Raw genomic sequence first — 72,089 nt, forward strand, 5'->3', positions numbered from 1 at the left:
GAGAGAGGTGGCTGCAAAAGAGCACGAAGCCACTCACTGGGGTACAGAAAGTCTGATTAAACATTTAAGGAAAACCTTACTTAGTAGATATATGGGAGAGACTGTAAAATCAGTAGTTGAAAAATGTGAGATCTGTAAAGCAAATAATCCTAACACAGGAAAGAGAGCAATTTTAGGGATAATAAAACCAGGAATAACCCCAGGGGAATATTGGCAAAGAGACTTCACTGAATTACCAAGGACGGGAGGTTATAAGTATCTCCTAGTCTTGGTGGACACATTTAGTGGATGGCTAGAGGCCTACCCCTGTCGCACCAATATGGCACGTGAGGTAGTGCTCTACAGAGAGACTTGGATAGATTGGATCGATGGGCCAATGTTAACGGGATGAGCTTCAACAAGGCCAAGTGCCAGGTCCTGCACTTGGGCCACAACAACCCCATGCATGGCTACAGGCTTGGGGAGGTGTGGCTGGAGAGCTGTGTGGAAGAGAAGGATCTGGGGGTTCTAATTGACAAGCAGCTGAACATGAGCCAGCAGTGTGCCCAGGTGGCCAAGAAAGCCAACGGCATCCTGGCTTGTATTAGAAATAGTGTGACCAGCAGAAGTAGGGAGGTGATAGTCCCCCTGTACTCTGCACTGGTGAGGCCACACCTGGAGTATTGTGTCCAGTTTTGGGCACCTCAATACGAGAGAGATATCGAGGTGCTGGAGTGAGTGCAGAGGAGGGCAACGAGGCTGGGGAAGGGCCTGGAGAATAAATCCTGTGAGGAGCGATTGAAGGAGCTGGGACTGTTTATTTTGAGGAAGAGAAGGCTGAGGGGAGACCTCATCACTCTCTACAACTACCTGAAAGGACATTGTAGAGAGGTTGGTGCTGGTCTCTTCTCACAGGTAATTAGCAATAGAACAAGAGGGAATGGCTTTAAACTCCAACAGGGGAGGTTTAGACTGGACATTAGGAAAAAATTTTTCAGAGAAAGAGTGGTCAGACAGTGGAATAGGCTGCCCAGGGAGGTGGTGGAGTCACCATCCCTGGATGTGTTTAAGGATCATTTAGATGAGATGTTGGGGGATATGGTGTAGGGGAGAACTTTGTAGAGTAGGGCTGATGGTTGGACGCAATGATCCCAAGGGTCTTTTCCAACCTGAATGATTCTGTAGTAAAACAAATGCTAAATCAAATATTACCCCGGTTTGGTGTACCAGCAGGTATGTCTTCAGATAGCGGTCCCCATTTTGTTGCAGAAATGGTTAAAAAGATGGGAGAATATCTGGGAGTTAAGTGGTATTTGCATACCCCTTACGGACCTCAAGCTAGTGGAAAGGTAGAACGCACGAATCAGATCCTCAAATTGCAATTGAGGAAGATATGTCAAGAAAATTCTTTAACATGGTTACAAGCTTTACCAATAACTTCGTTAAGAATACGAATACAACCAGGAAGAAACTGTGTGAGTCCTTAGGAATTAATATATGGGTGACCTTACCAATTGCCTTTTGTTCCTGGAGATTTATTTTTACAGGGAAGGCAGGATCTCAGACAACACCTGCTGGCTTTGGGCAAGACTCTCCAGAAACTCCATAACCAAGTGGTCCTACACCAACCAAGTGGACTAGACATTCCAGCGCATCCATTTCAGCCAGGAGTCTGGGTTTGTGTCAAGACATGGAAGGGCGAACCACTAAGAGCTAAGTGGCAAGGACCCTTCCAGGTCTTGTTGACTACCTACACTGCCCTGAAGGTGACTGAAAAAGGACCTTGGGTACACTATTCTAGAGTTAAGAGAGCTACAGCCCCATGGACAGTAGAACAGAAGTCACCCTTTACTTTAAAATTTACTAAACATTCCTGAGTGGGCAATCATGATTAAGTTTCATGTTTTGACATGACAATTATGGTAGCCATGAGTCAACTTGGACAGATCAGTTGGGACCAAAACTTAAATGAAAACTTGATTCTGACTTTGGTACAAGGGTTTAGTAGAATGCATAATTGTACCAGTGTTACAGCATGTATCCCAATTCCTCATTCAGCTAGTCAGCCTATCCCGTGGGGTATTATACCAATGAATTCATCCTTATTGGAGGAATATGAAAACATCACAAAAGCCTTTAAACAGGCTAACATCTCTTATTATTTAGACAAAGGAAACAACTGTAGACAAAGAGGCAGTGATGTCTTACAAGATGCTACTCCCTGGAGATCAGGAGATAATAGGACAGTCTTCGGAAGGGGTTCAGCAGAACAATGTCCCAGAGGATCACAACCCTTAAATGCCCAGTTTTTGCAAATATCATCAGCAGCTTCCGGTGGACAGGCTGAAGGATTATTGAAACTCCGCGTTACTACTAATGAAGTGTCTGATGTGACCACTGCTCCGGAATGCATGGTCCTTAAGAAAAAATTCAGAACCTGGACCAGACCTTGGGAAGGGTATTGGAAATATATAGGAAATGTAGAGTAGTGCTTTAATTGGGGCACAAAGCCTACTTATAACGTTAATAGAGCCAATTGGAGGTGCCCCAATGTCATAAATCATAGTAAAATGTCGATCCTAAATTCTACCCTGATGATGATGGAAAACTGTAAGAAACAAAATGAAGATTGCGAACAAGAAATTCCATCTCCAGGTTACACGACATGGGTCACATCGGATGGACATTGGGCTACCCAGCTACAGCTTAGTATGGCTGTAACTAGACAAGTAACTTTAGGATTACTGACTCTGTGTCCTACATGGAAAAGGAGTCCAATTAAAGCCCAATATTGGGGATGTATTGAAAGGGATACTGAAACAGAAAAAGACCTTGATACTTGGACAGGGCCTTCCACAGCTGTACAACCTTAATGGGGATTCCAAAGTTTCCTGTTACCAGGACTAATGGCTTTAGAAAATCGAGTACTGATAGAAAATTTGACTTGGCAAGTGGAAACTCTGTCAAGAGCCACTCAAAAGGGATTCCAAATTATTAATAAACAGGTCCAAACTAATACTAAAATGACTTCACAAAATAGATTAGCCTTAGACTTGCTATTAGTTAAAGAGCAAGGAGTGTGTGGATATCTTAAGTTAGACAAAGAACACTGCTGTATCCACATCCCAAACATCACCGATGACCTGCAAGAACAAATAGTTAAGATGAAAAAGTAGCAGAAGATAGCAGGGCGATCAGGGATGCAGCAGAAAATAGTTGGCTCAACAAAATCCTCCAGGAATTAGGTGGATGATCTCTAAAAGGATGGCTAGCCACATTGTTGGAAGGGATGATTTGTGTAGTTATAATTATAGCTATTATAGGAATCTGTATAGGTTGTACTAAAAGAATCATTGAGAAAAATATTTGGAAGTAGTAAGAAAATCTAACTCTTGGCTACCAAATGGACATGGTTGAAAAACCTGTTTATAATGATCACAGTGATAATCTGTTTCTGTGTTTTAGTGCATATCATGATTTAATGTTGTAACACTTGTTAGGATCAAACATGGAGATTGATATCGAATGAGACTTACAAGTTATTACATTATCCTATAAGTCTCAAAGGGGGGGAAATGTAAGCCAAAACGTCTTGCTAACATTTTTTTTTCTTCTCCATCTTGCTTTTCATCTTGATAAATATTTTTTACTGAGAATGAAGTAGGTCAGTGTCAATGTAGCTTCTGGTATGTGCAGACACAGCTGAAGGTTGGTGCTTTCGTGAAGAAGAAAGGGGTTTGAAGATAAGACAGTAATAAATAAGACAGTCAGGGCCTATTCTTGAAGATAACAGGAACAAGGATGGGACAAATTAAAACAAACCATCTCAAGACACAACACAGCTACACAACAACTCCTAAACAGACCTTTGTGAGCATGTGTGAGCACTGAGGTCAACCAGCAGACACGGTGAGGAAGACTGCCAATGACCACCAGGGACCCCTCGAGACCACCACCCAGCAAGAAAGCACATGCGTAATTAGGATGCAGATATTGGAATTAGTTCCAGGAAATCTAATGCATATGTAACTCATTTCTCGGAAAAGTTATGAATATGCATAATCTCACTGTATATTAGCTGCCACTTATAGATCTGGGGTGCGCTCACCTTTGTGAAGCTATTCGTGTGTGCGCCCAGTGCTGCAATAAAGAATGCCTGCTTTCTAAATTCCAAAACGAGTCTTAGAGAGTTCCTCTGCCAGCTTTTACGGTAACAATTTAGTCAACAACTTAAATATATTGGGTCAAAGGAGTGGGAAAAGGGTGGTGTCCTTTAACCTAATTTGAATCTTCTGTTGTCATGCTTGTTGCAACAAATATTGCCAGTCTCCCTTGCTCCAGGCATCCTTTCTGTTCTGTATCTAATCGTTAGCCTTCTATAATCCTACCTAATGTAATGCAGCTTGAGCTACTGCGTATGAATCTGTATATATGCTCTATGCACCTGCTTTTACTGCTATCACAGTGCAGAGTTCCCCCACCTGAGCATTCCTTTCTCCTTCTACTTCCCAGACATTCATGCTTACTTCTAAGGCTGTGACTTTATACTGCCATTTGCCTTCCTCAAATTTTGCAGAGGCATCAGTAAACCACACCCCATCTGTATTTGCAAGGGAAAGTTCTGGGGCTTTGGAAAAAGGGGAAGGATATGTGGGATCCTCTATATTTGGTATCTTTACTTCTAGTTGATTTCTTATAATTTGCTTGGGACCTTCCATGACTTTTGAGTCTTCACAAAACCATGTTACAAATGTCTGCCATTTTAAGTGTGTCATAGACCATGCTGTTTCTTCTAGGGGAGGTGCATGCAAAATGTAATTCAGTACCATAAATGGTCCACTTAAAGTCGTGTGTTTTCCTCGCAATAGCTAGTCCTGCTCTTTGAGTACAGAATACAACACGCCTTTTTCCAGTGGGGTATATCTTTGTTCTCCCCCCTTATACTCTTGCAAGCCGAACCCCACCTTCCTCTTTCCACCTTCATTCTGCTGATAGATTTCCCAACTTAGAGCAGAGTGACTGAACTCCCAGAGTATTTCAAATGGGGAATTAGGGTCAATAGTCCCCAAAGACTGATAGAGTGACAGCTCAGAGATGAGTTTGCACAGTGCAGCTTCATGACGGGGGTCCGTTCCCATGACACCCCTTTTCTCAACAGGTTATACAGGGGTTTGGCTAAATTGTTAAATCCAGGTACGTGTTTACACCAGTAACATAGCAAGCCCATAATTTTTCAAAGCCTTATCTTTAGGTGAGGGTAGTGTAAGTAACAATTTTAAACCATCCTCAGGTATACCTTGTTGCTCCCCTTCCCATTGCATTCCTAAAAAGGTAACAGTATGAGAGGGACCCTGTTGTTTGCTATCGGGGACCTCTAAACCAAGTTTCCTCAGCGCTTGTAGAACTGAATCCATAGCAGTGTGGACTTCTGCGTGAATGATGATGATTGATACATTACTCCAGAGGGAAGTTCAGTGGCAAGGGTAGCATGAGTAATCATGGGGCTATGCTTAAATCCTTGAGGCAAATGGGTAAAAGTATACTTCATGCCCTGCCAAGTAAAGGCAAGCTGCTGTTTGTCCTCTGGGTGGAGTGGTACCATAAAAAACATGTCTTCAACATCTAGGGCAGCCAGCCAAGTATGGTTTTGTTGCAAGATATGTCCCATGGCAAGGCAGCATGGCTGTGCAGAGACCTGCCTAAACGCTTGTTTAACATTAAAGAAACAACCTTCCTTCTTAGTAATACAGCTGAGAGAGAATGGGTTTCTCTGCCTTCTCCCTAAACCTGGTCTCATCTTACACTGTAATAAAAAGCTGTGTGATAGGGTATTGTAATTTTGATGCAGTACAGTCTGTCACATAAATGTAAGTGGGGCAGGAAGAACCCACAAGACATGATATGATTCAGAACCAAACCTTTGGAGACATTCAAGGAGCAGGTCAGTGGTGATCAGGTGATCAAGGTTGCCCTCCATCATTTTCTCTTAGCCTTGGACTTCAACCTTCCATCTCTCAGATATCAGTTTGACTTGCCTTATGTACTTCACAACAGAGATCAAGTTGCATATTCCATGACCCAAGCCATGAGTCTAAGTATATTAAACCCATTACCCTTAATTAGTTAATTAATTACCTCACCCATCAGAAGAGGAAAGAGATGCAGAGTGGAATGAAGTTAACTGGTGCTGATTTGGCAATAGTTATAATTTTGCATCTCTAAAACATTTAGCTAACATGATGATGAAGTGTTTTATGAATATTCCATATTTTACAGCTTCAAAAAATACATATAGTGTGTGGTGGTGCAATTCCATCCCCCCCCTCCCCCTCCCCCCCCCCCCCCCGGGGCCACATACCAACCTGGGGAGGTAAGGACTGCTAATGGCAGTAAACAAGAGTGTAAGGTGCCCCTTTGACGAGCCTGGCTCCTGCTCTCCCTATCGCTTGGGAACGGTTATAACAGCCCGTCACCTCCTGACAGCCTGGTACACCTGTACCTGGGATGTGGTCAAGGGAGAACAATAAGAGAACTGCATGTCCATCAACTTCTTGCACAACTGGCGGAAGACACCAGAATACTTCATTGTTTGAGCTGGGCCAGCGTGAAAAGTACCTGACTAAAGTCAATTATCTTGGACCCTGTAAACAGCGACCCCAAGTGAGACCCTTTGAGCTCTCCTGGACCGCAGCAGGCCTGTGACCAACATCTCCCCTGGGTTGGGACACCTCTCAGGTATCAACTCCTTGAGGTACCATCCACTGATAGAGCCAACAGGAGGCCAGGGTGAAGTCGAACCGCTCAAGTCTTAGTTATCGCCCATTGAGGAACGCTGATGAACTGTGAGTATTTACTCTGAACTCAGGAGGAGGGAAATTTTAACTTTGAGCTAGCTTCTGTTTCACCCGCTCTCTCTCTGCTTACTGATGTGTTTGGGTATACACAGTTATTTTCACAAGTGTGGGGACTGTGGTGGTTTGACCTTGGCTAAATGCCAGGTACCCACCAAGTCGCTCTATCACTTTCCCCCCCTTCCTTTTTTTTTCTCAACAGGGCAAAGATGGGAAAGAAAATAAGATAGGAAAACAAAACAACCCTTGTGGGTAAAACAAAAGCAGTTTTAATATAAGCAAAGCGAAGCAAAGGTCCGCGCACGGAAGCAAAAAAAGAAAACAGATTTATTCTCTACTTCCCATTAACAGACAACGTCGGGCCTTCTCAGGAAGCAGGGCTCCCATACGCGGAGGGGTTGCCTCGGAGGACCAAGGGTGACCCCACCCCCTTCCTCCTTTTTCCCAGCTTTATACTGAGCAGACGTCATATGGTATGGAATATCCCTTTGGTCAGTTCGGGTCAGCTGTCCTGGCTGTGTCCCCTCCCAAGATCTTGCCCACCCCGTCCCACTGTGGGGGGGAAAATGTCGGAAAGAGCCTTGGTGCTGTGTAAGCACTACTCAGGAGTAGCCACAACACCAGTGTGCTATCAACACCCTGCCAGCTCCCAACATCAAACACAGCACCATGAAGGCTGCTACAGGAGAAAACCAATTCTGGCTCAGCCAGACCCAGTACAGGGGACATACTTATTCCACTGGATCCAAATACTTTTGTCTGTCTGTGTGTTTGTACGTCTTGTGTTTGTGAATGTGCATGTATATATGTATTGATTTAAGGCACCATATAGTAAGTTAGTGTGAATCTTGTCATCTTTGAATCTGTAGTTAAGTCACTATTTTAATTATAACATATTTTACTGAATTATTTTGTAAATATTTAAATTGGATAATGATTAAGTGCTGCTAGCCATTAATAAATGTTGATTTGCTGCTAAATCATTACCGTGTTAATACTTTCATCCCCAACATAGTGTAATACTGCTTCTAGTATAGAAACAGCCATTACCAAAATGTATGAAAAATTCCCAAGTGTTGTGGTTTGAACTCAGCCGGTAGCAAAACGCCACGTGGCCAGTTGTTTATTCCCAACCCCCCCAGTGAAATAGGAGAGGGACAAAAAAGAAGAAATTTGTAGGTTAAATAAAAAAAAAATAATAGCAAAACCAACAGTAATGAAAGTAGTCCAAAACAGGTAAAATGCAGTAGTGGCTCACCGAGTGGTGACTGGTACAGAGCCCGTCCCCAGCAGCAATCTCAACTGCAGCAGAGAAACTCCACCCAGCCGATCCGGAAACAGAAAACAAAACACACAATGCCTGTGAGAGAGCACGCGCCCAACTATATGCTGAGCTTTGATGTCACATGACATAGAATGCTCCAAGGATCGATCAGGACCCAGCCCTTCAGCTGTGCTCCCTCTCAGCCCATGGAAAGATAACTCTATCCTGGCCAAAACCAGGACACCAAGCCTACAGAGTCAACACGCCATAGGAAAGCAAAGCTGAGAGTAAATACAAGTAAAGTTTGTATCAGGGAAGTTTCAGTCTCATTTTATTTGATTTACTAGAATTAATAGAAAATCTAATCAAACAGACTTTAAGAATGAAAAAGATCACAAATACGCAGAGTTTCTGTTCCTTGTTAATCTGAATATGTTTTCATACTTACATTCATATGACAAGTAGCTTTGATTTTCCCCTGATAAGCAAATGGCCATGACTGGAGTACGCCAACTGATGGCTACAAGCTCTTTAGGAGGGACAGGCAAGGAAGGAGAGGTGGTGGGGTGGAGCTGTATGTTAGGGACTGTTATGATTGCTTCGAGTACAAGCGCAGTGAAGACAGGGTAGAGTGTCTTTGCGTTAGAATCAGGGGGAAGGCCAACAGGGCAGATGTTGTAGTAGGAGTCTACTATAGGCCACCCACCCAGGACAGAGAGGTGGATGAAATATTCTATAGGCATTTAGGAGAAATCTCACCATCACTTGCCCTTGTTCTTGTGGGAGACTTTAACTTCCCAGACATCTGCTGGAAATACAACACAGCAGAGCAGGACCAGTCCCAGAGATGCCTGGAATGTGTGGGAGACAACTTCCTGACACAGCTGGTGAGTGAACCGACCAGAGAAGGTGCCCTGCTGGATCTCCTCTTTGTGAACAAAGAAGGACTGGTGGATGATGTGGCGGTCGGAGGCCGACTAGGGCACAGCAATCATGAAATAATAGAGTTCTCTATTCTTAGAGAGGCCAGGAGAGGGCTAAGCAGAACTGACATCCTGGACTTCCAAAGGGCTGACTTTGTCTTGTTTAGGCACCTGCTTGAAAGGATCCCTTGGGAGACAATCCTGAAGGGTATAGGGGTCCAGGAAGGCTGGGCGCTCTTTAAGAAGGAAGTGTTAATGGCTCAGGAGCAGGCAGTCCCCAGGTGCTGTAAGAGAAGCCGGTGACAGAGAAGACCACCCTGGCTGAACAGGGAACTTTTGCTGCAACTCGGGGAGAAAAGGAGAGTTTATGGCCTTTGAAAGAAGGGGCTAGTCACTCACAGTGATTACAAAGATCCTGTGAGGCTATGCAGGGCGGAAATCAGGAGGTCTAAAGCCCAGCTGGAAATTAATCTGGCTTCAGCAATCAAGGATAACAAGAAATGTTTCTATAAGTATGTCAGTAGCAAAAGAAAGACCAGGGAGAGTCTCCATCCCCTGCTAGACGCAGGAGGAAACATGGTAACAAGTGATGAGGAGAAGTCTGAGGTGCTTAATGCCTTCTTTGCCTCAGTCTTTAATAACAAGACTACTTGTATTGAGGGAATCCAGCCTCCTCAGCCAGAGGACAGAGACTGGGAGAACGACCCCCCCGCAATCCAGGAGGAGACAGTCAGTGACCTACTGCATCACATAGACACACACAAGTCTATGGGACCGGACGGGATACACCCGAGGGTGCTGAAGGAGCTGGCTGGGGTGCTCGCCAAGCCACTTTCCATCATTTACCAGCAGTCCTGGATGAGTGGGGATGTCCCACAGATTGGAAACTGGCCAATGTGACGCCCATCTATAAGAAGGGTCGGAAGGATGATCCAGGAAATTACAGGCCTGGCAGCTTGATGTTGGTGCCCAGGAAGCTGATGAAGCAGCTCATCCAGTGTACCATCACACAACACATGCGGGACAACCAGGGGATCAGGCCCAGTCAGCATGGGTTTATGAAAGGCAGGTCCTGCTTGACAAACCTGATCTCCTTCTACGACAGAGTGACCTGCTTATTGGATGAGGGAAAGGCTGTGGATGTAGTTTACCTTGACTTTAGCAAGGCCTTTGACACCGTTTCCCACAGCATTCTCCTGGCGAAACTGGCTGCTCAAGGCTTGGATGATCGCACGCTTTGCTGGGTAAATAACTGGCTGGATGGCCGGGCCCAAAGAGTGGTGGTGAACGGAGTTAAATCCAGTTGGTGGCTGGTCACGAGTGGTGTCCCCCAGGGCTCGGTTATGGGGCCACTTCTCTTTAACATCTTTATTGATGACCTAGACAAGGGGATCGAGTGCACCCTCAGTAAGTTTGCAGATGACACCAAGTTGGGTGGGAGTGTTGATCTGCTCGAGGGTAGGGAGGCTCTGCAGAGAGACCTGGACAGGCTGGAGCGATGGGCTGAGGCCAACTGGAGGAGTTTCAATAAGGCCAAATGCCGGGTGCTGCACTTGGGCCACAACAACCCCCAGCAGCATTACAGGCTTGGGGAGGAGTGGCTGGAGAGCTGCCAGTCAGAGAGGGACCTGGGGGTGTTGATTGACAGCCGGCTGAACATGAGCCAGCAGTGTGCCCAGGTGGCCAAGAAGGCCAATGGCATCCTGGCTTGTATCACAAATAGCATGGCCAGCAGGGACAGGGAAGGGATCTTGCCCCTGTACTCGGCACTGGTGAGGCCGTACCTTGATTACTGTGTTCAGTTTTGGGCCCCTCACTACAAAAAGGACATTGAATGACTCGAGCATGTCCAAAGAAGGGCAACGAATCTGGTGAAGGCTCTGGAGCACGTGTCGTACGAGGAGCGGCTGAGGGAACTGGGGGGGTTCAGTCTGGAGAAGAGGAGGCTGAGGGGAGACCTCATCGCCCTCTACAACTGCCTGAAAGGAGGGTGCAGAGAGCTAGGGGTGAGTCTCTTTAACCAAGTAACAAGTGATAGGACAAGAGGGAATGGCCTCAAGTTGCGCCAGGGAAGGTTTAGACTAGATATTAGGAAGTATTTCTTTACAGAACGGGTTGTTAGGTGTTGGAATGGACTTCCCAGGGAGATGGTGCAGTCCCCATCCCTGGAGGTGTTCAAGAGGCAGGTTGACATGGCGCTTGGGGATATGGTGTAGTTGGGATCTGTCAGTGCTCGGTAAACGGTTGGACTGGATGATCTTCAAGGTCCTTTCCAACCTAGATGATTCTGTGATTCTGTGATCTCTTGGAGAGAACACATTTTGTGAGATGAATAGCTCATGTGCATATCTTATCTACTTTGAATTGATTCAGTATGGTTTCTCCAAAGCAGATTTAAAGCTGAGATAATGTTAAGCTGACTAAGTGGTTCTTGACTAAGTGGTCCGTCTAGAGTGTTTAACACAGAATAGGATGCCCCAGTATCAACTAAAAATTCCACCTCCTTTTTCCTCAGCTGGGCTGTAACCAGAGGCTCTGCTGGGGTAGAGGTCTCCAGTCCCCTTCATGCTGTTTCTATATTCATTAGAGGAGTTTGAGAAGAGTCGCATCGCCTCCTTTAATCTTTCAACAAAACTAGATAGTGACTCATTAACATCTTTAATTTCATAAAGCTTAGACCAATTCACTGCTTTAGGAACCGCATGTTTAATGCCAAACAAAATCCACTTTTGGTATTGTCTTAAAGCCTGTTGATCCTCCTCTTTGTTAGGATCCCAGCTAGAATCAGCCACAGGCACATGTAAGTTTACGTTCCCTTGTAGGCTTCCTGCTGTTATATGTTGTTCCACTGCACTCCTAGCAGTGCAAATAATCATATTCCTGTCAACACTTTCAAAGATGTGGTGCATCATGGCTTGTATATCTTGCCAGTCACGATCCTGAGTGCAAATCATAGTTTTGAATGCACTCACAACCTGATCAGATTTTCCCTGTAATTTCCTGCAGTATGCTTCCAAATATTCAAATCACTGATAGTAAAAGGGACTTTTACTGTTACCGGACCAGCATTTCCCACAGCCTGTCTGAGGGACGCAATTATCGTTTTTTTCCAGCCTCCCCCTTGTTCATCTGACCACTGGGCTAGACCTGTCTGCTTCCCTGGACTCAGCTTCTTTTTTCATTATTTGCTCCAAATTTTGATTCTCAACACCACCCACGGCTCCTGCCTCACCATCCACAACTCCATTCACAACTCCCCGCCTTCTGAGGGCTGTCATTAAATCCAAGTCCTCCTCTGGACTTTCCAAATGCTTAGCACATAGTTGTCCTATACTACACAGAGAACAACAGCACTTGAGTGGCTTTTTAAGATCTTTCTCTAAAGATAACATGAGCGGATCCTGCAGCGCGATGTTAAACCCACAATCTTTTTGCCACTCTGGATGTTTCCTTAAAGTGAAGAACATATCCGCATAAGCTACTTCATCCCATTTGCCTCTCATCTTAAAAATAACTTTAGCTGTAGCAAGGTGTTATAATTCAATGTTCCATTCAGCGGCCACTTCTCCACAGATTCCAGCTTATACAAAGGCCACCATTGACTACAATATTTTATCAAAGTCTCCCGAGTAACCGAGCCACCCAGGGGTCCACCAATTTGTTTCCAATGTCGCAAAATGCAACCCAATGGGGACTTTTTCAAGATCCCCCTTTGGAGGCAGTGGTACCCATGATCCTGACCTCCATTCAAATACAATGTCTGGACAACTAAACAAACATCTATCCACTGCACAGGATGTCTCCTGTGACTAATGTGGGTAGGCAAACAAGTTTAAAGAATGCCTTTCAAAAGAGACAAAAAAAAATCAGGGGTCTTACCAGTGTCCCGAGTCAGCCCAGGGATCTGTGGTTCCTTCTCAGGAAAAGTTCCCAATGCCGACATGAAGGTCCCAAAGACTCCCCGGATCCACGGGAAACAGGGTAGATGGTCCCTGTTCGGGCGCCAAAATGTTACCGTAAAAGCCGACAGAGGAACTCTCTAAGACTCATTTTGGAGTTTAGAAAGCAGGCATTCTTTATTGCAGCACTGGGCGCACACACGAATAGCTTCACAAAGGTGAGCGCACCCCAGATCTATAAGTGGCAGCTAATATACAGTGAGATTATGCATATTCATAACTTTTCCGAGAAATGAGTTACATATGCATTAGATTTCCTGGAACTAATTCCAATATCTGCATCCTAATTACGCATGTGCTTTCTTGCTGGGTGGTGGTCTCGAGGGGTCCCTGGTGGTCATTGGCAGTCTTCCTCACCGTGTCTGCTGGTTGACCTCAGTGCTCACGCATGCTCACAAAGGTCTGTTTAGGAGGTCTTGTGCAGCTGTGTTGTGTCTTGAGCTGGCTTGTTTTAATTTGTCCCATCCTTGTTCCTGTTATCTTCAAGAATAGGCCCTGACTGTCTTATTTATTATTGTCTTATCTTCAGACTCCTTTCTTCTTCACAAAAGCACCAACCTTCAGCTGTGTCTGCACATACCAGAAGCTACATTGACACTGACCTAATTTATTCTCAGTAAAAAAATGTTTAGGAAGACAAAAAAAAAAATGTTAGCAAGATGTTTTGGCTTACATTTCATAGACTAAGGGAATGATATCTGTGTATTATATCAAAGGATGGGAAACAGGGTGGTGGTTAATGAGGATGTATTGGATAGCGTGGGACCTGAGCATGACATAAATGGTATAGAATAAGGGGTGGAGAATGTGCTGGCTTTGACTAGGATAGAGTTAATTTTCTTCACAGTAGCTGGTATGGGGCTATGTTTTGGATTTGTGCTGGAAACAGTATTGATAACACAGGGATGTTTTAGTTATTGCTGAGCAGTGCTTATACACAGTCAAGGTCTTTTCTGGTTCTCTCACCACCCCACTAGCGAGCAGGCTGGGGGTGCTCAAGGAGCTGGGAGGGGACACAGCTGGGACAACTGACCCCAACTGACCAAAGGGTTATTCCAGTCTATATGGCATCATGCTCAGCAATAAAACTAGGGGGGAGGTTTGTGGAGAGGTATTTTGCCAGTTGATGGGGTCGACAGAAAGGACAGAGACACCAAGTTAAAAAGATAAGCTTATTTTACTTTAGTTTAAAGCAGCAGAAAGAATAAGCAAGGTAATGCACCTGATCATTACTACATAAAGTTAGCTATAGTGATTAAGAAAGATACATCACCAATTGCCCTAATACTTTACGAACATCCAGATCCGTGCTTCAGCTGGGGAGCCCTGTCACAGCAAAGGATTGGAGAACTGCTCCCGATAATTAGGAAGTCCTATGCAGTGCATCCACTCGTAGGTGAGGTCTCCATCTTCGCTGTGACAGGGTCCTGCTTTTATACAGTTTAACTAACAGTCATATAAAAAAAAAGGGGCACGAAAACATCTGGTAGATTGTCTTCACTTCACTTGAGCGCATCCCGGATCTGGCCAGGATCCCGGGCGCATCCGAGGAGTTCCTGTCTTCTAGGAAACAGCTGGTTTAGGGTCCAAAAATATATATTCTTTATCTACAGTTTTCAGAGGATATTACCATGGTCATATTTCATGCTGATATGATGCTGGTCAGGAAATTCACTCAGAAGTCAACTCCAAGGTTCACTCAGAAGTCAACTCTGCTTCGAGGCCTATGGTTCAGTCTTTGGTTCGAGGCCTATGGTTCAGGCCTTTTTATGTCAAGGGGTCGCTGCTCGGGGACTGACTGGGCATCGGTCAGTTGGTGGTGAGCAATTATTTTCATTTGAATCACTTGTCTTGGGTTTTATTTATCTCTTTTTTATTTTCTTTTTCCTTACAAATTATTATTACTATAATAATATCTTATTTCAATTATTAAACTCTCTTTATCTCAACCCATGAGTTTTCTCACTTTTACCCTTCTGATTCTCTTCCCCCATCCCACCAAGGGGGAGTGAGCGAGCAGCTGTGTGGTGCTAGTTGACGGTTGGGGCTAAACCACGACAGTTGGTGATCCATCACAATGCCCCACCAGAATCTTGTCCAGCTCTTCTGCAGATGAGAAGGCTCCAGCACACAGGCTGTGGCCAGGTGAGTTGGACAGAACAGACTGCAAGCACAGTCCTTTATACTTTCTGCTCATACTACAGTATAAACAAAGGCTACTGAGAAGCCATGAATGTTGAATTAACAAAGATGTAGACCCACCACACCAGGCCTATGTTCCATGGGCACATATAGGAAGAAAGAAGTTTTATACTTATTCTGCTGCTATGGACCAGGTGCAGGATAAAGTGAGTATGCAAAGTTTGAGCTCGCTTGACACAGACCAGGCTATGCAGACTCCTAGGAGGTTCCTCAGCTTTGCACTTCTCTCCTCCAGTGGATCTGTGTGTTGCTGGATGCATTATGGAACAGAAGTTGCTGTCACTAGCTAGAGTCTAACTGCAGGGAAAGCACTGAGACTTAGGCTGTTTGTTCTGGAAGTCCTCAGCTTGGTCCTAAACCTGTCTGTCCACTCCTAGCAACAACCCTGAGGGCTGCCACGCTTCCCTGCTCTACCAAACTGCACCACTGAATCAAGGTCACATTCGCAAGTCAACCCCAACAGTGCTTACCAGGGAGAACAAAGCCTCCAACAGGAATAGGACTACAATAGTTTCCAGGATTGGGCATGGGCATGGGCAGTTTCTGTATTGGGCACAGAGGGAGGAACTGGTTGACCTTTACCTACTTCTCATCACAGAGCTCTCCAGCGTTTTTGCAATACCTGCTCCAAAGATAAGAACAGTTGGGGCTTGGATCCCACTGATGCATCTATTCACAGGGCATAAGCCAACAAAAAATGAGAGCTGTGGATCACATCCATTGCTGTGAAGACATCCCTGCAGCAAAACTACTGAAGGGATCTGTCTTTTTACTTAGAAAGGGTAACAGAAGAGTTTTCTCCTTTTTCTATAATCGCACTGGCCTCATCACCCACCATAAACTATCTCAAGGAGGTCTTTGACTGAGACAGCCAGGGAAACAAACTGAACATCCTGCTGTCTTCATGGAGGGAGGGAGTACTCTTCAAGAAATACTGAGGCTTCAGAATGAATATTGGCGTGGGAAGTGAAATCTATTTCAGAGTACCTCAAAAAATTATCTCACTTCAGCTTTTTCTTGCCAAGGCTCATTAAGGTGCCATGCAGTGCTGTTATTATATGAAATATAGCACTACGCAGGAAACAAACTCACCAGGCTTACTGGAATTATTTAATTCCATTTTTAGCTGTTACATTACTATATGGGGTCCAGATACATAGACCACGCATCAATCCAGCCTGTTCCTGTTGCCACTACAAGTGGTGGAAGAAAATCAAGTTTGTATTATGACCACAGTCCTTACAGAGAAGTGTGATGCTTTATTAAAAATCCAGAATATATTATACTCTCCAACTTGAAATAAAATAGGACTCCCAGCTCACAGTAGGCTCCTTGACTTTTCTTTTGAATAAGTTTTTTTTCCAGTTCACTACTCCATAGCACAAGAACTGAAATGCTATTTTAAGCATTCTCTGTATTAGTTTGTAGACCATTAGCAAGCACACACACAAAAAAAAAAAAAAAAAAAAGGCAAAGGGGAAACTTTCAGTGACTCAAAAATGAGATACTGGGTTGTGAATTCAAAAGGCTCTGTCTTCCCCCAGCTTGGCTGAGAGCAGCACCATGGGACAGCATGTGCATGTCACGGATGGAAGTACTGACACGGTAATATTTAGTAAGAAATCTAGGTTTATTAATAACTAACAGCAATTTATTATTATAAAATAATTCAGACATACTGAAAGAAAGAAAAGCGACTTATTCAGGTTCTAAAATGACAAGATTCACACTAACTTACTTAACGGTACCTTTATATATACATGCATGCACATAACAAAATGGACAAACATACAGAAACAAAGGTGTTTGGATTCAGTGGAATGAACACAGAACGGACATACACACACAGAAACAAGGGTACGTACCCACACACACACACACACACACAGAGTAAAGAGAAGCTAGCTCAAAGAAAATTTCCCTCTCGAGTTTAGAGCAAATACTCACAATGCCTTGGCATTCCTCAACGGGCGATAATTGAGACTCGAGCAGGGGACTTCGCCCTGGCCTTCCGTCTGGAGCAGACGACACCTTAAGGGTTTGGTACCTGAGAGGCGTCCCAGCTCAGGGGAGGTGCTGGTCACAGGCCCGCTGCGATCCAGGAGAGCTCAAAGGGTCTCCCTGGTGGTCGCCATTTATAGGGTCCAAGACAATTGACTTTTGTCAAATACCTTCTGGTGCCTTCCAGCAGTTACAAAAGAATTTGATGAATGTGCGACTCTGTTATTGTTCCCATTTGACCACATCCCAGGCACAGGTGTGCCAGGCCCTTAGGAGTTGATGGGCCGTTATAGCTGTTTCCGAGCAATCGGGAGGGGCAGGAGCCAGGCTCGTTAACATTATCGGTCCTTATCTCCACAGATTGGTGTATAGCTTGGGGGATGTGGGTGGAATCGCACCTAGCACCAAGCAGCTCAACAAAGGGGGGGGGGGGGGGCGGGGGTAAGAATTGCACCACCACAATCCACCCCGTGACTAAAGTCAATTTATCTTGTCCATAGAGTGGCAGTGTGGTTGCCTCTTGCCTCTATGCCTATAAACAGAGGATGCCATAATCCAATTACAGTTGAAGGAAATTTTGTGTTTGATTAGCTTCAAAAAAAAAAAATTATTTTGGGTTGGTGTACACACGGGGACACTTCTGTAACTGAGTAATCTGTTTAACCATCCTCCAAACCTTAATATACAATACAATTATGAGCAGTAAACATATTAAAATTAGAATTAAGAAAATCATGACCGGGTGGAACATGGAATTAAACAGTCCTGGAACTAAACAGTCCTGTTGCGGTTGGTGACCATCCAGATAAGCTTTCCCACCACTGATGTTCTCCATCCCTTTTGACTCTTGTTAACACTTGATGTATTTCTTCTATATCATGTTGGACCAAGATAAGAGTCTTTTGTCCAATTTTCTGTGCTTGTTGCAGGAAGTCGATTAAGTCAGGATGTTGGAGGAGTCGTATGGACAGTACCATCTATTAATAAGGAATCCCATCGTGTTCACATGCAAACACATCCTTTTCCAACATATATGACTACGGTTTCAGGGGTTTCGTTTGGATGGATCTCAAAGTGACAAATGTTTTGTTCAGTATCAAGACAAATGTCTTGAGCTTCAAGAGTATTTCCTTCACAAATGAAGCCTCGTTGTTCTCGCACAGTACATGCATTTACATCAATTGTTTGCCATTTCCCCTCTTTCTGGTGGGCCCATACTTTATGTTCTGAGGGACAGAGTATGTTTCCATTGTGATTTAGTCCTAATGGCAAGGATTGGGTATATGTTGTACACTGAAGCATTGCGTATAGTGAGGACAAATGCAATAATCCTATCACCTTCTGTGTAGTGAGGAAAGTTGACCAATTAGACCTGCCTTTTCTTGTAGTGTTTTGATGCTTCCAGTGTATCTCAGTAATGCAAGATCCCAAGGATTTGATGTGTGAGCCATTGTAAGTGTATTTACTCTCATGAGCAGAAAAAGGAAGAGAAAAGAAGAGGCGTATACACACCGTTGTTGTAGCAATCGATGTATGATGGTGAGGGAGAGAAAGGGTAGGCACAATGCTGTGAAGAGTCTCATATTGAAGATGAGGGTTGTTCCCACAGTGCTACTGGTGGACTTGCTGGGTATGGTGTCTGCTTCCACGGTGTCGTTGGTGGAGTCGGTTATTTCTGAAAAGGAAAGAAAAGAGAACGGTCTCGGGGGGGGGGGGGGGGGGGGGGGGAGGCTGAACAGGTTACCCCTTAGGATGCTGGATAAATCCATCTAGTACTGATTTTATGTTTTATTCCATTATTATCAATAGCATCCCATGCTAAAAATCCTCGTGGCTTGACCAGGGTTACTGGTATTGTTCCTACAGATGGTATTTTTGCCATCACAGGCTGTCCTGCTTTCATTGAGGACCGGGTGTGCTCAATGTTTAGGGTTTTTTCTGAAGAAGGTGTTAAGAAGGCTCAAGTAATTGGACTTCCATAGGGACCATACCGATTATTTAACTGCTGTAAAATTTCAGAAAGACGTCTGTCCCATTGTCCTTCATGTGGTTTAAGATATTTTTTCAGCAGTCCATTGGCCCGTTCAACTATACCATTAGATTGTGGGTAATAAGGTGTGTGAAATACCCACTTTATTTCCTTTTGCTTTGCCCATTCTTGTACTTCTTTACTAGTAAAGTGTGAGCCATTGTCACTCTGGATGGAATCAGGGACAGGTAAAATTGAGAACCATGAGGAGAGGCCTCGGATGGTATTCTGTCCATTAGCCTTCTGGCACTTGGTAGCTGTAAGGAGTCCAGGTATTATTTCTACACCTGTTAAAATATATTTGTACCCAGCAGAGGATTTTAAAGGACCAATGTAATCAATTTGCCAAGTAGACCACAAAGTTTTCCCCTCTTTAATGTGTAAAGGTGGTGCTTTGGCAGTGTGATAGATTGGGTGGGTTTGTTCACTAAAATGTCAGCAGGATAAGGTGCTTGTTTGCTTGGCAGGATATGCTGGGGGCCTCTTGGTGGGTGAGACCCAGATGTCGTTTGGCCTGCTTAATCAGCCCCCACAGGTCTGGTCTCCACCCAGATGTCGTTTGGCCTGCTTAATCAGCCCCCACAGGTCTGGTCTCCACCCAGATGCCGTTAGGCTTGCTTAATCAGACCCCACAGGTCAAGTCTCCACCCAGATATTGAGAGGATCGAATAAGGAAGATTGAGAACCTCCATCCCTGCGACCCCCTAGTAGCAAAACGAACATGCGCAGAGTATACCGAAAGAAACTACGTCAACCGGGAAGAAGACTGTATATAAAAAGGGACTGTAAAAAGGGAAGAGGGCCGCCGTTGATGGAGCGGAGACTCCCCGGCTGCCCAGCGCTGATTTTTGCTCGCTAACTTTGCTTGCTGAAATTATAATAAATTCTGATTGGGTTGGAAACTTTTGGTCTCGTTTTCTCAACATATAACAATTTGGTGCCGTGACTCGGATGGAAATATAGTGGCTGGACTTGGGCAGCAGGGAAGGCGCCCCACCATCCTTTGGTGGTCCTAGCTGTTCCCAAAGTCTCCACACTTTCCACTGACGAACCCAAAATCTAAAGTAGTGAGCAAAAGGAACCGGTCGACCCTGTAATCTTTGTGCACAAAAAGTCCGGACGAAGACACAGGACGTGTAAGTATATTTGGAAATCCGTTCGGTTGGGGTTGGTGATCCTGAAGCGTTGCATGTGAGTGGTTCCAGTGGAACCAAGCGAGTGCGGACCCTCAGTAGTGCGGTTCCCATAGCCCGCGAGGGCGTGGGCCACGAACCAGGGGAACGTGTGTGAGTGAGAAAGAGTGCGCTTCGGAAGATGGGACAGGGGAAAAGCAAGCCCCCTGGTCCCATGGGTGGAGGGCCCCCTGTGCGGTTGCCCCCTATCCCGCCTGATAGTCCCTTAGGATTAATGTTGACAAATTGGAGGGATTTTTCAAAAAGCAAAGGAAAGAATAAAGCAAAAATGATCCATTTTTGTATGGAAATTTGGGGAGGTCAGAATATTAAGGAAGAACATGTCTTCTGGCCAATCTTTGGGTCTTTTGAAAATTGGGTATGTGAGGCCCTAAACACATATGTCAATTCTAAGGAACCGGTTAATCCGGAGGAGAGTGATTATGCTAACATGTGGATGGGATCAGGAGCCAAAAGCTATCTGTTTGCCCTAAAAGAAAAGGGGGGTGGGAAAAACGATAAGAAAAAACGAGACAAAGAAGAGGTTCCCTTATTACCCCCACCTTATATACCACCCCCACCACCTATTGCCAATCCACCACCCTCAGCCCCTGAGGAAACTGAGAGCGACTCTGGAACTTCCTCAGACACCCCCAGAAGTTCCAGAAGGGCAACTAGAAGTCAGGCAAAACAACAAAAATTATATCCACTCCGGGAGACACCAATGGGGGGACCACAACCAGGGATAGGATTTGTATCTATACCCCTTAACTCAGGGGATGTTAGGGAATTCAAAAAAGAAATGGGAAACTTGATAGAAGATCCTTTGGGGGTTGCTGAAAGGATTGATCAATTCCTAGGTCCTAACACCTATACCTGGGATGAAATGCAGTCTATTTTGAGTATACTATTTACTGCAGAAGAAAGAAATATGATCAGAAGGGCCGGAATGAGAATATGGGATGCCCAGCATGTACAAGGTCCTTTTGCAGATGAAAAATGGCCCATACAGCGACCAAATTGGGACCACCAAAACCCAAACCACAGAACTCATATGCAGGACCTAAGGACTATTATTATTCAAGGCATCCAAGAATCTGTGCCCAGGGGGCAAAATATAAACAAAGCCTTTAATGAGAGGCAGAAAAAAGAGGAAAGCCCCACCGATTGGTTAGAGAGGCTGAGAAAAAGCCTCCAGATGTATTCAGGATTGGATCCGGACACCCAAGTGGGACAGGCATTGCTGAAAACTCAATTTGTAGCCAAATCTTGGGATGACATAAGAAAAAAATTAGAAAAGATGGACAACTGGCAGGACCGGGGGTTAGATGAGTTATTGCGAGAGGCTCAGAAAGTGTACGTCCGGAGGGATGATGAAAATCATAAGAAGCAAGTCAGGATGATGGTGGCAGCTGTCCGGGAGGGACAAAAAGGCCCAAGGAATCAGACACCTCCTCGTACACTAGGAAAATATGGGGATTTCCTAAAAGAAAACCCCAGATTCAGGACAGAAAAAACTGAAGGAATGATAAGACGAAGAGAACAGGGCACCTGTTTCTATTGTTGTGCCCGAGGACACATAAAAAGGGAATGCAGGAAGCGGCTGCGGGACGAAAGAATGTTCAAGGAAGATTAGGGGTGTCAGGGGCTCTATTTGCTGGGGACCCAAAAACATAAGGAGCCCTTGATAAAAGTTAAGGTAGGTCCCCAGCAACAGGAATTCGAGTTCCTGGTAGATTCAGGGGCTGAAAGATCCACTATCCAGATAATGCCCCAGGGCTGTAAAGTATCATCTGAAACGGCCCAAGTTATAGGAGCCAAGGGAGAACCCTTTGAAGTACCCATTATCAAAAATATAGTATTTGAAACACATTCCAAATTTGGGATGGGATCATTATTATTAGTCCCTGAGGCTGATTACAATTTATTGGGTAGAGATCTAATAATAGAATTAGGAATTAATTTGGAAGTAAAAAATAAAGAACTAAAGATTAGATTATGCCCCCTTCGAGTGGAAGATGAAAAGGAAGTTAACCCAGAGGTATGGTATACCCCAGAAACGATTGGTAAGCTACAGATACCTCCATTTTCAGTAACCATTATTAATCCGGAGGTACCTATACGAATCAAACAATATCCAATTCCACCAGAAGGAAAGTGGGGGCTAAAGCCTGAGATTGAAAGGTTACTTGAAAAAGGCCTTTTAGAACCATGTATATCCCCCTTTAACACTCCCATCCTACCCGTAAAGAAATCAGATGGGTCTTATAGATTAGTGCATGATTTAAGGGAAATTAACAAAAGAACCGTAACTCGATTCCCCATAGTGGCTAATCCTTATACCTTGCTTAGTAGGATAGGGCCAGAAAATCACTGGTATAGTGTAACTGATTTAAAAGATGCCTTCTGGGCTTGCCCCCTGAGTGAGGAAAGCCGAAATTATTTTGCCTTTGAATGGGAAGATCCTGAAACCCACCGTCGACAGCAATTAAGGTGGACGGTCTTACCTCAAGGATTTACCGAGTCACCGAATTTATTCGGGCAAGCATTGGAGAAAATTCTCCAAGAATATGTGGTAAATGAAAATACCATCTTGATCCAGTATGTGGATGATCTTTTAATTGCAGGAAAGGAGGAAGCAATAGTAAGGCAAGAAAGCATTAAATTATTAAACTTCCTGGCTCTAAAGGGACTGAAGGTATCACGATCCAAGCTACAATTTGTGGAAGAAGAAGTTAAATATCTGGGGCATTATTTATCAAAAGGAGAAAAGAGAATAGATCCCGAACGAATAAAAGGGATATTGTCAATACCCCCTCCTACAAATAAAAAGCAGATAAGACAATTATTGGGTCTGGTCGGGTATTGCAGACAATGGATTGAAAATTATAGCAGCAAAGTAAAATTTTTGTATAATAAATTGAGCCAGGATAACCTGCTAAAATGGACCATGGAAGATGAACAACATTTGGAACAACTGCGAAAAGATCTTATAACTGCCCCAGTACTAAGCTTACCTGACCTAAAAAGACCCTTTTCCCTCTTTGTTAATACTGATGAGGGAACTGCCTATGGAGTCCTTACCCAGGACTGGGCAGGGAAAAAGAAACCAGTAGGATATCTGTCTAAGTTACTAGACCCGGTTAGCAAGGGTTGGCCCACCTGCCTACAAGCAGTAGTAGCAGCTGCACTCCTGGTAGAAGAAGCAAATAAAATAACTTTTAATGGAGAATTAAGGGTTTTATCGCCTCATAACATTCAGGGCATCTTGCAACAAAAGGCAGAAAAATGGGTCACAGATTCCAGGCTTTTAAAATATGAAGGAATATTGATTGATTCCCCAAAACTATCCCTGGAAGTCACAACCCTCCAGAATCCAGCCCAGTTCCTGTACGGAGAACCCTGGGACTCACAGTTGATACATGATTGTTTCATAACCATAGAAAGTCAAACTAAAATTAGACCAGATTTGGAAGAGGAAGAACTAGGAGAAGGAGAAAAATTATTTGTGGATGGCTCGTCACGAGTAGTGAATGGGAAAAGAAAATCAGGATATGCAATTATTAAAGGACCAAATCTCAAAGTATTGGAATCAGGACCATTAAATCATTCCTGGTCAGCCCAGGCGTGTGAATTATATGCAGTGCTAAGAGCTTTGGAATATCTAAGAAATAAAGTAGGAACTATATTTACCGACTCTAAGTATGCATATGGAGTAGTGCATACCTTTGGGAAAATATGGGAAGAAAGAGGATTAATAAATTCACAGGGAAAGGACATAATCCATCAGGAATTAATAGTGCAGATATTAAAAGCTCTACGGGGTCCAAAAGGAATTGCAGCGGTACATCTAAAGGGACATCAAAAAGGAGTGGATATCCGAAATAGGGGAAACAATGTAGCTGACCAAGAAGCAAAAAGAGCGGCCCTAAAAGACTGGACCCCAGTTGATACTCTTAGCCACGATACCTCAGAGGTAAAGAAATACAGATTGTATAGCTTCACCCTACAGGAGAAAGCTAAATTAAAGGAGATGAACGTAAAAGAAAACCAGGAGGGACATTGGAATCTCCCCGATGGGAGAACTATTCTACCAAAAACACTTGCACTAGAAACTTTGCAAAGGTTTCACGATCAGACTCATTGGGGAGTACAAGCATTAGTAGACCAATTTGCTACTAAATATATGAGCATTGGAATATATAATTTGGCAAAACGAGTAGTAGAAGACTGCCTAATTTGCAAAAGGGTCAATAAAACCCAAGTTAGAGAAAGACCACTGGGTGGCAGACAGCTTGCCCACAGACCATTTGCTAACATTCAGATAGATTTTACTGAGCTACCAAAAGTGGGAAGATATAAATATTTGCTAGTGATAGTAGACCACCTAACTCATTTTGTAGAGGCTTTCCCCACTGTTAGAGCAACTGCTCACACAGTAGTAAAAATACTGTTGGAAAACATAATACCAAGATATGGAATGAGTGAAGTTATTGACTCAGATCGAGGTCCCCACTTTGTGTCTAAAATAATACAGGAGGTTTTGGTGGCAATGGGAACAAAATGGGAACATCATACACCATGGCATCCCCAAAGTTCGGGGAAAGTAGAGAGGATGAATGCAGAAATTAAGAAACAGCTCACCAAACTAATGATGGAAACCCGGTTATCCTGGGTGAAGTGTTTACCACTCGCACTACTTAATTTGAGAACTAGACCTAGGGCTGATCTTGGGATTTCACCTTTTGAGATGCTATACGGAATGCCTTATGATTTAGAGGAACCCCAAGACCATCCTAGAGTGAGAGACCAGAAATTAAACTCCTATATTATAAACTTAATGAAATATCGAAATGAATTATGGAAAAAGGGAATGGTGGTGCAAAGACCTCCTCTGGACTTGGCTATTCATAAAATCCAGCCAGGAGACTGGGTATTAATTAAATCATGGAAGGAATCATCATTAACCCCTCAATGGGACGGACCTTACCTTGTATTGCTTACCACAGAGACTGCTGTCCGAACTGCTGAATGAGGTTGGACCCATGCCCGCTTAATAAAAGGACCTATCACTAACTCTTCGTGGAAAATCACCAGCCCGGTTGGAGACTTGAAATTAAAATTCCAGAGGACTTAATGGACTTGGACCCTTACAGGATTGAGTATTTACCTAACCCTTATTACTTAGATGATGGACTTATAAGTAATGATGATGTTAGAATAAGGTGTGGAAATAAGTACTGTAATTGTCATCCCTTTGTATGTTATACCTGTAAGGTATGCAAGGAAAGGTGGTGGACTCATTGTGTTAAAGGATACCCTCCCCGAGGGGTTTGCATTTCCTGTTATAAATTGCAAAGGGAAATCACTAATTGGACATTAACCTGCAAAATATTTAAAGGAGAATTAACCTCGGGATCAAAAGAATGGTGGGATATATTTACAAAAGGAATTGAACCAAATTTTTATTGTTATCACCCGAATGAACCAAAGCCTTTTGTAGCGGAAATCACTGAGAGCCTCTGTCGTAAGCTCATCAGTAAAGTCCGCTGTGACGTTCCTGAAATTAAACATACAAATTGGAGATCCTATTTTACAAGACAGGATCTTAGACGGCGAGCGTTTCCTCCTGAAGAGCATCCTTGCTGCCGAGAAGATGGTACACCTCGTGGCTCGAAGCACCCGAGTCGACGAACGAGGCAGAGGGAAAGACGACTGTGGAGGAAGGAGCCGTCCAACTGGAGCGTTGCTGAGATGCTGGCAGAATTACCACGGGATTGGTAAAGAAAAATGGGTGAATAACATACTTTTAACCCTGTCTGCATTTCACAGGAATCAACGCAGAGGGAATCTGGTATACAGGGGAACATCATCTCAAACCTTGCATATCATAATTGTAATATTGTTATGGCTAAAATTAAGTTATTGTACTGCAGAACTGGAAACACACCAACCTTTTAAATGGTCCCTAACCAGATTAGATGGTAAAATCTTACGTACATCAACTGTACCAGGGGCTCCAAGCTTCATTGTGGGATTGTGTGATCTAACGGGAATAGACCACTGTGGTAAAATTTTGAATTTAACAGGATTTTACATGTGTCCTAGTTCCAACCGAGGGAAACCATATTGTAATTACCCTGGCCATTATTTTTGTGCCTATTGGGGCTGTGAAACTATCGCTTCTGATTGGGCTCCAGGAGGGGGACCAGATCAGTATCTTAAAGTAGGATTTGGTCCAGCTGGGTGTACACCACCTTGGAAAGGTCCCTCAGGAGAGATGCTCTCTAAAGGAACATGTTCATATATATATATTAATATAAAAAAAACAGAAGACCCAGGGTGGATCCTGGGAAGAACCTGGGGAATTAGACATTGGGAACCTGGAGCAGATCGGGGAAATCTTATAACAATTAAGAAAGAAATTGCACCTAATGAAACCCCAGAACCCATTGGACCAAATCTGGCAATTTCTACTATTAATGTTAAAAACAATACCACTAATTACCAGGGAAAGTATACCCAACCCACTAATTTGACCTCTGAAATCAATATATATGGATATAGTACTCTATGGAAAATTATGCAAGCTAGTTATGGGATACTAAACAAAACCAAACCTGAGTTAACGAAAGACTGTTGGTTATGTTATAATATTAGGCCACCTTTTTATGAGGCTGTAGGAATGACTGCTAAAGCTAAAAGAGTAAATGGAACTAACCCTGCACGGTGCATATGGAAAAAAGGAAAGGACCAGACACAGGGACTCACTTTGTCCCAAGTAACAGGTAAAGGGAGATGCATTGGAAAGGTCCCCACCCATAAAATGCATCTCTGTGGAGCAAAAATATCAAAAAACGAGAGACCTGCACAGTGGCTGATTCCCGCCGCTAACACGAAATGGATATGTTCAAACATTGGGATCACCCCGTGTATATCTCTTGTTGCATTTAACGAAAGCAGTGAATACTGCATTCAGGTATCAATAATACCACGTATTACTTACCATCCTAGCGAATATATTTATGATCAGCATATAACCCCTGAACATCATTTAGTAAAACGAGAACCAATCACTGTCCTTACCATTGCTACTCTTCTCACCATCAGTGGCATAGGCGCAGGAACAGGAATCGCCTCCTTAGTAAACAATCAAAAAGAAATGAAGGCACTCCGAGTAACAGTAGACGAAGATCTCGGTAAAATTGAGCTAGCGATTGATGGATTGGTAAAGTCATTAAGATCCTTATCTGAGGTAGTAATGCAAAATAGAAGGGGATTAGATCTCTTGTTACTACAAGGAGGATTATGTGTAGCACTCAAGGAAGAATGTTGTACTTATGCAGACCATACAGGGGTAACAATTGATACAATGACTGAGTTACGAAAGAGGTTAGAACAACGGAAACGGGAAAGAGAGGCTCAACAGAGCTGGTATGAATCCTGGTTCAATTATTCCCCTTGGCTAACAACTTTGCTTTCGACTATAGCTGGCCCTCTGCTGTTGCTTATTTTGGGATTAACTTTTGGACCATGCATTTTTAACAAACTAATTACAATTGTAAAAAGTCGCTTGGAAGCTGCACACTTAATGCTTGTTAGAGCTAAATACGAACCACTCCGAGGAGATATGGAAATGGAAGAAAGCTTGAATTTGAGTCAACAAGAATTAGAAAGGTTTAGTGAACAAAATTAAGAAATAGAAAAGGGGGGATTGTGATAGATTGGGTGGGTTTGTTCACTAAAATGTCAGCAGGATAAGGTGCTTGTTTGCTTGGCAGGATATGCTGGGGGCCTCTTGGTGGGTGAGACCCAGATGTCGTTTGGCCTGCTTAATCAGCCCCCACAGGTCTGGTCTCCACCCAGATGCCGTTAGGCTTGCTTAATCAGACCCCACAGGTCAAGTCTCCACCCAGATATTGAGAGGATCGAATAAGGAAGATTGAGAACCTCCATCCCTGCGACCCCCTAGTAGCAAAACGAACATGCGCAGAGTATACCGAAAGAAACTACGTCAACCGGGAAGAAGACTGTATATAAAAAGGGACTGTAAAAAGGGAAGAGGGCCGCCGTTGATGGAGCGGAGACTCCCCGGCTGCCCAGCGCTGATTTTTGCTCGCTAACTTTGCTTGCTGAAATTATAATAAATTCTGATTGGGTTGGAAACTTTTGGTCTCGTTTTCTCAACATATAACAGCAGGATGGTCCATCTGCAATTTTAATTTACACTGGGGGCACTCAGTGAGGATGGTTTCACATGTTTTCCTACTGAGGGGCCATCCCCGGCTTCGAGCTGAAAAGTAAAGTGCTTCTCAACCCGTGTGCCCTAATTTTTGATGTAACCATTCTCCCAGTTGATACCATGTGGGGTTTGAGGAATCTTCAATGTCTATTTTCCTTATTTTTGTCAATTCATCCACCCTTTGGTTCCAATTTGTAGCTGGTTTATTGTCATTAGCATGAGCTTTTACCCATCCTATTTGGAATGGTGTTTTTCTGGCCATGGTTAATAGTAATTGCCAGTCTTCAGTTCTCCAGATTGGTGATTTATTTATCTCCCAGTTTAGGGCTTCCCATTGACAAAGCCACTGTGTGGCACCTGCCCAGACAGCATAAGAGTCCACATAAATGTTTTTTGCTTCATTTTGTGCTGCCAAAACAACTGCTCTTAACTCTCCTACTTGAGCACTGCCTTCACCCTCTTCAATAACTTGTTTGCCTGTTTTGATTTCTAATGCAACAGCTTTATATTGCCATTTACCATCCACTCTTTTTGCCGAGGCATCAGAAAACCAGACACCCTCGGTTGGTGAATCTTCAGTGAAGGGAGGTGCATCTAAAATTGGTGAAGGTTTGAATGGTTGTTGTAATGCTAGGGGGTCAGTATTAATAGGCATTTGCAATTTAGAAACTTTTGTGTGTCCTTAAGCCAATTGCATTTCATCTGCCACACCCACTAGATAGGCATACCATTTCCTAATTGTAGGGTTTTGTGCAATTCCCTCTAGGGGAGCAGTCCCTTTTAGGATTGCGTCTAATAAATTAAAGGGACCTCTGGTCTGAACAGTTTGTTCTTGATGTATTTTCTCAACTTGTTTAATTGCACGGACTAGAGACAAAAGACCCTTTTCCCACTCTGAATATCTTTGTTCTGTCTCTTTAAATGCAGTTGAGCTAAACAGCAAAGGTCTCTTTGGCCCATCAGGGCCGATTTGAAATAAGTTACAATAAGTACCATGTTCTGCAAAACCCCATTCTGCTATAATAGGGTCATGAGGATGAACAGGTCCTAGAGACTGATATGTTTTTAATTCCAGTATTAGAGTTTTAATTTCTGCTTCATGTTCTGAATCCCATCTACACGGTTTTCCTTTTTGTAAAAGTGAATACAGTGGGCGGGCAGTGATGGAGAATCCAAGTACATGTTTTCTCCAATATCCTAAAGTGCCCATTAGCTGTTGTAATTCCTTTCTAGATTGGGGCATTTCTGATTGTTCTATTTTATTTAGAGTATCTGGTGGGATTGCTGCACTTCCAGCAATCCACCAAGTGCCCAGGAATTTCACTTCTTTACTTGGTCCCTGACATTTTTCAGGTGGAATTTCAATTTTTGCTTCATGCAATGTTTGCCAAACTGTTGCTGCCACTTCTCCCACCTTGTCAGGAGAGGGTCCTCCAATTAGAATATCCTCTATATACTGATATAGTTTTACCTCTGCAGGGAGTGAAACTGTCTGTAAAAGTTCAGCAAGCACAGCATGAGCAATTGTGGGTGAGTGTTTATATCCCTGTGGGAGTCTGTTAAAGGTATATTGGATACCTTCCCATGTAAACGCGAAGTTTTCTTTATCTTTTTCCCTTAAAGGGACCGTGAAAAACATGTCTTTTATATCTAGCACTGCCATCCAAGGATGTGCGGCGGCTTGCAGTGTAGCCGTTAAAGCTGCAATGTTGGGAACTGCCGCTGTCAATGGGGCTGTACTGGCATTTAAACGCTGATAATCGACTGTTAAACGCCACCTCCCATCTGGTTTGCGGACTGGCCAGACAGGAGAATTGTATGGGGAGTGAGTTCGGGAAATAATCTGTCGTTTTTCTAAGTCCGCAATTACTTCAGAAATTCCAGTTCGTGCTGTAGCAGAAATTGGATACTGTGGGACATTAGTAATTTTTGATTCGGGAAGTGCTGGAGCTGCACGGAGTACACGCACTGTGGCAGTTTGTTGATTTTTATTAGGGCTGGGGTTGGCAATTGAACCAAAAGACCACAGACTGCCGTCTGGCAAACGCCAGGTCCAGCCGTTCAATGCGTCAAAACCCAGGATATTTTCATAATGCTCCTTGATCGCAAAGCGAAGAGATGTTACACGTTTTTCACCAGGGAGCCATAAATTAACTTTTGCTGTCTGGCACACAGCGCTAATTCCTGTAACTCTGGTAATTTTAACCTTTCGCTGGCCAGGTCGTATGCCTAGCTTATCGGCATCTCGCTGTGTAATTATTGAAATTTGTGCACCAGTATCAATTAAAAATTTTATTAATTGTTGTTGGGGACCAACTGGAATTAAAATGTAAGGGCCGTTCTCATTTATCCACTGATAAGCTTCTACTTTCCGGACCAGCAGGCCCAATTGCCATCCGGACCTTATCAGTTTTTTGATCTTGTGTTTTGCAACTGATCCTCTTGAGGGAGGAAAGGGTTATCTTTTTTTTCTCTGGGAGCTGGCGACGGGGGGAGTGGAGGGGTTGGAGCATCTAAAGCGATACCTTTTTGAAATGCCTGAATTAGACTCAGAATGACGCCGGTAGGCTGTCTCTGAATCGCAGCTCTAGGAATTCCTAGTGACAATGCTTGCTTCATAGTTCATTTCTCCACTCCTGACCCCTAGATTGTTGGTCAGAGGGGTTTTGTTCCTGAGAATTATTTTGATGCAATTGTTTAATTTGCCTAACAGTGCGACCTATATTTTTTGTTTCATTGGGAATTTCATTCCATCCCATTTCTCGGGCATGATTTATAGTTTCATGCACTAATGTTGCCCAAGTGGGTAATCTTCTTGGTTCTAATTCTCCTTCCCTACTATTTCCAGCAGTTCGTGTTAGATTTATTAATTCGTTAATAATTTAAGTCTCTCTGGATCTCATCCCGTTTTGCAATGAGAAAAAGTTTGAGCATGGCAGGGGCTCCTTTTATCAGTACTTTAAGTATAGCAGGAGCTACAGTTGCCGAAAGAGGAACATCAGTAGGCTGATGCTGATGCATGGCTTGAATACAGGCAGCTTTTGTAAAAGCTGCAGAGAGGTCTTTAGAGATTTGATAGGTATCAACAGAGGTTCTCCTCTCTCTAAGGCATCAATGCCACCAGCCCAATATGCCACTCTGCTTGTTAGTGAGTGGGGGTCATTCGGGGGGTTGGGACCAGCGTCCAAAAAGACACCTGGACCCCAATATCCACTGGCTTCATTGCCATCTAGTAAAATTCTATCTCCCCCGTTTAGAGACACTCTCCATAGGTATTCGGTTTCAGTTTCTCCAGGCTTATGGCCGTAAGGGTCTTGTAAATTGGCTATTTGAATTGGATCAAAAGGGGTTGTTTTGCTGATGGGACTTCTCACACCACCCCGAGGTCCTGTTGTTTCTTCTGTTTTAATAATTGGTCTGACTGCAAGTGGGGGAGACTCAGGCGGCTGAAAATAATTGTTTTCGTCTGAGTTGTCATTATGTGTATCGCTCCAAATGTTACCATCCCAGTCTTCAGGGGACACAATTAATTTTCTGATTTGAACGATATCAGGGGGGTTTGGAGACTGCATTAGCATCATTTCAACACGTTCCCCCAGTTTTTGTTGTTTCAATTGGGATTCCTTAAGTTGCTGTTGCAGCTGCTCTATTTTAATCGATAACAGCAGATTGGTGGATTTGTGCCCTGTAATCTCATCTTGTAAATTTTGTATTTTACGATTAACCTTCTCTCGTTCATGACAGGCAGCTTCCAGGCACACTCCCAACATTTTACAAATCATACCTTTATTTTTTCCAAATGTAGTTGCACCTCTAGCAATAGTTAACTGTTTTTCTACCTCTTCCCAGTTGTGCCAATTATTATAAGCCCAATCCTCTGGGAAGGTGGGATTTGTTTGGATACCGTGTTTTTGTAAGTATTCGGTGATTTTGCTTGTCATCCTGCCGACTACGCCAATTTGTCGCGGATGAAAGTATTGACACGGTAATATTTAGTAAGAAATCTAGGTTTATTAATAACTAACAGCAATTTATTATTATAAAATAATTCAGACATACTGAAAGAAAGAAAAGCGACTTATTCAGATTCTAAAATGACAAGATTCACACTAACTTACTTAACGGTACCTATATATATACATGCATGCACATAACAAAACAGACAAACATACAGAAACAAAGGTGTTTGGATTCAGTAGAATGAACACAGAACGGACATACACACACAGAAACAAGGGTACGTACCCACACACACACACACACACACAGAGTAAAGAGAAGCTAGCTCAAAGAAAATTTCCCTCTCGAGTTTAGAGCAAATACTCCCAATGCCTTGGCATTCCTCAACAGGCGATAATTGATACTCGAGCGGGGACTTCGCCCTGGCCTTCCGTCTGGAGCAGACGACACCTTAAGGGTTTGGTACCTGAGAGGCGTCCCAGCTCAGGGGAGATTGATGGTCACAGGCCCGCTGTGATCCAGGAGAGCTCAAAGGGTCTCCCTGGTGGTCGCCATTTATAGGGTCCAAGACAATTGACTTTTGTCAAATACCTTCTGGTGCCTTCCAGCAGTTACAAAAGAATTTGATGAATGTGCGACTCTGTTATTGTTCCCATTTGACCACATCCCAGGCACAGGTGTGCCAGGCCCTTAGGAGTTGATGGGCCGTTATAGCTGTTTCCGAGCAATCGGGAGGGGCAGGAGCCAGGCTCGTTAACATTATCGGTCCTTATCTCCACAGACTGGTGTATAGCTCGGGGGATGTGGGTGGAATCGCACGTAGCACCAAGCAGCCCAACAAAGAGGGGCGGGGGGGGGGGGGGCGGGGGTAAGAATTGCACCACCACAGTGCAACACGACGGACACTGCTCATCCAGACCTCCATCTGCTGAAAGTAGAAACACTCTCCAAGGACAGCCGCTTACAGCTTTTTTCACAGGTGAATCTGCCACACATGCCCCTATAACTCAATTTCCATGTAGCTTGTATTAGTCACATTTTTGCTCTCCAGCTTCTTCCATTTTGCTGTTATTACAAGCAACTGAGAGACAGTTGTGGCTAGACTAAGGCACATAACTCAGGCATGACACATGATAGGCTCACCCAACTTGAAATTTCTTTGGGTGACACTTTAGTCATGAATATCTAAATTATTGTCTCTGTGCTGAGTGCTGTACAAGCACTGAGAGAAGCCAATCTTGCAGGGATAGTGGCCCTCCCTGGACCATTATTTTCTGCCTTCTGGCCTTCCAGAAGAAAAGGATAGTAGTCCTCAGGTGCTGCGGGGCAACCTGAGATGAGGGATTTGCTTCCCACAGTCCATCCCCTTGGCAGTTTTGAGTTCAGTCACATACAAGAACAGCCACAGTTTCAGAACACGTCATGCTGCTTTAATAGCACTTCCTCTCATCAGCTCCCAAGAAAATTGTTTGCCGTACCAGTGATTCTTCTGTCCTGAATTTTAACCATGATGTCTCTTACAGTGCACCTAACCATTATCACTCTGTTCCCACAGTCTATACATTTTTGGGTTTTTTTCCCTATATTCAAGCCATCAGCATCTTCTGCTTCTTCTAAGACTTTCTTTCTAGAAGGACTCACGAAAGTCAAACCACTTTTTTCTGTGTCACATTCAAGACTCTTTTTATGTTGGCTGTTGTCTCAATCCATTTCTGAGTTCAGCTATTTCTTACATCTTCAAGGCTGTCACAAGATCCCTGTGAGATCTAATTTATGATATGACACAGCCAATGAACTACAAGTTCCCCAAATTCCTTTACTTTAAAAAATAATGCTTCAGGAAACAGGCCAGAGGACAGCTCTTAAGAAGCTGGTAACCCTACCATAAGTCACAGTTGCATCACGTCAAGGGATTTCTTTTCAGCAGCAAGTTGCATGAATAAATTGCACTTCATAACATAGTTTCTGCTTCAGGCAGCCAGCACACTCAAACAAGGGCAGTGACAGACCAAACCCTGCTCCAGACAACATAACTCACTTTCATCATGATCTGAGGGGGATCATAGTATCTTTGCACCAGCCACTGCTTTTTGTTTGCCATCCAAACCTATGCCCATCCAAAAAAAGCCCAAACCCCTACACTAGTAACAAATACTGCCAGAGACTATGTGGCTCTGTTCTAGGTCCATTTCCTTCTCTTGTAAAGGTTATTGTGAGGTGCTCCTTTTTCAAAATGCATTTAATTTCCAAAGTCATATTAGAAGTGAAATACTCAGATGAAACATACAACAACAATGCACAAATTGGTGGCTAATGGGCAGAGACTACCACCCTTATCTTTGAATTTCCATTCTTTTCCTTAGACCCCAAAATATTTCTTTAAAATAGTGGGTTTTTTCCCCTCTCCCTCCACTTTTTCTTGTGGTTTAATAGATAAAGTCAGAATGAGAGGAGGTTTCACCGCTTTTGCTGCATGTAAATACATTAAATTATTCGGTTATTCTGAGGCTTGCTGATAGGATGAAGATGACAAATGAACACCAAGGATAGTATTTTCTTGTTCTGCTAGTAACAAAGGGCTTCTTTGGCTGGGTTTTTCTGTTTAGCAAATTCCTGATGCAATTGTCTTGATATGAGCTCTTCAAGTATTTTACCTCCATTCTTTTCCCAAAATAACATTCTTCTTTTCCCTATTATTTTATTTTTGCAAAGAAAGTAATTTCTAAACAACTATTCAGTTTATACTGAAATATACTACCTCAAATGCATCATGTTGTTAAAATGCATCATGTTATTAAAAAGGTGTCCTAGTAGGATATACCAAATAAATATTCTTATAGAAATATCACATATAATATATTGACTCTGCTACATTCCAAATGAAAATAAAACCAATTCAAAATTCATAGAATCACAGACTCACAGAATAATTTAGGTTATCTGTAGGAGTCTGGGCCGCACTGGAGGGAAGTTAGTGCAGGCAGAAGAATGCAAGGATGAAGACAAGGCCAGCAAAATAAGGCTGGCAAAAACACACAAGATAGCAGATAAGTGAGAAACATCTGTGGTCAGCAAAAGCACACAAGTCTGAGCAAAACAGGTGTACTGGGTCTGGCTGAGCCGGAATTGGTTTTCCCCTGTAGCAGCCCTCATGGTGCCGTGTTTTATGTTGGGAGCTGGCAGGGTGTTGATAGCACACTGGTGTTGTGGCTACTCCTGAGTAGTGCTTACACAGCACCAAGGCTCTTTCCGACATTTTCCCCCCCACAGTGGGACGGGGTGGGCAAGATCTTGGGAGGGGACACAGCCAGGACAGCTGACCCGAACTGACCAAAGGGATATTCCATACCATATGACGTCTGCTCAGTATAAAGCTGGGAAAAAGGAGGAAGGGGGTGGGGTCACCCTTGGTCCTCCGAGGCAACCACTACCCGTATTGGAGCCCTGCTTCCTGAGAAGGCCCGACATCACCTGCTCATGGGAAGTAGAGAATAAATCTGTTTTCTTTTTTTTGCTTCCGCGCGCGGACCTTTGCTTCGCTTTGCTTATATTAAAACTGCTTTTGTTTTACCCACAAGGGTTGGTTTTTTTCTATCTTATTTTCTTTCCCCTCTTTGCCCTGTTGAGAAAAAAGGGGAAGGGGGGAAAGTGATAGAGCGACTTGGTGGGTACCTAGCATTTAGCCAAGGTCAAACCACCACAACAGGGTATAAGGGAGTTTTTGGCAAGTTTTGGGCTTTATGTACTAATTGCAATTAACCAATGCAAATGCTTGTAGAGGTGCATGAACAGCGCGTGCAGATAACCTGTAGCCTATTAGAAGATAGATGAGCACGTGTACAGAACTTAGTAGAATATAAATGTAACCAGGACTGGGAAATAAATGGATGATCTGATCATCATATTGGTGTTGTGTCGTTCCTGTTCCCGCATGGAGAAGTAAGGACCCCGGCAAATGGTGACCCTGACGTGTACCGACGTGTACCAACGTGACCTGCTACCGACATGATCTGCTACCGTCGTGATCTGCTACCGACGTGATCAGGTGAACTGTCCGTTTGGAGCCGATGTGATTTACTATCGACGTGATTTACGACGTGATAGAATCGTCGCTGATTCTGATAGAATCGTCTGAACAGAAGCCGGAGGAAGGCGGGGGCTGTCGGCCGGCATTACTGGAGGTAAGCCGGGCTGCCCGAGAGAGGCAGGAGCAGATCCGCGCTAAGCCGGGATAGTAGGGGCTTAGATACCGACAGCATGGGGCTCGCTGCATCAACGACAGAAAAGGCTGCAGTTCGAAGTTTGATGCAGCTCACAGAGGAGACAGAGGTGGATCTCAAGGAAGGGGATTTAGCCACGCTGCTTCTCTGGTGTAGACGTAGGACATTAATCACTAATACTGATCAGTTGTATGATGAAGAAGTTTGGAAATCTATTGGGACTGATTTGTGGGAATCGATTCATGCAGGGAACAAGGAAGCGAGAAAATTAGCACCTACTTATCGAAGTGTGCGAGTGATATTGGAAGCAATGAAAGGTCAGGCTTGTGTTGTTGCTGCTGCTGCTCACGCAATTGCTGCCACTGAGTGGAAGGAGAGTGACAAGGAAGAGAAAGAGAAGGAGGAAAAGAACTTGTTATTTGATGGTGTGCCTGCGTCCTCTAAAGTTGTGTGTCCCGTGTCAGAAAGGGAATTTTGGGCAGGTCCTAGGATTGAGATCGAACCCTGGGTGCCGCCAACAATGCCCTCTGCCCCACCTTTGCCTGGTTCACCTCCTCCTGATACTTTGTCAAATTCCATAGACCCAGTTAAAGTGCCGCTCCCTATGGATGTGGATGATGAGTCGTCTCAAGCAGTCTATCCTAAACCTCATTCTGAACAGCTTGCTAGTCTGTTAAAAGAACAAGAGAAAGCAATGTCTGACCTTTTGGATGAAATGCAACGGCTGGATCGTGGGTCAGCCAAACAGGCTATTCGTGAGGCGTATAAAAAGGCTCATCAAGCCATAAGGGATGGTTTGAAAGCAGTCGAAGAGAGCGTCTGTGGGTCAGAAGCTAGGGGTGCGCCCGGTGGGCAAAATAATTCTGAGAGACCCCCACAAGAGACTCAGATTACTGAGGAGAAATTGAGAGAGAAGGAAAAAAGAGCCAGAGCTTGGAGTAATGCAGTTGTTAGAGGACGGAGAGATGACTCCAGAAGAGGCGGATAATTATCTGAGAGGTAAATTTGGAAATGGGCTTACATCAAAGGAACGACGAGCATACGCAAAATATAAAGAGTTAGAGAAGGGAGGAGGAGAAGTTAGTTCAACGACTCCATTAAAACGGGTTGCTGGATGGCTGCAGAGTAAAGACGAAAGAAAAGGACATGAAAACAATGCCGCTTCTTCAGCATCCAGTCCTCCCGTGCCTGATCCGCCCCCCCCCCAGGACCCTAATTATACTGTGGGGCAGAGATGGAAGGGGGTGATTGAACATGCAGTTATAGATGCTGCCACCTAGTGTCATGGCAATGCCAGTTGTCGTGCAAGGGAACCAGCGGGTGTGGCATCCATTTGACTGGAAGACTGTGACTCAGTTACAAAGAACAGTCATGGACTTTGGGTATGATAACAAACAAGTTATGACCGTGATACAATCTTTTTTTCACAATCAAGATTTAGTGCTGACTGGTACCAGAGCACTTTTGGAGATTATTCTTCCCCCTACTGCTTTTATGATGTTTAAAGATAGATGGCAGGAAAAATGTGAGATTGCAATGGTAAACAACCTCCATCAGTTGAATGGACATGATCCTTTAAGATTTGCTACACTTGATCAACTTATGGGGACAGAACAGTATTGTAATGGAGCAGCACAGGCAGCCTTGCACCCTCGTATAACACAACACTCTCAGGCACTGGCCTTAGAGGCGCTTCAAGAGCTGCCTCAAATTGGAAAACCGAGGCTGCCTTATCATCAAGTGAAGCAAAAGCCAGATGAGCCATATATGCAATTTATTGATCGATTGAAAGAGGCACTGGATACTGCACCTAATCTTACACCTGATGCTAAAACAGCGGTGGGGAAAGATTTGGCATATCAAAATGCAAATCAAAGATGCCAACAAGTGATTGCCAGTCTCCCACGAGGTGCTAGCCTGACACAGATGGTTGAGGCATGTTCACGATTGCCACCATTATTGGAGGAGCAAGAAAAGGCTACTATCCACGCAAGAGCTCTTGCTGCAGCTTTAAGACCTGTTACAAGTCAGGGAAAAGGAGATCCCGGACTTAAAAATGCTAGGAAAAAGGAAGGATGTTTTTCATGTGGTAAACCTGATCATTTTAAGCGACAATGTCCTCAGGCAAAGAAAGCTACCATAACAGCGCCATTTGCCGGTTCCTGTAACCGATGTGATAAATTTGGGCATAAGGCCAGCGAGTGTCGATCAAAATTCAAGAAAGACGGGAGCCCCTTGTTGGGAAACTCCTCGCAGAGCGCCTTTCCGGGGGGCGCCAAGACACTCAAATTCCCCCAAGTGGCGGCTGCCTTGACGAGCTTTCAGCAGCCACCCGAGGAAGTGCAGGCCTCGATTTGGCCGTGGGAGTCGACGTCACAATAGTAGATGATTCAGTGCATGTAGTTCCTTCCGCAGTTACAGGACCGTTAGGACATGGACTTAGTGCATTATTGATAGGACGATCCTCGGCACCGAAGCAAGGAATTATGATTATTCCTGGATTAATTGATTCTGATTATACTGGACAAATTGGGATAATGGTGAGAATTCTAAACCCTCCAGCCACATTGCATCAAGGTGACCGTATTGCTCAATTAATTCCGTTTCGAGCACATGTTATTAAGAGTCAAGATCGTGAAAGAGGCGATCAAGGATTTGGGTCTACTGGACCAGTGACTGTTGCCTTTTCACAATTGATCACCAACAATAAGCCTATGAGAACAGTCACAATACTTGGGAATGATGGAGTTAAGATCCGCTCTGAACAAGTCACGCTTGACACTGGAGCTGATGTCACCATTATACCATATGCTGCATGGCCGCCTTCTTGGCCTTTGATTATGGCATCCAACATGGTTGTAGGAATTGGAGGAGCATCCCCTACACAGCAAAGTGCACATTTTGTCACCATTATAGATGACAAAGAAGGTCTCAGAGCACAAGTGAAACCATATGTACTGCATACGACACTCTGGTTATTAGGGCGAGATGTCTTGTCTCAGTGGGGATGTGTATTACAAACGCCTTTTTAGAGGCGGCCATTGCAGCGAGCGACCCCCGTCCTGTTTTAAAACTGAGCTGGTTAACTGATACTCCTGTATGGGTGGAGCAATGGCCGCTACCAACTGAGAAGCTCGCTCATTTAAGGCATCTCATGCAAGAACAATTGAATGCTGGACACCTTGTCCCTTCTACCAGTCCGTGGAATACACCTGTGTTTACCATCAAAAAGAAGTCTGGAAAATGGAGACTGTTACAAGATCTGCGAGCAGTTAATGCAGTTCTGCAGGACATGGGAGCACTTCAGCCAGGATTACCCAATCCATCCATGCTCCCTCAGGGCTGGGACACTGTGGTTATTGATTTGAAAGATTGGTTTTTTACAATACCTTTACATCCAGAGGATTATGAAAAATTTGCCTTCTCTGTCCCTTCTACAAATAGAGCAAAACCTTCTGAGAGATATCAGTGGGTAGTGTTACCACAGGGCATGAAAAATTCTCCCACAATATGTCAATGGTATGTGGATTTAGCTCTACGACCCTTTCGAGAACATCATATCGACTGTATTTTGTATCATTATATGGATGATTTGTTGCTTTGCCAAAAACCACCCATTTCTGAAGAACTGATTCAAGAACTGATAGAAGCTCTAAATATAATGGGACTCGTTGTGGCCCCTGAAAAGGTACAATGGACTGAGCCATGGAAATACCTAGGGATGACTTTAACTGAATCTACTGTTAGGCCACAGAAGCTATCAATAGTACAAAAAGGGGAAACATTAAATGATCTACAGAAATTGGTGGGAGATATTCAGTGGATCCGCAGTATTTGTGGCATTACTAACACAGATTTACAGCCTTTATTTAAGTTGTTGCAAGGAAACTGTAATCCTCAAGAACCTAGGTCTCTAATAGCTTCAGCTAAACACGCCCTGGATAATATTTCCCTGAAATTGAGTGTTAATTCTGCAGCTCGTATTGACCCTGTTCAAGCATTACAATTGTTTGTATATAATACAGAGTCAGAAGTATCAGCTTTTCTAGGACAATGGTGTGAACAACAGTCTAATCCCCTCAGAATTATCGAATGGTTATTTTTATCAGCCAGAGGACATAGAACAATAACATCACATGTGGATGCGATAGCAAGTATTATCCGAAAAGGTGTTCAGCAAGCAATATCTATTGCTGGAAAGGAACCGGATCGAGTAGTTGTGCCGTATGCACTGGACCTAATTCAGGCTATGTGTGAATCATCTATGTCCTTCTCGCTGGCTGTGATGAACAAATCCTATCAAATTGACAACCATTATCCAAAGCATCCACTATTTAAAACTGCTTTAACAATGACTGCTGTTCCTGTCATTAGTCGACAACCTTTACAGGCTTTAACAGTATTTACAGATGCCAGCAGCAAGACCAAAACGGCAGGATTTGTTTGGAAGGAGAATGGAATATGGCAATCAGAACGCTTTGTTTGCGATACATCTGTACAGATTTTGGAGCTTAAAGTGGTCATTGCTGTGCTTAACCGCTGGAACATTCAAGATTTAAACATTGTGACTGATTCTTTATATGTGACAGGTGTAGTACAACGAATCGAAAGGGCCTTGTTAGGACATGTAAACAATCCCACCCTTTTCCAGGCCTTTGTCGACTTATGAAATACTGTTAATCTTCGTACGCATCGGGTTTTTATCATGCATATAAAGAGCCATACTAGGCTCCCTGGAGGTCTTGTAGAAGGCAACGCTCGAGCTGATCAGTTGGTTGCCGCTTTAGCAGACACGGATAACATTGTTCCAGAAGCCTATAAATCTCATGCCTTTTTTCACCAGTCTGCAACTGCATTACGTAAGCAATTTAACATCCCTAAGACCCAAGCACGGGCGATAGTGGCTGCTTGTCCAGACTGTGCCACTCTCACACCGCTACAGGACGGTGGTGCGAATCCTCGTGGCTTACAGCCACGGGAAGTTTGGCAAACTGATATCACTGTATTTCCGCCTTTTGGGCGTCTTCGCTACTTACATGTGTCAGTGGATACCTGTTCCTCATTTATATGGGCCTCTGCTCATGCTTCTGCCTCAGCAGTAGCAGCTCAACATTGGACGCAAGCGATTGGGGTGTCCAAAGAAAATTAAAACTGATAATGGTCCTGCATATCGGGCAGACTCCACCACTGCCTTTTTACAACATTGGGGAATTCAGCTTCTCCACGGAGTACCACACAACTCTACTGGGCAAGCAATCGTTGAGCGCGCCCATCGTATATTGAAACATCACCTTGTTATTTTGAAAAAACAGGGGGAGACAGGGGGTTCCCCTCATGAGATATTGGCAAAAACATTATTTGTTTTAAATTGGCTTAATATACGTGGAGGGCAAGATGAACCGCCTGCGCAAATACATATGCAAACAAATAAGCATGATTATTCTTTTCAAAAAATTCAAGTGCAATTGTATTCCCCTCAATCTGGACAAGGGGAGGGACCTATGCAGTTGCTAACTTGGGGAAGAGGTTATGCTTGTGTTTCCACAGGTAGTGATCCACCCAAGTGGGTCCCCGCAAAGTGGGTGAAACCATGGATCGCAAAGGATGACGACACCAACCCTGTGTCCCGAGGCACTTCAGAGACACCAACATCGATTGAACTTGGTCCTGACGCCGTTGTTAACGGCACTACATCCAGCAAACAGTGAAGTTCTTTGTCTTTTACCGAACCTGCAGTCATTTTATGCGGCTATTCGAACACAGCCGCTCACCATAAAACAGCTTGAAGAACATGACACAGCTAGTACGGAACATGGTCTAAACTGTCGACCTTGGGTTTTTATACATTGTGCATGGTGTGACAGGGGAACTTGGAGAGTCACGTGTGTGCATGATCGGGAAAGTGTGTATAAATGTCACTTGTGTGCTGACCGGATTATCTTTTACCGAAGCAGATTGGTTGTCTGATTTTATAGGTAGGTCAGTATATCAGCGATTAGCTGTTAGTACAGAAGGACAGATTAGAGTTTTAGAGAACAACAGCAGTTTTCTAGGGCTTTAAGCCTAATTGAAGATCTTGGGCAAAGAGTTTTAGCAGAAATTAGTTTTGAGCTTTGTAAACGCTTAGCTTTGCAATGTATTAGGCAAAATAATAAGGTAGTAGATAGGAGCTGTGGTGTTGGAATAAACATTCCTCGAAGTTGGCAGGTGCACAAGGATAACTGGAAAAGAGAGGTAAAAGAATGGCGATGTGTCAAACGGGGGCAATGTTTATTTTGATTTGTTTTATAGCAGGTAGCGAAGGGATTTTCAACATTACACCCAGAACAAATATTTGGGTAACATGGACAAATACAGCTGGGATGTCAGATTTTTGTTTGAGCATGCAACAGGTGAATAATCCTTTTCGAACCTGTTTGATTGGCATTCCGTTGCAGGAAAATGAAACTGACTTTGATGGGTACTGGAAACAACAGAGGGTGGACCTGACTAGTAGCGAAAGTGAAACTTGTTTAAGTCCAAATGGCATCTATGTTTGGCCCACTATGTGTAGTGCGGCCTGGCAGAAGACAGTCATCGAAAATTTAAATCAATCAGTTCATTTACCTTTGCAGGAGCTGGACTTGCTAGCTAGCGTTGTGCCTGTCGAGTATGTTGATGTTACTGCAACTAATATGCAGGACTGTAATGATACAGTTCCTCAACTCCAGCCAGTGAATGGCACAGGAGTGGTTTGGTTCGATGGCCCATGGTATGTTTGGTTGGCACGGAGTGGGCAACAAGGCTTGTTTATAGGTTGTCAAAATGTAACAGGGCATTCTCCTTGGAATGATTTGAAAACTGGAGGGTTACCGTAAACACCAAAGGAGGTTTTAAACTTCCAGCCGGAGTGTTTCTGATTTGTGGAGATAGAGCATGGCCTGGTATTCCTGTACGACCTGTTGGTGGTCCATGCTACCTTGGGCGGCTAACATTGTTTACTCCGCACATGAGAGAGTTATTGAATGCCAGTAGGAGACATGAGTCAAGATCACGTGGATCTGTTCGAAGCTTTCACAGAATCACAGAATCATCTAGGTTGGAAAGGACCTTTAAGATCATCTAGTCCAACCTTTAACCTAGCACTGACAGATCCCAACTACACCATATCCCTCAGCGCTATGTCGACCCTACTCTTAAACACCTCCAGGGATGGGGACTCCACCACCTCCCTGGGCAGCCAATTCCAATGCCTAACAACTCGTTCTGTAAAGAAACACGTCCTAATATCCAGTCTGAACCTTCCCTGGCTGTGGTGGTTTGACCTTGGCTAAATGCCAGGTACCCACCAAGTCGCTCTATCACTTCCCCCTCCTTCCCCTTTTTTTCTCAACAAGGCAAAGAGGAGAAAGAAAATAAGATAGGAAAAAAAAAACAACACTTGTGGGTAAAACAACAGCAGTTTTAATATAAGCAAAGTGAAGCAAAGGTCCGCGCGCGGAAGCAAAAAAAAGAAAACAGATTTATTCTCTACTTCCCATGAGCAGGTGATGTCGGGCCTTCTCAGGAAGCAGGGCTCCAATATGGGTAGTGGTTGCCTCGGAGGACCAAGGGTGACCCCACCCCCTTCCTCCTTTTTCCCAGCTTTATACTGAGCAGACGTCATATGGTATGGAATATCCCTTTGGTCAGTTCAGGTCAGCTGTCCTGGTTGTGTCCCCTCCCAAGATCTTGCCCACCCCGTCCCACTGTGGAGGGGAAATGTCAGAAAGAGCCTTGGTGCTGTGTAAGCACTACTCAGGAGTAGCCACAACACCAGTGTGCTATCAACACCCTGCCAGCTCCCAACATAAAACACAGCACCATGAGGGCTGCTACAGGGGAAAACCAATTCTGGCTCAGCCAGACCCGGTACACTGGCGCAACTTGAGGCCATTCCCTCTTGTCTTATCACTCATTACTTGCTTAAAGACACTCATCCCCAGCTCTCTGCAACCTCCTTTCAGGTAGTTGTAGAGGGCAATGATTTCTCCCCTCAGCCTCCTCTTCTCCAGACTAAACAACCCCAGTTCCCTCAGCTGCTCCTCATACGACATGTGCTCCAGACCCTTCACCAGCTTCGTTGCCCTTCTTTGGACACGCTCGAGTCATTCAATGTCCTTTTTGTAGTGAGGGGCCCAAAACTGAACACAGTCATCGAGGTGCGGCCTTACCAGTGCCGAGTACAGGGGCAAGATCACTTCCCTGTCCCTGCTGGCCACACTATTTCTGATACAGGCCAGGATGCCATTGGCCTTCTTGGCCACCTGGGCACACTGCTGGCTCATGTTCAGCTGGCTGTCAATCAACACCCCCAGGTCCCTCTCTGACTGGCAGCTCTCCAGCCACTCCTCCCCAAGCCTGTAGCGCTGCTGGGGGTTGTTGTGACCCAAGTGCAGCACCCGGCATTTGGCCTTATTGAAACTCCTCCAGTTGGCCTTAGCCCATCGCTCCAGCCTGTCCAAATCCCTCTGCAGAGCCTCCCTACCCTTGAGCAGATCAACACTCCCACCCAACTTGGTGTCATCTGCAAACTTACTGACGGTGCACTTGATCCCCTTGTCTAGATCATCAATAAAGATGTTAAACAAGAGTGGCCCCAAAACCGAGCCCTGTGGGACACCACTCGTGACCGGCCGCCAACCGGATTTAACTCCATTCACCACAACTCTCTGGGCCCGGCCATCCAGCCAGTTTTTTACCCAGCAAAGCGTGCGATCATCCAAGCCTCGAGCAGCCAGTTTTGCCAGGAAAATGCTGTGGGAACGACACCTGCAACGACAACATGCAGCTACCTTCATTAGCCACTGTTATAGCTACTTCTTTCTTCTTTCCGCAAGGAATGGCTGCCATAAATGCAAAAATATATACGTAGATTAGCATGTTGGAGTGAAAAGCAATTTAATCTAACTTCGCAAATGCTGAGTGCACTGCTTACTGATGTTGATAGTGTTAGGCATGCTACTTTGCAAAATCGTGCTGCTGTAGATTTTTATTATTGGCACATGGGCATAGATGTGAAGATTTTGAAGGAATGTGTTGCCTTAATTTGTCTGACCATTCACAGAGCATACACCAACGATTAGCGAAAATGCAAGATAACATAAAGCATATTACAGAGGGACATGGTCCTTTTTCAGATTGGCTCGTTGGTCTCGGACTGAGAGGTTGGTTACAAACATTGGTCAAAGGAGCATTGATGGTATTGATGGTATTGCTGCTTTTGATGTTGATTCTTCCTTGCTTGTTCCAATGTTTGCAGAGGATGCTGCAAAGTTTTGTTCAGCAAAAAAAAAAAAAAAAGGGGGGGGGAGATGTAGGAGTCTGGGCTGCGCTGGAGGGAAGTTAGTGCAGGCAGAAGAATGCAAGGACAAAGACAAGGCCAGCAAAATAAGGCTGGCAAAAACACACAAGATAGCAGATAAGTGAGAAACACCTGTGGTCAGCAAAAGCACACAAGTCTGAGCAAAACAGGGTATGAGATAAGGGAATTTTTGGAATGTTTTGGGCTTTACGTGCTAATTGCAATTAACCAATGCAAATGCTTGTAGAGGCGCATGAACAGCGCGTGCAGATAACCTGTAGCCTATTAGAAGATAGATGAGCACGTGTACGGAACTTAGTAGAATATAAATGTAACCAGGATTGGGAAATGAACGGACGATCTGATCATCATATTGGTGTTATGTCGTTCCTGTTCCCGCATGGAGAAGTAAGGACCCTGGCTAATGGTGACCCCTACAAATGGTGACCCCGACAGTTGTAAAGGACCTCTGTGGGTCATCTAGTCCAGGCTCTCTGATTTGCTCCAAGTAGGGGTAGCTTCAAAGTTAGATCATGTAAATGAAAAAGGGTTCCAGCACTAACTGCTCATATAATTGCTTGTTTTACACTGACATTAATTTAAAAGTTTTGTAACCATTTTACAATAAGACATATCTTCTTGTCGTATAGCAACTATGTTGTTGCCATAAAATGGTACAAACACCCTACTCAGATGACAGGCACAGTTAAAAACCAATTACACATGCATGTGTGCTGGTATACACGTGCATTGAGGAGACCCATGATGAATCACCCTGTCTGTCCTGGTTTCAGTTGGGATAGAGTTAATTTTCTTGAGCTGGGAGAGAGCACAGCTGGAGCGCCGGGCGTGGATTGGCCATTGGAGTATTCTATATCATGTGATGTTATGCTCAGTATATAAAGGAGGCGGGTTCTCTCTCACTTCCTGTCGGCATGGTGGGATCTTTGTTCTGTCAGGATCGCTCCCGGGAGAGGGCTGTTTGTCGGTTGGCAAGCAAGCGCATTGGACTTCCTATTGTTATTATTGTTTTGTTACCATCACTAAACTGTTTTTTTTATTTCAATCTATGAGTTTTTCTTTTTTGTCTCTCCCCTATTTTACCAGGCAGAGAAAAGGTGAGAGAACGTTGCATGATGATTGCCTGCTGGCCAAGTTCAAACCACAACACTGTCCTATAGCTGCAACATGGAACTACGAGAGAAGAGGAATAGGTAGGAATAATAAAGGAAATTTGCTGTCATGCATTACTACTTGAAAAAATGAGATGCAAATGTTCTCGACCTTCTCATCTAAGTGAGACTTAAGGAAGCCTGGCTTTCTAAGGTACACTTCACAGCATCTACATTATCATTTTGGGCTTGCTAGAATGACAGCTGTCGTGTTGTGTGATAATATTTGCAACAAACAGGTTGAAGCCTTGTTGCTGTGCTGCTAGTTTGCAACAGAATACCATGATACAGCTAATTAATCATATTGAAAATTTGTCCCAAAGTTTTAAAAAATTATAGCTCTGGCCCATCAGATTAAACAGCAAAGATTCATCTGTTTATTGCTGCAATAAAAAGGAACTACTTTCCTAGCCCAGTCAGCAGAAGGAAACCGAATATGCTTTTCTTCTGGCCCTGAACTCCTACTAGCTTCATAGGATGAGCCCTAATTTTGTATTTGCTTCCTAGTACTGTAATTGTTAGAGATGTCACTCAAGATGCATTTTATGTAAGAGCAACAGCACATGTTTCTGCCTGGCAGAATGTGGATTATTCATGCCCGTATTGCAGTGAATTTCACAGGCTCTACAAAAACACATCAAACTTGGCAAGATTTCCAAGGCTTGGTCTTACATCTTACGCACTTTGCAAAAGAAGGGAAGGTGCCATCTATCAAGTACGCATATTGAGACTTACTGTGATGAGTGACTCCTATGAATAATTGAATTAAGGGTCCAGGATATCTCAGACAATTGGTAATAAAATGTGACCTCTTCCACTTTGATGTTATTGGAAAAAACTAGACAACTCTATACAAACTGATATGAAATTACTAGAAGGTCTTAACCTAAATTAAACTTCATCTGTTTCTCAGACAGAACTCACTACTGCAGGATGCAAATTTCCCTGTGATCAGATGTCAATACCAAAAGCTACAAATGGCATCTTTAGGGAAACAGTCTCAACAGAAAACACATCTACAGATGGCCATGGAAAAATAGATATATTATTACTCATATGGGTCTTATTCAGATGGTGCTGATAGACATCAGGTGCACAAATGATACAGTGCACATGAAAACTTCCAAGATTTCTGTTCATGTGTATTGGGTCTGGCTGGGATGGAGTTAACTTTACCCATAGCAGCCCTCACAGTGCTGTGCTGTGCATTGGTAGCTAGAAAGGTGTTAATAACCCACCAGTGTTTTGGCTACTGCTGGGCAGTGCTGGCACAGCATCAAGGCTGTGTCTCCAACATCTCCCCCTCACCAGTAGGCTGGGGGTGGGCAAGATCTTGGGAGGGGACATAGCCAGGACAGATGACCCAAACTGACCAAAGGGATATTCCATACCATATGACATCATGCTCATCAATAAAAGCCAAGAGAAAGGAGGGTGGGAGGGGAGCATTGGTTATTACGGCGTTTGTCTTCCAGAGCAACCACTATACATACTGAGGCAGAGCAACCACTATACATACAACCACTATACATACAATCCTTCCAAGGAAGTGGCTGGACATCACCTGCTGATGGGAAGTAGAGAATAAATCTTTTGTTTTCCTTTGCTTCCGTGCACAGTCTTTGCTTTTGCTTTATTAAGCTGCCTTTATCTTGGCCCACGAGGTCTTTTCCATCTTATTTTCTCTCCCCTGTCCTGCTGAGGAGGGGGAGTGATAGAGAGGCTTGGTGGGCTCCTGGCGGCCAGCCAAGGTCAACCCACCACAGTCCCTTTTGGCATCCAACATGGGGCTTGAGACAACATCAGTTTTGTATTAAGCGTGCTATAGATAGAGTACTTATTAAGTGGGAAGCTCCTGTGCAGGTCATGGAGTTTGTTGGTTGCAATGCTTATCTCTTTATTTTGCTGAGCTTGGGAACATGTTAATACAAACAATGGCTGTGTGCTTTGCCCTGGCATTGATGACCTTGTTGTGCTGGGGGAGCTATCTTGTGGTGAGGGAATACATTTCTCTCTTCCTAACCGGGATTGATGTGGATGGTTTTATTATGCAGGTTCCCAAGGTCCTTGTTCACCCTTACGTGAGCTGTTTAATACTACTAATTAACACTGTTAACATATTATGGTTTTTGTGGAATCTGGTGTAAGAAAAGACAACTTTTGGCTGAGGCAGTACTGAAATGTGCCCTGAGGTAGCTGGTCCCTGGGTGGCAGTGTGTGTGGAAGGATTTCGGCAGGTAACTAGGGTGGTTATCACCTCCTATAACCTGGGACTTTATACCTGGACAGGCAAGCAACCCTGGCAAACTGATGCACCACCTGATAGAAGGGTGCCTTGCCTACTCCAATGAAAACCAACAGCTTCTAGCACTGTACTGGGGCCAGGCCTGTGCTTATCAAGCCACAGTTCAGTACTCTGAGGACTGTGGTTGAGGCAGGGACCCAAACTGCATTTGAGGACACCATGGTTGAGATAGGGACCCAAACAACAACAGCTACAGTAATTGCCCCATTAGTGAAAAAGAAACATTGGACAAGGAAAACAATGAGTCCATATCACTGATTAGTAAGGGAGGAGGAAGAAGAGAAAAGGTTTGATCAAGAAGCTGGTCCTTCGACAAAGAAATTGGAGGAAGGATTGAGAGAAGTCAGACAGGAAGTGGAAACTACCTGGTCCCTGACCTCATCAGAACTTCGAGACTTGCGGAAAGATTACAGACGCCACCCAGGTGAGCAGGTTGCTGCCTGGCTGCTCTGATGCTGGGATAATGGGGCCGACAGTCAGCAATTGGAAGGTAAGGAAGCCCAACAGCTGTGATCCCTTGCTAGAAACTGGGGAATTGAGAGAGAAATGGGAAAAGAGGCAGAAATTTGCAGTCTCTGGAGATGGCTCCTCTCAAGTGTGAGGGCAAGATATCCATTCAAGGAAGATATTGTGAACTCCGCAGGGAAGTGGACTACTGCAGATGAAGGCATCCAGTATCTGAAAGAATTAGAAGTGCTGGAAGTCATCTATGGTGATCTAGACAATGATGAGGTCTCCAAAGATCCAGAGGATGTCCTGTGCACATGGGTCATAGGGAGGAAGGTGATTCAAAGTGCCCCAGCATGATATTCTAACAGCTTGGCAGGGATGTATTGCCTGGATATGGATACACCAACTGTGGAGAGAGTGTCTTCTTGGCTCCAAAACTCTGAAGAAAATCTCTGTCCTTCCTCATCCCTATGGGTCAGCACCTTGGCTGTCAGGGGTGCCCCAAGAAGTCAGTCCCCTCCTGCCCCCATCAGAGGGAAAGGGAGCCCCAGACACATGCCGCAGGTCACACTCTGGCTCTTCCTGCATGACCAGGGGGAGGATGTGAGTAAGTGGGATGGTGAACCCACCTTTAAGCTGGAAGCCCGTGTATGCCAACTGAGAGGGAAGACAGCTGTTAAGAAGGGGCCACCCAAGAAGGCTGTCAGTTTAGTTGCTGTAGAGACACAAGAAGGCAATCAGCGATCTCCCAGATATAGAAGGAGTGAGATCACCTCCTTTGATCCTGGTGAGGGGACTTCTGGTCTGGCACTGCAAGGGTCAGACAGTGAATACTCTAACCAGGAAAAGGAAGAGAGGGTCCCTGCCTTCGGCCAGGAAGAGGAAAAGGATGACTGGGTATGTGGGACTGTGTGGATCCGATGGCCTGGCACATCAGACCCACAGAAGTATAAGGCTTTGGTAGACACTGGTGCACAGTGTACACTGGTACCATCAGGGTATAGGGGCACAGAACCCATCTGGATCTCTGGAGTGACAGGGGGATTACAATAATTGTCAGTATTGGAGGCTAAAGTGAGCCTAATGGGACAAATGGGAAAAGCATCACATTGTGACTGGCCCAGAGGCCCCTTGTATCCTTGACAAAGACTACCTCAGAAGATGGTACTTCAAGGACACAAAAGGGTACTGATCAGCTTTTGGTGTAGCCACTGTGAACACAGAGAAGATCAAACAGCTATCTACCCTGCTTGGCCTCTCGGAAAATCCCTTTGCTGTGGGATTGCTGTGAGTTAAAGAACAGCAGGTGCCAATTGCTACCAGGTGGGTGTACCAGTGGCAATATCACAGGAACCAAGACTCCCTGGCTCCCATCCATGAGCTGATTCATCAACTGGAGAGCCAAGGAGAGTGATCAACAAGACTCACTCACCTTTTAATAGTCCCATATGGCCAGTGGGAAAGTCTGACGGAGGGTGGATGTTGCAGGAGGATATCGGACCTGCACAACTCTATGAGAGTTATAACAAGCAAAGCCGTTTATTTTTCCAATAGTATATACTTATGCTCTCACCAAAACTCTTACTTCATAATTAGCAAATCAGCAATTAGACAGTTATCAACTTTTTCTCCTATCAGCATAAGACCACTCTAACACGTGCTGTACAGACCAATCAACTTCTTGTTCACGCGGCGGTAACTTCTCACAGTCCAGTACTTTGCCACAGTTCAGTGTTGCAGCTGGCCGTTGTTTTTCCCTGCCACCTTGGCACAACTCGGCAGTTTCTTATCTATCTTCCGAGGCCTGTTTTTCATCAAAGCCTGGCTGTTTCTCAGAGGCTGTGCAAGGTCTCCCACATCTCCCCCTTTTTGTTTTACAGCTGCTCCTGCAAGACTTGTTTCAGAGCTTTTTCAGTTAAGGGTTAGGCAAACTTCAAAAACCACAGCATACTTAAAATAATTTCACAGAAGGCTAGAAACAATAGAGCAGTTACAGTTACTAGTTAAAAGGAGTAGGCTAATTTCGGTACCCATAATTAGGGGATATGACTAAATACTACAAAAATAAACAGTAAGGAAAATATGGAATAGCACACTTACTTAATGGGGTCCGCAGTTGCTGGGGAACCCTGGATGCAGTGAGGATTTAGAGTGCCCTTCCTCGCAAACCGGAAATCCTACGCAATGCGTCCATCTGTAGGTGAGGCATCCAAAAATCGCTGCAGGCAGGTTCAGCCTCCAAATCAATGGGCCAGAATAACTGGCAGTTTTCTTTGAGCGGAAACATCTGATTTCACCCTCCTGTTGGGTTCCACCCAGAGCCTGGCCACCACTGAAGGGGGAAAACCAAGGGAGTTTTTAATAAGGTTAAACACTTAAGCTCTTAATTCTTAATATTGCTCAACAACATTGAATACACACATTCTTATAGCATTTCATCCTTACTAATAACTACGTTTTGTCTAAGCTACATCTTTCACTAGTGACTAGTAAACCTATAGATTTCACTAATGATCAAATACTCTTTCGTTGAGGGGTCTGTGGCATCGGATTGGAGGGTTATTCCTTCCACCTCACGATATGGCTTGACCTTCCTTGCCGGCATCCACCGGGGACCTGTGGGCAATAAAACACAAACATACCCCCTCCCCCATACCCATAGATCCACTCTCCAGGTCGGGCCTCCTTCGGGATCCTTATACATGACACATAGTTTAGTTGTAGAATCTGTTATAGTAGTAAAATGGCGTTCTGCTGCTGTCAAAACAGAATGATTTCTGTTAAGGAAGTTAAGAGTATATAAAGTCATTGCCAGCTGATTATGTGGTGTGCCCAAGGAATTCCCCCTTATTTGTTTGAAAATTGAGGTCTTTAGTGTACTGACCATCAGAAAGTTTTAAAGTTAGTCCTTTCAGAATGTGTATACCTGTTATATATTCAGAACCAGGGGGAAATATGACTAAATGCAATTATCTGGGGGGGTTTCCTGCTTTCGTTTCTATTTGTGTTTGTACAGCTTTTCCTGAGATTCCCACGTGTTTGTGCGGAGGTGCAACCCAGGGCTTTATCCATTTGGCTGGTACCCATCGTGTCCCGTGATCTGTAATAACACAAGCATACCCTCGTCCCCATGTTATTAACTGAAAAGGACCTTCCCATTGGTTACTTTCTGAGTTTCTCACCTTTACTTGGACGTTTCTTACAAGGTCAAACAATTCCCCTGTCATGCCTTGCACATGTTTTACCATGGGTGGCACCGTTTCCCCATCTGCCAGGCGCAGATAATTTAGCACATAGATTGCTTTTTGAAGTTGTTCAGGAGGAGATGCGGCAGGCTCTCCCCCTTTTTGTTTTTGCAATTGTCGCTTTAAAGTTTGATTCATGCGCTCGATAATGGCTTGCCCTGTTGGGGAATGGGGAATGCCAGTGATATGGGAGATTCCCCACAGATTGAGAAACTGTCGAGTCGATTGTGCTATATAACATGGGCATTGTCTGTTTTAATACAAACAGGAATACCAAGTACTGCAAAGGCGGATTTCAGGTGGCGTTGAACGTGGTGGCTTGTCTCTCCTGTTTGAGCAGTGGCCCACACGACTGCTGAAAAGCAGTCAACTGAGAGATGTACATATTTGAGCTTTCCAAATTCTGGGACATGAGTAACGTCCATCTGCCAGAGTTGGAGCGAGTGCAAGCCCCGAGGATTTACTGCCCCAGGCATGGAGGTTCCAATGATCTGGCAATCTGGACATGTTTGTATTATTGCTTTGGCATCTCCAATGGATATGCCGAATTGTTTCACAAGCACTTTTGCAGACTGGTGAAAGAATGCATGTGATTTTTTAGCTTGACCCAATTTATCTGGCACTGGACCCATCCATGCCGCAGCCACCAACTGATCCGCCATTGCATTGCCTTCTGCTATTTCACCTGGTAAATTAGTATGGCTCCTAATGTGCGTAATGAAATAGGGATTTTGTCTGTTGTTTAACAAGTACCACAGCATCCGAAACTGGTGATATAACTCTTGCTGTTTGCAATGTTTCAATACTGCTCTTTCTATTCGTTGAACAACCCCTACCACATATAGAGAGTCAGAAACAACATTAAGAGGTTTGTGTTCCCATAGTTTAAAAGCCTCTATTACTGCTTGTAATTCCACTTGCTGCATGGAGCCAGAGGATTGGACTACATGTTTTTCCCATTGTTCTCCATTCCGCCAAACCACTGCTGCCTTTCCAGTCTTACCACCTCCATCGGTAAACACTGTTGGTCCATCAACCGGCTGCAAGCTGTGCATAGGCATTCGTTCTAGCCCAGTGTTTTTGAGAAAGGTGAACATGTGATGTGCAGGATAATGGATGCTTATAGTTCCTGTATATCCCTTTAATGCAATCTGCAATTCCATTGAATTTTGTAATCCCCATTCGAGATAATCTTGTTGCAATGGGAGCAATAGTGTTGCTGGTTCTTCTCCTGAGATTTCTACAATTCGAGACTGACCTTTGATTATAAGTGATGACAGTATCTCTAATCTTGTGCTAATGGTTTTTTTAGGCTGAAAAGGAGCAAACACCCATTCTAGTATTTGCAAGGGATCTGTTTCTGTCTCCAACCATTGCATAATGATAGCATATGGGTGCTGATCATGGTTTACCAATGCTAATTTTAGATCCTTGTTTGGCTCTCGTCTGTCTCCGTAGGTGGTTTCCAACCGTACTACAATGTTCTTCAGTGCTCTTCCTGCTTCAGGAGTTAATTTTCTTGGCGAATTTAGGTCACCCTCTCCTGCTAAGAGGGATATTAATGGGCCTAATTCCTCATTCGTGATTCCACAAATGTTTCAAACCCAATTCAGGTCACCTACTAGTTTTTGAACGTCATTCAGGGTCTTCACGTTAGTTCTAATTTGTATTTTTTGCGGAAAGACAGCAGTCTGTGTGATTTTCCACCCTAGATAGCTCCATTGCATCTGTTGTTGAATTTTTTCTGGTGCAATCTGCAACCCGCCTTTGCTCAATTCATTTGTTAGCTCCTTGATTAATTGGTCTTTGTTTATTTTATTTCCTGCAATCAGTATATCATCCATATAATGATAGATGAGGTATTGAGGCCATTGTCTCCTAATTGGTCCCAATGCCCAATCCACATAAATTTGGCACATCGTGGGTGAATTTTTCATGCCTTGTGGCAACACTGTCCAATGATATCTTTTCATCGGCTCGGCCTTATTAATTGTCGGTACAGAAAAGGCGAAGCACTCCACATCCTGCTTGTGCAAATGTATTGTAAAAAAACAGTCTTTTAAATCTATTATCAATATGTCCCAATTTCGGGGAATCATGCTGGGAGATGGTAGGCCAGGTTGCAAGGCTCCCATGTCGTCAATGACCTCATTTACTTTTCTTAAGTCATGCAGGAGTCTCCATTTACCACTCTTTTTTGGGATAACAAATATGGGAGTGTTCCATGGACTCGTAGTGGCCTTAATATGTCCCTTAGCCAATTGTTCTTGCACCAATTCCTGCAATTTAGCGGCCTTTTCATGGGTTAGCGGCCATTGATCCACCCAAACCGGAGTGTCAGTTTTCCGCTTCAGCTTAAGTATTGGTCGCTTTTCAATGGCCGCTCCGCAAAATGTTCCGGGTTGCTTACAATGGTACAATTCATCTGTCCCAAAACATCCCGGCCCAGAAGGCTGATTGGTATAGGAGCAACATAGGGCCGAACTGAGCAGACAAGGCCGTCAGGGTTTTCACACAACACTGTAACCGCGCTCTGCATTGTGGTTGACACTCTGCCCACCCCCATTAGCCCATGAGCAGGATTAATCAATGGCCATGTACTAGGCCATTCCGCTTGTGCTATAATGGTTACATCCGCTCCAGTATCAACCAAAATACCACACACCAAAACCTTTGGCTGAGCCTGGGGGTGCGTAAACCTAATCCTCAGCGTGGGCTTCCTTTTTCCTATCTCTAGTGCCCAAAAAACATTCGGTTCCCCTGTGGATCCAAAACTACCCTCCCCCCTATCTTGTTCCAGCGCATGCGGAACACATGCTTTAAATGGCACAAGTTGGGCAATGCAACTGGCAGCAGGGATGTTAACTGGTGGCATGGGTGTCCAGACCATAATCTGGATTTGTCCGGTAAAATCAGCATCTATGACACCGAGTAACACAAAAAGCCCTTTTCTTGTTGCAGATGATCGTCCCAACAAAAGGGCACTCAAACCATATCCAAGTGGCCCTTTTGTGGTCGTTAGAATACAGTGCACTGTAGAGTCCCAGAGGGTGGCCTCTACTGCTGTTGCCAGGTCCACTCCGGCACTCCCTGCGGTGCTGGCACTGAGGCTTGCCAGGCTGCCTGATTGTTCGCTGCCATTTGTGTCAACGCGCGGTGCGACGGCGCGCTCTGCTGGCCATTTCCCAAAAATGACCCATTTTGATGGTACTTGGAACAACAGACCGCAGTCATGTGTCCCGGCTTATGGCATCGGTGACAAACCACTTTTCCGGCCCCCTGCTGTTTCACCGTATTCAAAGGCTGTTTGTTCTTTAACTTTGTCCGGCATTGAGCCTTAAAGTGACCAGGCTTTCCACAATTATAACATTTTTTGTCACAATTAGAACATTTTTTATCAGACATGTCCGGTTCCAGGCTCCAGGCAAGGCAGGTGATCCCTCACCCTCATGCTACCAGGCAGAAGGAGGGGACTTAAGAGATGAGGGAGACTGGAAACAGGTCCCTGCTCAGGGAGGCAAGAAAATTCTCTCCCAACCTCCCTCACCCTCCATGGTGCCTCTTCACAATAGATTTGGGGTCCTGGAACTTTTGAATGAAGACATGGAGGAAGAGAATGAGACAAACAATGAGGAAGATCAAGGACCACCAAGGCCAGGTCACTCTAGAAAAGGTATTAAAACCAGCTCTGAAAGGAACCCCAGAAGAGTCATTGTAGTGGGGGACTCCATTCTGAAGGGTGTCGAAGGCCCCATATGCAGACCAGACCCGCATTTTTTTTGCTGATTAAGGATACCAATTAAACTCAGACACCAGAGTGAAAAGAGCAGGCGTATTTACTAGAAATAACTAAATAATATAACAGAATAATACAGAAAACATACAGTAAGAAAAGACAGAACAGTGCACTTAAAGCAACAAACAGAGTAATGCATCAAATCATTACTACACGAGAGAGAGAGAGAGAATAGTGATTAAGAGAAATACATCACCACTTGCATATATTATCATCATCATCCAGACCCACAGGCGCTGGGCAGCCCCGGTTACAGCGAGGATTTGGAGAGCCTGTCCCGGCACGTGGGAAATCCTACGCGGTGCGTCCACCCATAGGTGAGGCTTCCAAAGTCGCTGCAAACGGGTCCAGCCTTATATACCAGAGATCGACAAGCCAGAATAGCTGGCACCTTTGTTCTGAGTGGAAAATTTCTGGTTTCATTCTCCTGTTGGATTCCACCCAAAGCCTGGCCAGGGCTCGGGGGGGGAACCAAGGGAGTTTCTAACAAGGCCAAACACTTGGGTTCTCAGCCTTGAACAAGGCTGCGAAAGGAAAGTTGAATACATTCTCTCCTCACTACTGATTATATTTTGTCTTTCACTAGTGAGTTTACATATTTTATTAATGACTACATGCTAAGTTAGCAGCTTCAGCTTGGGGCCTGTTGTTCAGGCTGCAGTATTTCAATGCTTTAGCACTTTTTACACCAGCATAAGTGGGTTGCTACAACTTAGTACAATACCTACTAGCACAATGGTTATCAGTTATAAAATATACAGGATTCATCTATAGGTCAACTCTGGCTTGGGCCTGTTGTCCAAGCCTTAGCACTTCAAGGGGAGGGTCAGGCCACTCCTCCTCGCTATCATCGGGCAGCGGTGGATACAGCGATTCGGTGGGTGGGGCGTTGGGCTCCACGCGATCGGTATGCACACTGCGGGGGGGTTTCGGCGGGGGCCTTTTTGGTATAGTACCCTGCTGACGTGGAAGTCCCAGACACAACTTATACAACCAATGTGATCAAGTTAATGCCACTTTATTAAAGGATACACAGCAATTTATACACTAGTACAAAGCACATGCGCCACTACCTGACTGCTAATAGGCTAAAACTACTTGTCCACACGCTCTCCTATCCTTTACGATTGGCCTCAGTGTGGTGTTCACGCGCCTCGTTTTGTTACACCAGCATCCTGTTTTTCTTATTGTTTCAGTCCAACTTCCTTATCTCTTGGCCACGTATGTAGTTTCTAAATCTATCTCAGCCTTGCTTATGTCCTTGAACACAGCTGCAGCTTGCTGTTACAGTGAGGCCCCTCGGTCTGGATCGCTCATAATATGTCCATTTTCTTCCAGCCACTCCACAAATCCCCCTTTTTGTTTTTGAGCGATCCAGACCCCCCTTTGTTCCTGTGCTAAAAATATTGCACCGACAGTCCTCTGTTCCCTTATTTATTCTTGCCATATTTTTAAAAAACCCTTTAAAGTCCTGAGCGCTAACATATGGCATACCAATCAAACAGGTCCGAAATGGGTCGGTAGCAGTTGCTGAACCTAGGCAAAATGCCTCCTGTCCTGATTGATTTGCCCAGGTTACCCAGAAATTCTTCCATGGGTCAATTGAACTAATTTCCTATATTCCCTGGCACATTCCGCCCTACCGCGACAGTAACTTCTCACAGCTTAGTACTTTTTCACAGTTCAGTGTTGCAGCTGTCCGCTGTTTTTCCCTGCCCTCTTGGCACAACTCAGCAGTTTCTTATCTATCTTCCGAGGCCTGTTCTTCATCAAAGCCTAGCACTTTCTCACAGGCTGTGTAAGGCTGACAGGCCAATGCCTCCCACATCTCCCCTTTCTTTGTTTTGCAGCTGCACCTGCAAGACTTATTTCGAGACTTTATGAATTAAGGGTTAGGCAAACTTCAAAACCCACAGCGTACTTAAAATAGTTTCACAGAATGCTAGAAACAATAGAGCAGTTACAGTTACTAGTTAAAAAGAGGAGGCTAATTTCAGTTCCCATAATTAGGGGATATGACTAAATACTACAAAAATAAACAGTAAGGAAAATATGGAATAGCACACTTACTTAATGGGGTACTAACATTCAGATCCGCAGTTGCTGGGGAACCCTGGATGCAGTGAGAATTTAGAGTGCCCTTCCTCGCAAACCGGAAATCCTACGCGATGCGTCCATCCGTAGGTGAGGCATCCAACATCGCTGCAAGCAGGTCCAGCCTCATATATCTAAATCAACAGGCCAAAATAAGTGGCAATTTTCTTTGAGCGGAAACATCTGATCTCATCCTCCTGTTGGGTTCCACCCAGAGCCTGGCCACCACTCAAGGGGGAAAACCAAGGGAGTTTCTAATAAGGTTAAACACTTGAGGTCTTAATTCTTAATATTGCTAAACAAAGGAAGTTGAATACACACATTCTTATAGCATTTCATCCTTATTAATAACTACATTTTGTCTAAGCTACATCTTTCACTAGTGACTAGTAAGCCTATATATTTCATTAAGGAGTTGCAATTACTATCAGCATTTTCTCTTAAAAGAGTTGGCAACTGTAGTGTGATTAAGGACTGAGATAGTGTATTTTGTCCTATTGCAGTAGCAAGCATTACCCATCCATTCTGCTTAAATGATCAGTCGAAGAGACCGCAAACTGTCGGCACAGGGGCACCCACAGCACCCACAGCCGGCTCCTGAGTGTCCACCAAAAGCTGCCTCTCACGCCTCCGGTATGGTTGCACACATTCTGCCGGTAACCACCGGGGACCGTGACCTGTGGAGACACAAGCATAACCTCTTCCCCAGTTTATTAACGGATATGGTCCTTCCCAGTTACCACTTTCCAGGTTTTTGCTAACACTTGAGCCTTGCCCTGGACTTCTTGTTGATCTGGTATCTGTGACGAGAAGTGATGCAACATTGATGGCACCTGTGAGACAGGGGAAATGTTTAAAAAGCTTATGACATATAATACCTTATTTAGCCTTTTGTGAGGTGTAGATTGATACCCTCCATCTCCCCCTTTTTGTTGTTGCAATAGATGCTTTAGCGTGCCATGAGTACGCTCCACAATGGCCTGTCCGGTCGGTGAGTGGGGAATGCCGGTCAGATGCTTGACTCCCCACTGTATGGCAGGACGCAAACACTGCTCCAGAAACGGTATCAACAGACACATGTACATATTTTAACGTTCCAAATGCAGTGAAGTGAGTGACGTCAGATTGCCATAATTCTGAGGAGGTGAGTCCCCGAGGGTTGACACCACTGGCTGTTGAAGAGAGGGAGTCCTTCTGGCATTCAGGGCAAGTGGCAATGATGTCTTTAGCCTGATGCCTTGATAAAGAAAACTGGTTTTGTATTGCCCTGGCATTTTGGTGAAAAAAAATGCATGTGAAAGCCGTGCTTGCTGTGTTTCTGTGATGGCATTAGCTGCACAGTGGAGATCTTGTTTCGCTCTCTCTGAAAGTACTCTGGGTGATGTCAGTGAAGGATCTCCTCGCAAAATATCAAACAAGCTATGCAGATCATCATTAGTTAGGCCCAACAACGGCCGTATCCAATTTATGGCTCCCAACAGTTTCTGTAAATCATTTAAAATCTTAACATCAGTTTTAAGTTCAACCTGTTGTGGGACAATGGTCCGTTCACAAATTCTCCACCCCAGGTACTGCCACGGTGATGATCGCTGTACCTTTTCAGGTGCTATTTGTCACCCCATTTGAGATACTGAGTCTTTGGGTAAAGCAAGAGCCTTTTCCATGATCTCCTGTGTTTCTGCTGCTATAAGGATGTCATCCATATAATGATAGATAACAGCCTGGGGGACCTGCATTCTAACAGGGCTCAAAGCCTTTGCAACAAACCACTGACACATCGTGGGGCTGTTTTTCATGCCTTGTGGCAAAACAACCCAGTGGTACCGTCTTGCAGGTTCACTGACATTAATACTGGGAACAGAGAAGGCAAATTTAGGTGCATCATCCGGATGCAAGGGAATGGTAAAAACAAAATCAATCCTTTAGATCAATTATTACAAGATGCCAGTTTCAGGGAATCATTGTTGGGGAGGGCATTCCTGCCTGTAACGTACCCATATCCTCCATGGCATCATTAATGTGTTGGAGATCATGTAAAAGTCACCATTTACCACTTTTCTTTAAAATAACAAACACCAGGGAGTTCCAAGGACTGGTGGTAGGTACGAGATGTCCTGCACTTAATTGTTCCTGAACTAAATCATTAAGGTGGTGCAACTTTTCCATTGACAAGGACCAGTGATCATCCCACACAGGTGATTCTGTTTTCCAGGTTAGTCTCAGGGTGGGTTTAGGGGTGGGCTGTGCTGCAGTGGCCCTTAAGACAAATTTGATCCAATTTGAGTTCCCCATTGAGCCATACAGTCACGACCCCATGATGTAATAGGGGTTTCCAATATAAATGGATGAATATTTGCTACCCGGTTTTCTGGGCCCCTTACATGAATGAGATCTTTGCTTTGAAACGTTACAGCATGACCACCAACCCCATAAAGCACTCGAGTTACCCGAGCTAACAGCCAATCTGCTCGCAGACATTACATTCACATCCGCGCCAGTATCTAAAATGCCTGTCAGTTCAACAGATTCTTCTGCTTTAGTGAGGGCACATTTTATCAGAGGTCGACCTTGTGTCACTGTCTGAGCCCAAAATATTTGGAGTACCTGCTGATCCAAATCCTGAGTCACCCCGGCTTCTCAGCATACTATTAAGGGGAGCCGCAGTAAAATAAACAAGCTGAGCAATTTCTGACCCTTTTGTTACTGAACACGGGGGTACAGGGGTCCAGGCCATAATTCTGATTTCCCCTTCATAATCGGCATCTATGACCCCTGGTAAAACAAACAACCCCATTCAAGACAACAATGAACACAGAATTACTGCCTCCTGCTAGAGGAGATATTTCACCTATGACACTTCAAACACTGAGCCCAAACAAACAGGCAGCACCGATGACCCAGTGGGCACTAGGACGCTCTGTCAGAGAACTCCGCACTCTGCAGCTGCCGCTGGGCTGCGTCTCACACACGGAAAACAATCACACAAAGAGGCCTCTTACACTTATTGCTCACACAACATAAAATGATAAACGCTGCAAACATCAAAACACTGTTAAGAATATATAAAGCCATTGCTTATTGAATATGTGGTCTTGGCAGACAAGGGGCGCTGCATCCCAGCATCAGCACCTTCTGTAAAAACTGCCGCTTCTGGCGAGGGGGGGTGGGGCGGGCGCGGGCCGAGAGCGCGGTGCCGGGCTCGGGGGAGGCCCGGGGCTGCCGCCGCCAACTCCGCGCTTGCGGGGGCGGGGGGGGGGGGTGCGAATGCTGAGTACAGAGATCCACACACTCGGTTTTCCAGATAGAATACTGTGCCGGCGTTAGTACCGTTTTTAAAAGTGCCAGCTGTGATAGACAGTAAACTGTTTATTCATCAAATCCCGTCAAAGATACTGGAAGCTTGTGTTATGTTATTCTATAAACTATGTAAACCTAGCCTAGGATTAATCTTAACCATTACATTGTGTAACGACTAACAGACTATAAGTGCTTATCTAAATTAAAATGCTGAAGCAAGGACTTCTACTGTGCAAAAGACTGAAAGGAGGGAAAAGGAGGGGGGTTGAGAAGGGCAAAGGGGAAGTGTCTGTACTCTGTGTTACCTTATAAGGTATAAACAAAAGCTTTGTGAGACTACTCTCAGGAAAGCAAGAAATACGAGGAATACGTGACATGAGGAAGACGCGGAGCCTTCATCCCCACGACCACCAGGAGGCAGAAAACGACCCCCTAGCAACAAGGTGCGCAGACGCAGAGTACACCCCTCGACGAAACACAGATACCGGAAGACGGAGGATATAAAAGGAAAGACTTTTGGGAAGTGTGCGTGCGCCGTTGGCAGAGTTGAACTCCCCGGCCGCCCAGCGCTGTTTTGCTTGTTGCCGCTTGCTAAGTAAACAATTGGAATTTTTATTGGCCCTGTCTCACATCATTTTGAGAATTTACTTATAACACCAGCCAATCCCACGGGACCAATCGATACCCATGAGCGATTGCCTCCAGTATACCTGTTGTAAATGAGTTTTGAAGCCTGTCCTCATTAATGCTTTTCTGTAGTTCTTTAATAACAGAAAATTGCAGTCCTTCCCAACGCGGCTGACGTCCCGGCTCATAGATTAGAGGAGCAACAATATTTCTCGCCATGTCCATATCCCCTTGTGCCAAGGCTTCTTGCCTCACTTTTACCCACGGATCATCCCCAGCTAAGGGAGGACACAGGCCAGAGTCTCTTTTAGGATTTACAGTGTCAGGGTCTAAAAGGTTATCACAGTCTACAGACTCAGCATATTCAGCGGCCCCAACTGGTCAAGTAACGTGTGATGATGAATTCTTCGGGGGTGTGGGTGGTGACGAATCTGCCACAGGTGCCTGCTCCCGGTTCTCCCTTCTAAACAAAGGTGACAGCACTGACGCTGCACGCAGGACAGCTCCGCTGCCCTTTTCCAGGGCTGCTTTTGGAAATATGGGCCCCTCAAACATCATCGATGTGGCGGATTCTTTAGAGCTTTCTGCCTTCGCTGACAAGGCAGCAAAAGCCGAGGCGGTGGCTTGCCGTTCCGCTTTCAGTTCTTTTAAAGTCTCTAGGACCAATCTCCACACGGTGGAGAATTTCCCACTGTCTTTAGAGCCTGAACTAATGTCGTCCCACAGTGCCGCACCGATCTTTTCCCAAGTAGCTGCTTCAAAGGCTGCGCTCACTGAGGGGATTAGTCCGTGCTGCCGAGCCCACAACAGCACCCTCCTCAGGTTCCCCTGATAAAATAATCCTCTCTTAGAGAGTATATGTTGGAGGAGCTTAACCACTGCTGCTTCTTCTTTGCTTAGCACGGACCCCATCTCCTCCCCAGCCGCTCACCCGACGATTGCGCGCGCGTCTTCCCAGGCGCCGGGGCAGCGCCTGCTACGGCTGCTTCTGCCCCCTCTGGGCCGTCTTCTCTTGCTCGGGAGGGCACCGACGGGAGGGTCCCGATTCCTCAGTATTCAAGTCCCACATAGTTTCAATAAGGCTCCTTCACATCCCTGTTCAGGCTCCACTTGCTGACGTGGAAGTCCCAGACACAACTTATACGACCAATGTGATCAAGTTAATGCCACTTTATTAAAGGATACACAGCAATTTATACACTAGTACAAAGCACATGCGCCACTACCTGACTGCTAATAGGCTAAAACTACTTGTCCACACGCTCTCCTATCCTTTACGATTGGCCTCAGTGTGGTGTTCACGCGCCTCGTTTTGTTACACCAGCATCCTGTTTTTCTTATTGTTTCAGTCCAACTTCCTTATCTCTTGGCCACGTATGTAGTTTCTAAATCTATCTCAGCCTTGCTTATGTCCTTGAACACAGCTGCAGCTTGCTGTTACAGTGAGGCCCCTCGGTCTGGATCGCTCATAATATGTCCATTTTCTCCAGCCACTCCACAGTACCCGCTTCTTGATTTTTACGGTTACCCAGGTGACAAGGGCAATCCAGAGGGCAATGCGGGCACTCATTTTTACAATCCCCTGATACCCTTAAGGCGGAACTTGCAGTCTTGCCCGCCAGGCTTACAGGGGTTTGCTCCAGAGCCACGCTAGCCTGCTGAGTGACCTTTCAGTCCGCTCTCAGAGCCTTAAGAGTGTCTGAAACCAACTTCCAAGTGCTCGCTAGCTCACTGGCATGCTGATCCCCCTTGGAAATAGCTTCCCACAACCGTTCACCTATTTCAGCCCATTTTGCTGGTTCAAAGGCTGTGAGGGTATCGGCAGGATGGCTGTGGTTTCTGCACCATTTAAGTAACCTTCGTACAGAAGTTTCGTTATAAGTTATCCCTCTCATAGAGAGTATATGCAGCAGGAGTCTGACAGTGGCCGTCTCCTCTGCGGACATGTTGTGCCCCATGCTGCCCCCGATCGATCACCTCTCCCGGGTGATTTTCTGTCGATCGACTGTTCTCCTACCTCCCTGCCACAGCCCCGCTGCAGACAGTACCTCCAATCGGGGATCCTCCTGTGGCGTCTTCCACGCTCCGTCCTGGGACATCGGGGTCACCATTTGTTGTGGGAGGATATCGGACCTGCACAACTCTATGAGAGTTATAACAAGCAAAGCCCTTTATTTTTCCAGTAGTACATACTTATGCTCTCGCCAAAGCTCTTACTTCATAATTAGCAAATCAGCAATCAGACAGTTATCAACCTTTTCTCCTATCAGCATCAGACCACTCTAACACGCGCTGTGCAGACCAATCACCCTCTCGTTCACGTGCTGTTCACGCGGCGGTAACTTCTCACAGTTGAAGTGCTAAGGCTTGGACAATAGGCCCAAGCCAGAGTTGACCTATAGATGAATCCTGTATATTTTATAACTGATAACCTGTCGGGGTCACCATTAGCCGGGGTCCTTATTTCTCCGTGCGGGAACAGAAACGACGCAACACCAATGTGATGATCAGGTCGTCCATTTTTTTTTTATTCCTTTTCTGGTTACATTTATATTCTACTAAGTTCTGTAAACGCAATATCGATTTACCAATAAGTAGAAGAAATTGTGTTTGATTTAATAGAAATATAAAATCATAAGAAATTTTTATCTGTTGTGGTTTGAATTAGCAACCGATTGCTGCTTTAAAATCCCCTATACAGTCCCATACCAAGGCCGAAGAGATTGGTCATAATCATTTAGTAGAAACGTTTGGAACCTAGGTAACCAAATACAAACTGATCTGTAAGTTGATTTATAATATATATATATAGGACCAGGAGAATACAAGTAGTTGTCAAAGTCTAGGATTAATAGGAACTGGGGGAAACAACCGTAACAGCTTACAAGTACCTGCCAAGGAAACTGTGTCCTTGGAAATTATGTTTGTGTATGAAACTGTGTCCTTGGGAATTGTGTTTGTGTATGAAACTGTGTCCTTGGAAATTGTATATGAAAAAGTTCTATATAAGATGGGTGATTTTGGTGCTGGGCGCGCGCTGTTGGTGAGAATACTCCCCTGCGCGCCCGGCCGTCAATAAAGAAGAGTCTGCTTATCTGCATCAAATTGGTGTTGATAAGTTCTTTATTCCGGATTTTCGGTAACAGGTTCTGGCGACCCAGATGGGACCTCGCTGAGAGAGACCGGAGGAATCGGGGACCTGATCGGTTCCAGCCGGCACCGAGGATTTCTCGGGGATACCCATCAATCCCCGATCCGTAAGGCTCCTCGCGACGTTCCCTGGATTTTGGTAAGACACTTCTTTTTTTCTGTACTAGGAGTGGGTTAGAGTCCCACTTAGGAGTGGGTTAGAGTCCCACCCTTGGAAAGTGGGTTAGAGTCCCACACAGTGGGTTAGAGTCCCACTGTATAAGCCTGCCTGTCAGACGCGGCGAAAGCTGCGCAGGGTTGGGCTAGAGGATCCTCGTGTATTGGAAGCCTAGGCGTCTGCCCGTAAGACATAAGCGAAAGCTATTGCAGGGTTGGACAATTGTGGATTGGGAAACAAGAGAACCTATATGCTATAGCGTTCTCAAAGGAAGTGTCTCTAACAAGAAGTTAGAAGTTTTACATGTGTTATGTTGTAAAACTGTTTTGGAGAGTATTGTATAAGAATTTAAGAATTGTATAATACTGTGTTATATACCTTTGTATATAGTAACAGTTGTGGAAAGGTGTGAGTGTGAGTGTGTTTGTAAGTGTGAGACGTGCAATTGAGCACGAAGCGAGTGCGGAGTTCGGATCCGTGTTTCTGTTACTCCGCGAGGGGTGCAGCCGGAGAAGAACGAAGCGACAGATTTGAGTGATTGATTGTGTATTGTACTGTAAAGTGATTTATTATGGCATCTAAGCTGACTCATTTGTTTAAAAGTAAAAGTATGGGTAATCTGGCTGCAAATGACAAAGTTCCGAAAACTTCTCCGTTAGGATGTTTGTTAGCACATTGGGGAGATTTGCATGATGATTTGCGGAAGAGTCAGATGATTGAATATTGCAATCAGTGGTGGCCTCTGTATATTTTGGAAGATCAGGAAAAATGGCCTGTGAATGGGACACTGAATTATAACACCATTCTGCAGTTAATGCTGTTCTGTAGGAGGGAAGGGAAATGGAGTGAAGTGCCATATGTTGATTTATTTTTCTATTTAAGACAGAGGAAAGATTGGCAGAAAGAATGTAAGTTGATTAGTAGGGATAATTTAGTAATGGCTATGACTTCTGACGATAAAAAGGTGAAAAAGTGTTGTTCAACATGTGAGTTGGAAATTGTTTCTGTTGAAAAGGATGAAGGGCCAGAATTAGATATATCCCCTACACGGAGAGAAAGGCATCAGGGGCGAGAACATAGGGAACAGGTGGAGGAACCAGAGAGTAGTGGAATAGAGGATGTAGAGGAAGGGCCACCTGAGATTGTAATTCATACTCCTGTCTCCCGAAGAACTCGGCAGCAGGTGCAAACAATAGCTCCTCTAGAGCAGGGCGTTGGTAATGATGGGCCAGTGTATGTAAAAGTGTCTTTTTCAGTTATGGATTTGATGGCTTGGAAGCAGGCAGCAGGTATATATAGAGAAGATCCTGAAAGAGTAGGCAGAGTGGTAGATACTATAATCAGAACACAGAATCCGGATTGGAGTGATTTACAGGTGATCTTGGATAATTTACTGGATGATACAGAAAAGCAGATGGTATTAAAGGCTGGCAAAGCACAGGTAGAAGTGGCTGTATTGAGTGGGACAACAGGTGGAACAGTGTTTTGCTGATCAGGGATATCAATTAAACTCAGACACCAGAGTGAAAAGAGCAGGCATATTTTACTAGAAATAACTAAATAATGTAACAGAATAATACAGAAAACATACAGTAAGAAAAGACAGAATAGTGCACTTAAACAAATAGGAAAATACAGGGTAATGCATCAAATCATTACTACCTGAGAGAGAGAGAATAGTGATTAAGAAAGATCCATCACCACTTGCATACGTTACCATCATCCAGATCCGCAGACGCTGGGGAGCCCCGGATACAGCGAGGATTTGGAGAGCCTGTCCCGGCAAGTGGGAAATCCTACGCGGTGCGTCCACCCGTAGGTGAGGCTTCCAAAGTCGCTGTGAGCGGGTCCAGCCTTATATACCTAAAAATCAGTAAGCCAGAATAGCTGGCACCTTTGTTTTAAGCGGAAACATCTGGTTTTCATCTCAGGTTAGGTTCCCCCCAGAGCCTGGCCAGGGCTTAAGGGAGAAGCTAAGGGAGTTTCCCTGTTGGTCTAATTAATTTATGAGCAAAGTCACAAGGTCAGATAACTGTTTCTGTGGCTCCGTTATCTTGCTCACACATAAAGAAAGATAAAGATACATTCAACATAGACATGTTTTATGATGTTTAAGCTACATCTTCTATGCATATTTCACTAATGACTACATACAGAGTTAGCAGTTTCAGTTCAGGGCCTGTTGCTCAGGCTTCAGTACTCCCACCTTTTACATCAGAATAGTTGGTTTGCTATAACTTAGTATAATACCTATTAGCACAATGGTTATCAGTTATAAAATGTACAGGATTCATCTATAGGTCAACTCTGGCTTGGGCTTATTGTCCAAGCCTTAGCACTTCATTCGGTCCTTTGACCTACAGGTGAATCATGGCTCTCAAACCATCTCTATGGTTAGTGACATTAGTTTTCATTCATCAGTTGATGATGTTTTGTCAGGCGTGTCCCGATCCAATATCATGGAGGGTTCTTAAACGATCTCAGTAGTGATCTTAAGACACAAACGAGGTTAGATACCATGCAACCTTGTAAACTCTATTTCCTGTAACAAGCAGTAATAGCGATAGGACAGAGGGAAGAAGAAAGAAAAAGTCAGAATACCTAAGCAAGCAAACAGAAGAGATGCAGCAAAATCAGTTACCACCACCACGAATCCAGTGATGTCCTGTTGGTTCAGTCTCTCCTGAAATCCCAGCTCTGAGCCCTGAGAGAGGAGTACGCAGTCTTTTTATTGTCCAAGTCCCCACAATTTCTCCAAAGAGTCCGCCCATTTCCACGGAGCTCATTGTCATACGTGCCGCTCCGTGTTCCTCCAGGTGCGCATGTCCAGGTGTTCTCAGTGGTCGTGCTGGAGGGGGGGTGTCGGCCTGTGGCGTCTACAGCTTCCGCACGCCTTCCTCGCCCTGATTTCTTCTCCACCTGGCTCGTGCGCAAGCGCAGCTTGGCAGGCGCTGCCAAGGATGTTGTTGTTCTGGCTTCAGGCAGATATGGTGGTTTCTTTGGGGACAATTCATCTCCTTCAGAGCGTACTCCTTCATGGCGACAGGATGTTGAGGCCAGGTAGTGGTAGTGGTGTGGCAGCAATGTCGAGGCAATACAGTCTCTCACACTGCCCCATGGCTTGACATTGCTGTCCTCGTGGTGGCACAGAGGATAGAGATATAAAGAGAGAGAGAAAGAAAGGACAGAAATAGCGTGCAACATGACAACTAACGATATTTTTGGCTAACATATAACTAATAACATCTTTAACAGATATATAAATTTTCCATTAATAAACATGTAACTAACAATATATTTAACAAATATGAATATCTTCAGTTGACAAGCATATAGCTAACAACATCTCTAACAAACATGTCATGCTCAAAATTAACTAACTCTACAAAACCAAAACATTCTACAAACCGATTTTAAGGTTGCAAGGAATCAGTAGAAGAACACAACGGCAGTTTACATGATTGACATTCACAGGGACAAAAAAGATGTATTATAAGAACAAATAAGAAAATGATTATCAAGGCTAAGGCTATAAAGTGAATTGAAATTATTACTAACATATTATCCATTATTTTTCCGCGGTTCTGGTAATATACCACTGAGTGTTTGCGGCCCTGGCAGTCCACGCAGTCTGTTGCCCTGCTCTGCCGAAGTTGGGGTCAGCATACGCAGCAGGAAAATCGCTTTCCACGCCCCTTTATCCTAAAGCGTATGTGTCATCTGGGCCTAGAAACTTCTATCCCAGATTTAAACAAAGGTAAATGAGCAATAACACTACAAATAACAAATAAAACAATATTAACACTGACAATGGTTAGCAACATCCTAACCAAACATATAATAAAGGTAACAGTGACAATAACAATGTCAATTAACAATATTTTAACCAAACATATTTAACTAAAATGTGTCCCACGCTGGGCCTAATGGATGTACTCCCGGTCCTTGGGGACTGGGGGAAGAAGGTGGTTGTCTGCATGAACAAGTACAATTACAGGATGTTTTACATGGACACTTATAAGACCAACACATACATATCACAAGGGAAAATATTCTGGTTGTTGTTGTCAATTGTGGAGCTGAAGATGGTCTGGCTCGCTGGAGCTGGGGTCTGCCTTTGCAGCAGGAAAATGAATTTCCATGCCCCCAGCCCAGAGTGCATGTGTGGTTTAGGTCTTGGTATTTCCATCTTGCCTTCATGGGCCCAGTAATGACTTTTTAAAGCCCAGGCCCCATTAGCAAAGGGCCCTTCCCCTGATTTGGTGTCTGTTGTTTGCTCATAATACTGGTAACAGAATGACTTAAACCCACAAATTCGTTTTCCTCCCATTCTTGGTTAACACTTAGGAAGCCGGTGCTTCCCCCAGAACCAAGGGAGAGGGGAACAGTCACCCAAAGCAATTTTTGCAATGATAGACAATACATCCTAGAAATATTAATAAGACAATGAACATCAACACTGTATAAAAATTTAAATTCACATAAGGATCCCCTGTCGTGACTCAGAATATCTTTCTCCGGGGGGGTTTACCTGCAAGAAAAAGGAAAGAAAAGCTTCTCGGTTCATTTTGAGAACCGCAAGTGGGTTATAATTAGAAAGATGGGATAATCCACCTTGTATTAATTTTGTGCTCCTTTCCATGAGCATCTTTGGCTTTCCAGGTGTACTTGTTTATTGGGGTATCCAATACCAATGGTACTGCTCCCACCACAGGGAGTTTGACTAAGACAGGTTGTCCTGGCAAAGGAGATGGATTTCTGGGGTGGTCAGGGCCACGTGGGGCTGGCTTGATGCCCGCAATGCCACTGAATTCCCAGAAACTTCACTGTCTCAGACGGTCCTTGGATTTTTGCAGAGTTAATTTCCCAACCCTTCTGTTTCATATGATCTACCACTAATTCAAGAACTTGTTGTATTTCCTCCTCATCATTTCCTTGAATCAAAATATCATCTATATAGTGGCTTAATTGTGTGTGAGGAGGCAGCTGTATTTCATCTAAGTGTTCAGCTACAATTCTGTAACAGATAGTGGGGCTGTGCAACCATCCTTGGGAAAGCAAATGCTTTTCTGCAATTGGGATAGTAAAAAAAGCACTAGTTAAATCTATTACAGCGTACCAAGTTCCTGGATGTTTCTGAACTTCTTCTATTAAAGTGACAGTGTCTGGCACAGCTGCTGCAAGCGGTGCAGTATGTTTGTTTACTTCTCTAAAATCCACTGTCATTCTCTAGGATCCATCACTTTTCTTGACAGGCCACACCAGATTGCCACCTCAAAACTTCTACATCTAATAAATCTCTAATTGTCTGTGATATCTCTTCATGTGCTCCCAGAATTCTATATTGCCTCATTGTGACTAACTTAGTTGCAGCCAGGATCTGCACAGGAGGCATTTTTTTACTTTGCTGACCTTAACAGGTCTGGTACTAATACAGGGTTTAACTCCAAATTGATACTGACTATCAGAAAGATTTAAAGTTAGTCTTTTTAGAATGTCTATAATGATTTTACATTCAGGAATGGGGACAATCGTGACTGAATATAATAATTTTTGGAGGTTTCCTGTTTTCATTTCCATTTGTGATTGTACAGCTTTAATTTATTTTCCTCCCAAACCTGTAATAATTACAGGTTGTCCGTTAAACTTTCTGGGATTCCCATATATTAAGG

At 44.4% G+C, this 72,089-nt stretch overlaps 1 long non-coding RNA gene across 1 annotated transcript; it reads left to right on the forward strand.

Annotated features, from left to right (window-relative positions):
• The first annotated feature begins 19,853 nt into the window (after nt 1–19,853).
• On the forward strand, nt 19,854–25,780 carry LOC141917710 (uncharacterized). Its single transcript, XR_012621414.1, has 2 exons — nt 19,854–20,344; nt 25,390–25,780. It is a non-coding gene; the product is annotated as an uncharacterized LOC141917710 (long non-coding RNA).
• The last annotated feature ends 46,309 nt before the right edge of the window (nt 25,781–72,089 follow it).

Source organism: Strix aluco, chromosome W (genome assembly GCF_031877795.1).
Source record: "Strix aluco isolate bStrAlu1 chromosome W, bStrAlu1.hap1, whole genome shotgun sequence".
Lineage (NCBI taxonomy): Eukaryota > Metazoa > Chordata > Aves > Strigiformes > Strigidae > Strix > Strix aluco.